Source organism: Pan paniscus, chromosome 3, assembly GCF_029289425.2.
Source record: "Pan paniscus chromosome 3, NHGRI_mPanPan1-v2.0_pri, whole genome shotgun sequence".
NCBI classification, from domain to species: domain Eukaryota; kingdom Metazoa; phylum Chordata; class Mammalia; order Primates; family Hominidae; genus Pan; species Pan paniscus.
In genome coordinates this window covers 69,862,951-69,935,039 of record NC_073252.2, presented here as the reverse complement: position 1 = coordinate 69,935,039, position 72,089 = coordinate 69,862,951, and the positions used below count along the sequence as shown (strand labels likewise).

The 72,089-nt window shown below is 36.0% G+C and overlaps 2 long non-coding RNA genes across 2 annotated transcripts in view; both read right to left on the bottom strand.

The window, feature by feature from the left end:
• The window catches only part of LOC117979993 (uncharacterized), a 7,474-nt gene extending 4,261 nt beyond the window's left edge, over positions 1 to 3,213 (bottom strand). The window contains exons 1-3 of the long non-coding RNA XR_004671105.3: positions 3,113 to 3,213; positions 2,711 to 2,830; positions 1 to 2,042 (exon numbers count right to left, since the gene is read on the bottom strand). The exon at positions 1 to 2,042 is cut by the window's left edge and continues 4,261 nt beyond it. This is a non-coding gene — a long non-coding RNA (uncharacterized LOC117979993). The remainder of the gene's footprint in view (positions 2,043 to 2,710; positions 2,831 to 3,112) is intronic.
• A 19,460-nt stretch (positions 3,214 to 22,673) lies between these two features.
• On the bottom strand, positions 22,674 to 61,608 carry LOC129397601 (uncharacterized). The gene is made up of 3 exons (XR_008625164.1): positions 61,397 to 61,608; positions 31,534 to 31,641; positions 22,674 to 23,136 (listed from the first exon to the last, which is right to left on the bottom strand). It is a non-coding gene; the product is annotated as an uncharacterized LOC129397601 (long non-coding RNA).
• Between the last annotated feature and the right edge of the window lie 10,481 nt (positions 61,609 to 72,089).

The window sequence follows — 72,089 nt, the reverse complement described above, 5'->3', positions numbered from 1 at the left end:
TATTTCTGTCTTCTGTAAACATTTTTTTTTTTCTGGCAGTACGTTTAATTTCTATCTTTTTAAATTTTTGTGTATTTCTTGTACTTTTTTGTAATTTGAAGTTACCATGATTGCAAGTAATATTTTATAAACAATTATTTTAAATTGATGACAACTCAACTCTGATTACAAAAAGCAAACAATTGAACCAACAAAGGGAAAACTAAAACTTTACACAACTCCATTCCTCCTACTTCTTTTTTGTTTATTTCCATTTATGCTTTTTTATAGTCTCTATCCCTTAAAAAGTTATTGTAATTATTGTATTTTATGTTTTTTTAATTCTTCCCACTCAAGATGTAAGTAGTTTACACATCACAATTACAGTGTTAAAATATTCTGCATTTTTCCAAGTACTTACTGCTACCAGTCTAGTTTGTATCTTTAGATGATTTCTTATTGTTCATTATCATCCTTTTCTTTCAGATTAATACATTCTCTTTAGCATTTCTTACAGGACAGGTTTGATGTTAGTGAAATTCCTCAGCTTTTATTAGTTTGGGAAAGACTATTTCTCCTTCATGTTTGAAATATATGTATATATATTTTTTCTAGATATAATATTCTAGAAGAAAAAAGTGTTTTTTGTTTGTTTGTTTCTTTTATTTAACAAGTTGAATATGTCATGTCACTCTCTCCTGGCCTGTGAGGTTTCCACTGAGAAGGCTGTTGTCAACATACTGGAGCTATTTCTTATGTTATTTGTTGTCTTATATTGCCATTTTTGAATCCTTACTTTACACCTAACATTTAGGACTTTGATAATTAAATGCCTTGAGGTAGCCTTATTTGTATTAAGGTCTCTTGAGGTTCTATGACCTTCTTGTATCTAAATATTTATATCTTTCTCTAGAACTAAAAAGTTTTCTGTTATTATTTCTTTGAATACATTTTCGTACCTGATCTCTCTCTCGATATATATATATATATATATATATATATACTCTTTAAAGAGTACAGCCAATACCTCTTTCATTTGCCCTTTCAAGGCTTTTTTGATCTTGTAGGCATACGTCATTATTTTTTTCTTTTTTTCTTTTTTCTCCTCTGTGTATTTTCATATAGCATGTCTTCAAGTTTACCTATTATTTCTTCTGCTTTATTAATTCTGCTGCTGAGTGAGTCCTGAGCATTTCATACTTTTCCAATTGAGTTTTTCAGTTGCAGAATTTCTGTTGGTTTTTAAAAAATTGTTTTAATCTCTGTTAAATCTCAATGATAAGATTCTGAATTCATTCTTCATGTTATCTTCAAGTTCTTTGGGCTTCCTTCCTCAAAACAGATATTTAAAATTCTTTGTCTAAAAGGCGACTTATCTCTAGCACTCCAGGATTAGTCACTGTTGCCTTATTTAATTCATTTGGTGGAGGCCCTTTGTATTCGGGATGTTCTTGACGCTTAGTGGATGTTCACTGATATCTGAGCATTGAAGTTTTAGATATTTACTCTAATTCTTAGTCTGGGCTTAGTTGTACTCATCCTACTTGAGAAGGCTTTCCAGATATTCAAAATAAATTGAACAATGTGAGTTAAGTCTTGGTCACTGCAGCTGTATTAGCTCTAGGGGACATCCCAGGCCACGTAATGGTGTGGCTCTTGCAGACCCCTAGATGTATTACCTTGGTGGATTTGGATAGAATCCAAAATAATTTCCTGGATTACAAAGCAAAGTTTCTTATTTTCTTCCCTCACTTTCCTCCAAACAGAAGAAGTCTGTCTCTGTATGTGCCATGGTGTCTGGAGTTAGGGAACAAGTGATGCAAGTAGTTCTGTGGCCACTGCAACTGGGTCTGTGATGGATCAACTTGAGTTCACCACGGTACTGGGTATCAGTTAAGTCCTGTGAGGACTACTACCTGTCTACTGCTATTGTTTATTCAAGGCCCAAAGGCTCTTTTGTCAGCAGGTGGTGAATCCTGAGAGAACTGGGTCCTTCCCTTCAGGGCAGTGAGTTCTCTTCTGGCTGAGAGTTTATCTAGAAAATGCCATCCAGGAGCTAGAACCTGGAATTGAGAAGTTCAGAAGTCTGCTTAGTGCTTTATTTCACTATGGCTTAGCCAGTACTCAAGTTTTAAGACAAAAAGCCCTCTGTACTCTTCCCTCTCCTTTCCCCAAGTGGAAAAATAATAATAATAATAATTCTCCCTTAGCTGTGCTGCCTGGAGTTGGAAAAGGGTCAATGAAAATACTCCTTTGGCCATTACAACTGGTGTCTCCGTGTCACAGGCACTCCACATCCATCGGCTCCAAGGCCAGAGGAGCATGAGGACTTCACCAAGGACTGCAGTCCTTTGTGGCCTGTCTTCCAAATTTATTCAAGACCCCAGGACACTTCAGTCCATTGATGGTGAAGCTAGCTGAAACTTAGCTTTCTTCCACTGAGACAGAGGATTCCCTTCCAGTAAGGGCTGGTTTAAATGCTCTCTCCATGGGCTCTGGTGAAATTCTGCCCTGTGTTGCCTTCCATTGTGACAGAGTAGCACTGAGTTCCAATGCAAAATCCCAGAATCATTTGGCTCTCCCTCCACATTAAATACACAGATTCTCTCTCCTTGAGGCACTGCCAAGGGATGGGCAAAGGATTATGTAGGCAATGTAAGATTGTCTTTCTACCCTCTTCAGTCCCTTTTTTCTTGATATGATGTTAGAACCAGGTTCTGTGATTTCTTACCTGATTTTTGGTTCTTATGAAGGTGCTTTCTTGTATGGATAGTTGTTCAATTTGGTGTTCCTTTTGGGGGATGATTGTTGGATGGTTTTATTTGGCAATCTTGCACCACTTTCTCTTCCCCTGGTACAATTTCATGTGAAGAGAACAAAATAAAGAAAAATAAAATAAAACTTTGCTTTCATAAATCTTATATTCTAAAGGGAGGTATACATAAAATAAATAAGTTAGACATATAATATGTCAGACTATAAAAAGTCACTGGGACAAAATAAAGTATGAATGATACTGATGAGAAAGAAATAGGAGAGTTTATATTTAAAATGAGATGCTTGGAGGATAACTACTGAGAAGACAGCATTAAAGCAAACTTCCAGGAAATTAGGCAGCAATTCCTGTAGTTACCTGGGAGAATGGTATTCCAAACAGAGGTACAGCAGATTCAAAAGCTCTCAAGCAGAGATCTTGGTATGTTCAATAGCAGCAAGTTGATCAGCATTGCTGGAAAAAAAATGAAGGAAGAGAAAGAGTAGTGGAAGATAAAGCTAAAAAGTCAACAGCAGCTATAACATGAGAACCTTATAGGTCATTAGCATTTTGTGCAAAAGAAGAGCAGAGTAACAATGACCTAACATATGCAGCATATTATTCTGACTTCCATGTTCTTTATAGATTTGGTGTTGGTGGTAGAATAGGAAGCAAGTATGTGAAAATGGATATTATTAAGAGGCTATTGTAATAATTCAGTTAAGATATTTTAGTAGTTTGGCTTGTGATATTAGCAATGGAAGTAGCAAGAATTGTTTTGATTCTGGATATTTTTTAAATAGTGCCAAAATTATAAGCTATTTGGATGTGAGAAGTGAAAAAAAAAAAAGAAATCAGGAATCAAAAACGACAGTCATTTGGCCAGCACAACTGAAAGTGGCTCTTCATAAGGAAAATAAGACATGATATATGTTACAATGAAATATTTGGTTTGGTCAATGAGCTATATGTAATAGAAGTGTGAGCCTCAAATATTTGACACAGGTCTCAGTCAATTTAGAAATTTATTTTGCCAAAGTTAAAGATGCACACACGTAACACAGCAACACAGCCTCAGGAGATCCTGACAATATGTGTCCAAGGTGGTTGGGGAACAGCTTGGTTTTATATATTTTAGAAAGACAGGAGACATCAATCAATAGATGTATGATGTACATTGGTTTAGTCTGGAAGGGTGGGGCAACTCAAAAAGGAGAGGAGGCTTCCAGGTCATAGGTGGACAAGAGACAAATGGTTGCATTCCTTTGAGTTTCTGATTAGCCTTTCCAAAAGAAGCAATCAGATTTCCTTTTATCTCAGTGAGCAGAGGGATGACTTTTGATAGAATGGGAGGCAGTTTTGCCCTAAGCAGTTTCCAACTGACTTTTCTCTTTAGCTTAGTAATTTTGGGGTCCCAAGATTTATTTTCCTTTCACAGAAGTCATACCATTAAGACAAATGAAATAAAGATAAGTTACTGACTGAAGAAGTGGACATTTCAATTTGAGAGTATTGAGGTGAGGTGGTTTCTGGAAATAAGATTTAGGAAAATGCTGCCCATATAAGTGAGCTTAATTTTTCTAAAACTGAGAAAATAATATGAGGAACAGGATTGGGGAAAATGATCTGTAGTCCATCTTTTATGTATCTTAAGTTTGAGTTGCCTATTACTCATGCAAGAGGAGATGTTTAGAAAGCTATAAAATATGACTTCTTATTATATATTTGATATTTAAAGCCATTGACCTATATGTTAACAAAGTATGAAATAACGAAAACAGATGCTTTAAGGACTGGAGCTGGAGCAATTCAAAGTTTTGAGGACTGAGAGATGAGCAGAAACCTTCAATAGGGAAAGAGAAGAAGTGGAGAGACAAAAAGGAGAGATTTTTGATCCAAAATTTAAATACTGAAAGTGTTTCACTTGATGAAATATTGTAAAAGTTGTTAATAGGCTAAGAAATAATACCATTATAATTTACCCTTGTATTTAGCAATGTGATGAATAAGAGTGAGAAGAGCAGTTTCTAGAAATGATGGCCACAGTAGCCAGAATTTATCACATTCAAGAAAAAATGAAAGGGGAGAAACTGGAAGACAGGAGTTAATATTTTTCAAAGATGGCAAGTTTTAAAAGAGAATGGAGAAATGAAGTTAGAACAGGTTTTATTTGTTGCTTGGTTTTTGCTTGTTTAAGAATGGCCGAATTTCTTGTGGTCTTATATGCAAATAATGTTTACTCTGGAGAGAGAGAATAGCAATAAGAAGTACTGAAGCAATGTCTTTGATTTGGTTTGAGGAAATGACATATAAGTAGAAGCGTGTGATATGGTTTGGTTCTGTGTCCCCACCCAAATCTCATCCTGAATTGTAATCCCTATAATCCCCACATGTCAAGGGCAGAACCAGGTGGAAGTAATTGAATTATGGGGGCAGTTTCTCCTATGCTGTTCTCATAAAGGTGAGTAAGTCTCATGAGACCTGATGGTTTTATAAGCATCTGGCATTTCTTCTATTTACACTCAATCCATCCTTCCATCCTGTGAAGAAGCTGCCTATTACTCCTTTGCCTTCCACCATGCTGGTAATTTTCCTGAGTCCTCCTCAGCAATGCAGAACTGTGAGTCAATTAAACATCTTTCCTTTATGAATTACCCTGTCTGGAATATTTCTTCATAGCAGTGTGAGAATTGAATACAAGGTGACATCACCTGGGTACCTGAACAGTCCCCATTCATATTAACAGGGGAAAAGGGAAGATATGAGAAGGAAAGTTAAGAAATTATCATCTCAAGAAACAATAGACTGAAAGGATATAAAAATATAATATAAATACCAGGCAACCCAAAGGACCCACTTGAGGTTGATAGTCATGTATATAATGTAAGGCTATTCAGTATAATTTTGTTTGTCAGTGAACCATGTTCAGTTGCATAAGCCCTGTAAATAGCTGGTATTTGTCTTTGAAGTTTTACCAGCTGAGTTTGACCATGCCAGAGAAGAATGAGTAATTTGATGGTGCTTGTAAGGGTGTGATTATATTGCTGAACATGGGCACACAAGTAAATGAGAATATACTGAGTATCAGAAAGAAACATTTGGTTTCATCAATGAGTTATATATCATAAAAGTCATGTGACTAGAAGAAATAAGATAGAAACAAATAAATAACTGGGGATTTGAACATTAAATTTGAGGTATGAAGGGGATGCAGTTACTGGAAATAAAGAGGTTTAGGGAAGTACTCGCCAATAAAAATGTATGTGATGATGAGAATGTTAATATAGCCACAATAGCCACTACCACATATGACTAATGTCCTTCTGATATGTGGCTACTGCAACTAAGAAATTAACTCATTTTAATAAACTTAATTTATAAAATCTGCCTATAGCTATAGGTTAATAAATTTGGCAGTGCAGGTTTAGGAGCTGCTCATAAGAATGAATGGTTGAGGAATATTGGAGTAATATCAAAAATAGTTTTAGGGAATGAGCTAGAAGGAGAATGAGCTAGAGATAAAGGAGGAATGGCCACAATGAGAATAGATGAGTATCCTCTATAGTGGGTAATGGGTGGTATAGTCTGCTGCCATGAAATCCAAACATAGGAAATTTTAGGAAGCAAAGAGAGAAAGTTCTAGATTCTAGAGGTGGAAATGAGGTTCAGTGCAGCAAGATGTGTGAAAAGAAAAATATTCATTACTTGAGAGGGCTGCATGAGAAGTCATGTTCTCACAGGAGAGACATGGTTCAATCAGAGTAATAAGGTGAAGAAAGCCTTCAGGGAAAAGAATGAATGTATATAAGATATTTTGCTATAAAAATATACCCTGAGTTACAGATGGCATGGTAGAAATTTTTTTAATATAGGAGAGTTGGGAGTTGAGTTGCAAATTAAGTAAATAAATAAACGAAGTCTTACGGGGATGATAGTTCAGGGAATGGGGAATGATAGGGGTAAACAGTATAATAAGATTAATCCTGATTGTCACAGGACAGATAGACTTTGTTGTACCCTCTTGGGTCAGTAAGCATATCAACCTTTTCATTCAACAAATGCTAATTATTCATTGGCCATGTGCTGGACTTTCCACATGACTCCAGGCAATAAATGGACAGCACCTAAAATGGACATGGTTCCCCCTCTAATTTTCTGCTAAAATACCTCTTAGGGTAATGTACTCCACAATCTTATTACCTGCTGTGTAAACAAATATTTTGTGCAATGGGTATTTTTCTGTTTTTAGGTATTGTTCTCCTGTTGATTAGCATCCTTTTTTCTTTCAAAAAGAATAGATAAATCCTTTTACTCTCCCCTTAAATGATCACTTTCGGTTTTACCCACTAAAATCTCAAATTATTTTAGTTGTTCTTTACAAGCCATTCTTTGGCTGCATTATGATCATTTAAAATCTTCATAAAACTTTCAGAAAACATAAAGAGCAAATGTCATGACTACTTGATAGGTAAAAGCAATGAGGACAATTGAAGTAAACTGAGCCTCTATTCCAGATATTACAATAAAATGCCATCATCAGCAAAACCCTACATCATTCCAAATGCTAATCTATCAGTTTTACAAAATAGTTAGAAAATGTTTTGTGTTTTGCTTCTAATATAGAACATTCTATTGTCCATTTTGGACACAGAAACAAAATGATCTTATTTGCACAGGAAAACGCAGTCATAATTAAACATCTGTGCTAGAGTGTAACCACAGCACAGAAAGCCTTTTCATGATTCCAAATTCGAACTTGCAATGCCAGTAATTAATTAATTCATAAATACAATGGGCATTTTTTCCCCTTTCTTGTCTTACTTGACTTGCCTCTCAACTTGAATTTCTTAAACTTTCCTTTCTGAAACTGTTCCTTCTGATTTTTGTGACACCACTCTCCCCAGATTTTCTCTGCATTTTTCTTTTGAATACTTTCTCCTAAAAATTTAGTATTCATAGATTCTCTTTCCCCTCTTAATCCTAGATATTCATACCCTCTCCCACTCTTCTAATTCTTATGCTGATGACTCCAGATCAATATTTATAATTGATCTTTATCTTGAATTTAAAAACTGCCTACTGGATATCTTAACACAGATGTCTAAAGGCATCTTAGACTTACTGTGTCCAAATTGAACTCATTGTATTGCCCCCTTACAATCCTCCATATTTCCTTTTGTTTGTTACTGTTAATAGTAGAACCATGACACATTCAGACCAGAAACCTGGGGTTTTAACTTCTTCCATTGTTCCCCTTTCTCATTATTCCCTCTCGAAATAGGGATTTGCTTCTCTTACAGTGTACTTCCTTCTTTGAATACCCAGTGTCTGATACCTAGTAATGCTTAAAAATGTCTGCTAAATTTAGTTGAGAGATGAAAACTCTTAATAACCAGTGCATTGTGTAACATTTCTCCGTGATACTCTAACTTTTCAATGATCTACAAAGCTTGCTCCAGTTTCAAAGAATTTTTAAATATATTTTTCCCAGCCTGCATTTTTGATATTACTTTAGCTTTTTACCTTTTTAATAAATGAAGCTTCCAGTTATAGCATAATACCAAACTAAATTCACAAATGGAAAATTGCTTACCAAAATGGATTGACCTACTTTGACCAATTCACCTAATTCCCATAAAATCATTTTGTTATAATATAAACAGATAATTTGGATATCTTTTTAAAGAAAAAAGAGATAAAATTTAATTTGAAGAAAAATATTTATTTTGTATCATTATAATGATAATAAATTGCACTATCTCAGCCCATTTTCATAGTTTCAACATAAGAGCTTTTTTCTTAAAATATCGGTGAAGGTTCAAACATATATTTTGAACTTAGTATGATGTTAAAAACTAGACAGTTTTATAGTCATTTATTTGTTTCTATGTTAGGCACTCACACTTTCCCTTTTCTTAATAACTAATAAAACAAGGAATAACTTAGTTTTCATTAATCTTAATATACTTTAAAATATTCAGCCAGTGCCTACTCATTTGTCCCTATTCCAGAAACTAATTCAACAAAATTTGCTTCCATTCATACTACCATAGCAAACTTCACCACACTGCACCAACTCCCTCCAACTCTATTTGTTGAATGAAAACCTTGCACTTTTTTAGAAAATGAATGTCCTATTTATTTATTACTTTTTGAGACGGAGTTTTGCTCTTGTTGCCCAGGCTGGAGTACAATGGCACAATCTTGGTACACTGCAACCCCAACCTCCCGGATTCAAGCACTTCTCCTGTCTCAGCCTCCTGAGTAGCTGGGATTACAGGCATGCACCACAATGCCTGGCTAATTTTGTATTTTTAGTAGAGATGGGGTTTCAACATGTTGGTCACGCTGGTCTCAAACTCCTGACCACAGGTGATCTGCCCAACTCAGCCTCCAAACGTACTGGGATTACAGGCGTGAGCCACCTTGCCCCGCCAGAATGTCCTGTTTTTGCTCTCTCACTCTCTCTTTATCATTTGACATTTGACTTTATCATTTTATGCTGCTGTAACAGAATACCACAGACTGAATAATTTATAATAAATAGAATTATTTTTGGCTTGCAATTCTGGAAGCTGGAGAGTTTAAGAGCATGGTGTCAGCATCTTGTGAGGGCCTTCATGCTGTGCCATCAAATACAGAGGGCAGAAGGGCAAAAGAGCATACATGAGACATAGATCAAGAAAGGACTGAGCTTACTTTTATAACAAATACACTCTTAAGATAATAGCATAAATCTAGTATGGAGGCAGAGCCACCATAACCTAATCTTCTATTAAATGTTTCATCTCTCAACACTGTTGCATTGAGTATTAAATTTATATAAACTTTGGGGGATACATCCAAATCATAACAGTATGTATTTTATTTATAATACAGAAGTGATTCAGGTTAAATTTTTTAGCTCTGTTGATGCAAACTTTTGTTTGGGTGGGTTACTCCAATGTCTAGATTGAAGGGAGGCATGAGAATCAGGTAGCAGTAACCAACCCTTTACCCATAAAGTAAGCTGTATTCCCCAGTGAGATTTTTTTTTTTTTTTTGAGACAGAGTTTTGCTCTTGTTGCCCAGGCTGGAGTGCACAATCTCAGCTCACTGCAACCTCAGCCTCCCGGGTTCAAGAGATTCTCCTGCCTCAGCCTCCCTAGTAGCTGGGATTACAGGCATGTGCCACCACACCCAGCTAATTTTGTATTTTTAGTAGAGATGGGGTTTCTCCATGTTGGTCAGACTGGTCTCCAGTGAGATTATTAAAATGATGTCTGACAGTTTATCACCATTTGCCCGTCTCCTATGTCTTATTTAACCCTTAGTTAAAAACACAGAATAAAGAAAGCCATGCAACACATTAAATTTCTGCAATTCCAATAACATTGAAGATAGAACGAAATGTTGGGAAGTAGAAGAAAATAACAGGAAGAACATTTTCCAATGGCTTCTGCCCAATGCTCAGAGTAGAGTGTACACTGCTTGAAAATGGATTCAAGATAGCTGTAATGATAGCAGTTCACTTTCAGACACATATTCTTCAAGTTACACAGTCATTTTAATAAACTTAAAATGTAAGCATTTCCTTTTCCAATATTTTAAGCAGCACATTTTGTTCCATTTATAAACTCTAAGTAACCTTTGCTTTCCTTCTTTTTCTGAAAGCTCAAGTCTAATGGGAGTAAATGATTATAATAACATTTAGCATTTCTAAAATATCTCTCTAAAACTTCTCCATAAATAGTGACCATTGATGTTTCTATGAATAACTATATATTAAAAGTGGAAAGACATGAGTCCAGTGGAAAAAAATCAGCATTTTACCCAACAACATGTTCTCTTATAAACCTTATTTTTATAAATGCTTTTTCATGGAGTCTTTGTAATTACACGACCCAAGTATTAATAGTTTATGCTAAGTAATAATCGTACAGTATTAAGTACTTTATACAATGCAACTAAACATCCACGTATAAAATACAAAGGCTTATTGCTAAACCTATTACATTATTACCTTGATATCTTGGGATGTAATAATGTCCCACTTGATTATTTGCTGCAAAATAATTAAGAGAGAGGCCTCTGTTAGACTGCCTGCATAGAAATCCAGATTCTGAAAATTTCTAGCTGTGTGACATTGATTAAGCTCTTTAACCTCCTCAACACTCAGATGTTTAATTTATAAATTGAAAAGGAAGACATTACTTATCTCACTGGGTTATTGTAAAAAAGACAATAAAACAATCAAAATTGAAGTCAGACACATAGCTGTGCTCAGTAAATGTTTGCTATCATTTTAAAAATCAGGTTGGGGTATAAAGGCTTATAAACTATTCATTTTTATGGGTTAAAGGTGATTCTACAGAAACTAATTCATCTAAAGTGCTGGAAATACAAACAACAACAAAAAATTAGATCACTTGCAAATTACTGTTCACACATTATTTTTACAACAAGCTACAGTCCAAGTTATCATTTAGTATTGCCACGGTAAGCCAAATAACTGCATCATCTGGATTCCAGGAAGGCAGACAAGCATGCCATTCTATCAAGGAAGTCAGCTGCTGATCATCCAACTAGACTAGAACTTTAAATATTAAACCAGTTTCAAAAGTAATGTTCCAGTTTATTTTAAAAAATCATATGTGTTTATGATAGGAGAAAATGGAAATAATGTTGGTGTCCTAAAGGAACTGAAGACTTAAGTTTCCATAAAAATTACGTATATTGGTAGCAATGATAACTTGACGGTGGCCACAGAATGTTTGTTCCTGAGAAGTAGGAGTAAAACTGTACTAGACAGAACAGGTCAGATTAACTATTGTGAGTGCTATACAGAAACCAGCCTGAACCTCCCATTATAGTGAAGAATTTATGTGCACAGATATGTGATAATGTGCATTTAAAACACTTGAATAATTGAATTGAAGTATACAATCTGTACAATTTTTCAATAAATATTTTTATTATATTTAAATTAAAGTTGTATATTTGGTAGATGGTCTACACCTAAAATAAATTAACTATAGTTTAAATAAATAAAACAGTGTTAAGATTTCTAGAGTGGGGTCTATATTACATAATTATTGCAAATGTAACAAATCTATGCATCTTTGAGATAGAGGTTCTGGTAGAGTACACTGGCAGGACTTCTCTTTATTTGAATGAAATGGGAAAATAGTCAAGAAGAATGTTTTAATATATTACTATGTCACATCTACCTATGAAATTATTTTTATCATTTTGAACAAGCTGATCTAAACCAATTATTAAAAGTGTGATCCTCTTTGCACACAATAAGTCTGATGCCTAAAAAGTGAAAAGGAACCCCAAAATGCTATATTCTGTAATTTTCATGTTAGAGCACTGAGGTCAATTTGACTCTTGCATAGGGATTTTAAGTGATATGAATTACATTAACCAAGTCAATCCAATAATTTTTAGGTCCTTATTTGCATATTTGTAAATAGATACATCATAACTAATAGATAAAGGCGTAATTCTGTGTTGATCTATGACCCCACTTATATTCACCATTGATTGTAAATATTTGTGAATTAGTAAAAAGTACCTGGACATGGACGGGTCAGACATGAGTTTCAGTCCTATCTCTATTATCATCTGGCTTCATGCTTCAGTAAGTTATTTTTCTTTCTGATATTTATAAGAAAAAATACTCGTCAACAGCTTACTTTTTTGCAAGCTCTATTATAAGCAGGTATCTTAGTATATATTTGATCATTTTGTATTCACAATTATGATAACAGGGATGTATTATATATAGGTGGGGAAATTAAAGCACATGTAACAATGAAGTATTGTGTCCCAAAACTCTCATAAGTAGTGGAAAGATTTTTTTAATTACCCTATCTGGCTCATTTAATGAGTCAGAAAACTGAACAGTAGACAAATTAAGCAGGTAGCAAGAAAATGGACCTGAAATCAGATAATTAAGTATCCAATGAAATGTGAATAATTGTCTTTAATGCTTAGGAGTCTCATGGAAAAATAGGAGAGCTTAGAATTAGTAAGATAAAAGCAATAATATGAAAAAGGAAACATCATTACAAAATAGATTTTATGTTTTTATTTTTATTTAGTTTTAATTACTTATGATAATATTTCATAATGTATCAATTAATGTTCTGTAGCATAGTGTATAAAATTAATAAAGTTCAGAATACAAAAGTTTCAAGTAACAAAAAGCTATTAATTATTTTAAGAGAAATGAGATAGTTCATTTTTTTGAGATAGAGGATTTAGCATGAAGATTAGTTGAAATTAAAATAATTAAGTTCCAACATATTTTAATTAAAATGTTATGTGCATTTATTAAGCATTTACTCATAATGTATTTTAGGAATTTATTCTTTATTTAAACAGCTTATCAGATACTATATAAACATAGGAATATGGGAGTTAAATCACAGTAGACAAAAAGGAAAATCATCAGAAGAGAGTATTTCAAGAGTCACAAAGAAACTGTATAGACAGATTGTTGTAAAAAAATTAACATTGTAAGATTTATTGTCTTTATATTATTCGTTTTATTTTCAGATGGTATGAGAGAATAAAAACTAAATTTTATATAAATTTACCTGAAACAAAGGGTATATTCCTGAACAGTGCAGTACATACAATTCCATATACAAACATGTATTTTTTTATTTCCTCCTTGGCCCTCTTTAAAGTACAATATGAACAATGTCAACTCTTCTCTGTCTGCTAAAAATGTATTTTTGTATAAAATATTTATGAGAATGAATGTAGGAAATCATGCAGGGAATAGTTGATTTAGATAGACAAGTTTTGGAAGATATAGATTAAGCTGATTGGTGAGAAATGAAAGAGAATGCATGAATAGAGGGTAGATGATAAAGGATGATGGTTAAGAACACTGAAAATTTGTGTATTGAACTACTCAGTGTGTTAAAAGAAATAAAATATGAAGATTATATCACCTAGGAGAGAACATAAGATGGTCTGAGTATCAAAAATGTAGCACATTTTGCAGAGTGCTTTGCAGTAGCAATGTGAGTGGCATAAAATCATAAAATAAATAAAATGTTGCTAAACCTCCTGCCCCATTCTTACTGAGACCTCTAAGAAAGTAATTAGCCTTTTCAGATGTGTGGGAAAAGAAGTATCCTGGAGGAGAGTCAGATTTAGTACAAGCAATTAGTGGAATGGCACTGGGAAAAGGAATGGGATGTTCACAATTTCAGGATGGATTGAAGGTTCCAGATGGCACAGTGCAGCAGAATGAGAAAGAAATGGTGCAATAAAAGTATAGGCAAGAGTAACCATATTGTTTATCAGAAGATGATGAACTGAGGGTTTCCGTTTTAAGTTGTGGACTAAGATGGCAGGAATGATGCAGCATAAATTTGGAAATATATGCCATAACTGGAAGAAAATTCAGATCATGTGACAGAGGCCCCAGGAATATGACAGACATTGGCCTCTTCAGCATTTGGCAGCCTTTCCTCAGATGCAAATGGAGAAGTAGCCCCAGATTGAAAGGAAACATAAGTGATCACCTTGTGAAAGAGTGCTAAGGCCATTAAATAAGAAAACATATTTGCAAATGCTTGGTTGATTAGAACAAAAAATATCTGTTCCCAGAAGGAAGCAGGGTGGAACGGTGGGAGTATTGCAGTCAAAGCCTGAGGAGTTGGGTATTCAACCAACAGTTACTAGCCATGCAATCTTGGGAACATTATTTAAAACTTCCTGAGTTCAGTCCTTATTTCTAAAATGTAGATAAAACCAGCATGGCACGTGTATACCTATGTCACAAACCTGCACGTTCTGCACATGTACCCCAGAAATTAAAGAAAAAAACAGAAAAACAAGAAACCTCATGGTGTTCCTGAGACAATTAAATGAGTTAACAATGACAAAACACAGTAGGTTCTCAATAAGTACCAATCCCTATTCTCCGTGCTATGGTACTCTTTTTTTTTTAATTTAATTTAATTTAATTTTTTTATTATTATACTTAAATTTTAGGGTACATGTGAACAACGTGCAGATTAGTTACATATGTACACATGTGCCATGTTGGTGTGCTGAACCCAGTAACTCGTCATTTAGCATTAGGTATATCTCCAAATGCTCTCCCTCCCCGCTCCCCCCACCCCACAACAGGCCCCGGTGCGTGATGTTCCCCTTGCTGTGTCCATGTGTTCTCATTGCTCAGTTCCCACCTATGAGTGAGAACATGCCGTGTTTGGTTTTTTGTCCTTGTGATAGTTTGCTGAGAATGATGGTTTCCAGCTTCATCCATGTCCCTACAAAGGACATGAACTCATCCTTTTTTATGGCTGCATAGTATTGCATGGTGTCTATGTGCCACATTTTTATGACATCTCTTAAGTACCTTCTTCCTGAGCAAAATACCTCTGCATCTTGTAAGCATGGTCAGTTTCCACTCTGCATCCTCTAAAATAAAATCATGCATTATCTCTTAGTGAACAGATTAAACATCACCTCTGTGTACTATCATAAAAGTTTCTCCTGGGCCGGGTGTGGTGGCTCACGCCTGTAATCCCAACACTTTAGGAGGCCGAGGTGGGCGGATCACGAGGTCAGGGGATCGAGACCATCCTGGCTAACACAGTGAAACCCCGTCTCTACTAAAAATACAAAAAAATTAGCTGGGCATGGTGGCGGGTGCCTGTAGTCTCAGCTACTCGGGAGGCTGAGGCAAGAGAATGGCGTGAACCCGGGAGGCGGAGCTTGCAGTGAGCCGAGAACGTGCCACTGCACTCCAGCCTGGAAGACACAGCGAAACTCCGACTCAAAAAAAAAAAAAGCTTCTCCTGAATGCTCTTGTAGAACATATCACACTTTATTGCAATTATTTCTGTACAAGCATGTCTCACGAAACAGTGGTTTTTTTAAAGATTCTGATGATATACCATACATATCTGAAATTTCCCGCTCATCACAAAGTACCTTAGAAATTGTATATTCTAAAACATTTAAGTAAATTGAATGAACCAGGTGTTTTCCAAGTCTCTAATTTTGAATAAAGACACTTGACTGACTTGTAGAGAACACAATAAAATCAGCACTATAACTAAGTATACAGGGAATACTGTGGAGAAATCCAGAATGATTGTCCTCATAAATTTCTTGATTGGAAATTTCGAGGAAAACCTTTTATCACAATGTTAGAAAAGCAAGCCCACATTTACATAATGGAATTGCTTTCATAAAGCAAAATATCTCTACATTGTAAATACCTAATCTGATAAAATAAGTTTATGTTATTAAAAATCCAACTGAAGAGTGTTGAAACTATTATTTGCTCTAACAGATGTTTTAAGTCATAGCATGACCAAATTAATTGATTATAAACTTTTAAGAAAATAAGAAACTGAAAGCTCATCAGTTTTGTAATTGAGAGTAAACTTTCACTATTACTTAGCCAACCTGCATGGCAATCCATTTTAAACTGTTCATTTCAAGAAAAAATATATTTTTTTTTCTAAGTTAAATTTTTTATTTTATTTTTTGAGAGGTCTTAGAAAAAAATAAACATCAATAGCTTCAGATAGGAAGGTCTCTGGATATCATTGGTGGCTTTAGGAATAGGTACTGATGTAGGATTTAAGAGCTGGGTGATGCAGGTCCTCTCCCTCGCCACTGTCTCTCCATATTGGGAATTCAGTTATTTTTTTATTTTTTTATTTTTTTGCTTTACAAAATTCTCATATTTCATTTTGGTTGATATTCACAACAAATTTTACAAAGTCAGTTTGGCAAATATTCATATCTCCCTTTTATAGGCAGGGAAACAGAGCACTGAAAAGACTGCCCTTCTTGTCTATGGTGACATGGCACAATACAGCCCACTCTGCCTCCCAGGCTGTCCATGACCCAGCTGGAGCTGTCTCTCCAGTCCCATCTCACACCATTCATTCCTCACTCACTGAGCTCCAGTCTCTGCTTGCATTTCTTCATGGCACTGGTTATCATCTGATATCACCTAATGCTTTGGCTGCTATAAAGACACATGCACACGTTTGTTTATTGTGGCACTATTCACAATAGCAAAGACTTGGAATCAACCCAAATGTCCAACAATGATAGACTGGATTAAGAAAATGTGGCACATATACACCATGGAATACTATGCAGCCATAAAAAATGATGAGTTCATGTCCTTTGTAGGGACATGGATGAAATTGGAAATCATCATTCTCAGGAAACTATCACAACAACAAAAAACCAAACACCACATATTCTCACTCATAGGTAGGAATTGAACAAGTAGAACACATGGACACAGGAAGGGGAACATCACACTCTGGGGACTGTTGTTGGGTGGGGAGAGGGGGGGAGGGATAGCTTGAGGAGATATACCTAACGCTAAATGACGAGTTAATGGGTGCGGCACACCAGTATGACACATGTATACATATGTAACCAACTTGCACATTGTGCACATGTACCCTAAAAGTTAAAGTATAATAATAATAAAATAAAAAAAGAAAAAAATTATTAATCAGGGAGGACTACCATCTATAATAAATAAACTACAAATGTTAGTGGAATATAAAAAAAAATTACAAAAACATGAAATTTGAAATTTTGGAAAGTATATATTCTAGGTCCTGGGATACAGAAGCAAGCTGAGAGAAAAGCTCTGCTTTCATGGAGCTAATACTTTAGGGGATGAGAAAGATAATAAACAAGAAAAAATAATACTTTTGAATAAACGATGTATATATTATTATAAGGAGATTGCAAAAACACGTAGTTTGCCTTGCGCAGACTAATTTAGGATAAATAAAGCAATTAATCTGAAAACACAGTGAGCATCTCTCAATTGAGTGAAATAACCTATATGCAATGTAGGTTGACTCGGCAACAGGATTTATATTTAGAAAACTTTCCAGTTTCATCAAAAGAATCACTTCTCTGAGAGTTATGTTTTATTCATTCAATGGTGCGCCAAAACCCTGATGATTTGGGATATTTAATTGCATTGGTCCACTTACAAACAGCATGTGCAATTGAGCAACTGACAGTTGGTCTTTATTTATTTTAAGTTATTTTAGCAAAATGTTTGTAGATGTTGTACGAGGATGTGTTGTATTTAAGTACAAGATTTGGATGGATATTTATATGCTCCCTGAGGCTCTGTCTTTGCCCAAACCACAATGAAAAAGGAATAATTTCAAATATCTATATTTTAAGCCCACAATGTTTGACCCAGTGGTAAATTAAAGAAAATTGGTGAATGAATAACTCCAAAATCAGTTTGAGGAACAAAGCTTTCTCAGCATGAAGTATGAAATGTAGAGATCTTTTGCTTCATGAAAGCAGTTCCTTTATGTGAATGTACCCTTGCTTTTTCAAACATTGTGATAAAAAGGCTATCTTTGAAATTTCCAGACAATCAAGAAATTTGTGACAAGGACAATCATTCTAGATTTCTCCACAATGTCCACATTCAAATTAATCATACTCAATAAAATAATCCAACATGTGATTTGTAGGTCAGGGAACAAAACCAAGCATCGATATGGTAATAACTCATACTTTCCCCTGAAAAGCATTTGTTTTTCATTATTATTGAAAACATTTGTGTTAAAAATTATTTTAAGGTAAGCCTTTTCCAGACAGCTTATTATGTGGTTCTCTTAACTAAATAAGTAAACTTTAGACTTTTAGAAAAATTCAAAAAAATCTTGTACAATTTTATGCTTTTTTGGAAGTTAATAAAAAATATTATTTTATAAAAATCACATAAAGATGCAACATCTATAGGTATGTGATGATCTCTAGAGTTGCATTTTCCTTTTAGAAAAACAAATAATGCAAGTTTACTCCTCAACAAGTATTCCATGTGTCTTCTCATATTATAACCTCTATTCCAGTTAGGATGGGATTGGGCAAATGAACTGGGTGTGCCACTTGACTGTGTCACTCTCCAGAAGAAAGAGTTTTTAAGACTTGACTTCTTTTATTATTATTATTCTCATTTACTGTTTTGACAAGATAGAGGCCACATGTTGAGACAGAGTAGATAGAGGTAGCCTAGACTACCTATATCACTAAGTGGAGATCCCTGTATTAGGATTCTTTAGAGGGACAAAACTAATAGGATAGATGTGTATATGAAGGGGAACCACTCCTGGTACCAAAATCTATATTAGTCAGGGTTCTCTAGAGGGAGAGAACTAATAGGAAAGATGTATATATGAAGGGAGTTTATTAAGGAGTATTGACTCACACGACCACAAGGTGAAGTCCCACAATAGGCTGTCTGCAAGCTGAGAAGCAAGGAAGCCAGTCTGACTCCCAAAACCTCAAAAGTAAGGAAGCCAACAGTGCAGCCTTCAGTCTGCCAGGTCTGTCCTGCAGACTCTGGCCAACCGACGGATGGAAGGAGTACTCAGACACAGGTATGCAGTGTAAAAGCAGCTAGGGGACTGCCTGGTTCTAGTGGCCAAAGTGCAGCAGCCCCAAGAAGCTGGAGCTGCTTGCTTTTATTCAGTGCAGGCATAATGCTGAAAGCCTAGAGCACAAACAACCTGTAGGTAACTAACATTTATTATTCCCCTTTCAGGGAATGTCATGCATATGGATGATGAAAGGTCAGTTCCTGGTCAGCATAAGTAAACAAGCTGGTTCAAGATAAATTCCTCTACATTCCCTTGTACCTACTGCTTGCCCTCTGCCACAGGCTTATAGAATGGCTACCTTCAGCTATTCTCCCCTGAAGCTTTGCAGAGCCTTCCGACCTTTGAGAAGCCCTGCTCCTTTCCCTATAGTTTCTCCCACCACTCTGACTGATCTCCTACATCAGTCTGTGGCCAAAGGCCAAAGAGCTCCTGGCAAATCACTGGTGTTAAGTATGAGAGTTCAAAAGCTGAAGAACTTGGAATCTAATGTTCGAGAGCAGGAAGCCTCCAACACAGGAGAAACATGAAGTCTGGAAGACTCAGCAACGCTGCTCTTTCCAACTTATTCTGCCTGCTTTATTCTACCCACACTAGCAGCTGATTAGATGGTGCCCAACCAGATTGAGGGTGGGTCTGCCTCTCCTGGTCTACTGACTCGTAAGTGAATCTTCTTTGGCAAAACTCTCACAGAAACACTCAGGAACAATACTTTGCATCCTTCAATCTGATCAAGTTGACAATATTAACCATCACAAGTCCACCCCTTGTCAACTTGAACCCATACATGTCTCCTGAAATCATACATAACCTTCAAATAAAGACAACAATAAGATCATAATTATGCCTAATGTAATTCAGCTATCCTTCCTACAACTAGAAGTGCACTTATCCTTAATCTAAATACTATTACATAAAGTTAACAACACTTAAATGCTGATATGAAGTCAATAAATCTTATGTCAAATTGGACATATGGAAGGAGTCTAGACTGCCTAAATCACTGTGTGGAGATCTCCAACAAATCGCACCTGATTTTTTTCATAAGGGATAGGTAATTTTTATGTTTTAAGGCACTGAATTGTCTGTTGTTACGTTGTTGTGACAGCTCAGTTTATTTACTCTTACTAATACACCTAGGGATATCCAAAGTTCGCTGGAATAATGAAACATAAGTTCGCATACCTACTAATTTATGGAACTGTTTGATGAAAGTTGGTCTTCTGAATTTAAATCTTAAGCTTTTTTTACTTGCTCTTAAAGCAGTAGTAGTATTGTGGAAGAAATGTGGTTATACTTCCAATCCTGAAGAGATTAATGATGCAAGAGAGCTGAGTTAATTGATGAAAAGTGGACTCAGAAGATTTGGTAAAGAATCAAGAAGAGGAATATTAAAGGGCTTAGATTTTAAATGAAGGAACACCTTTTTATCTGTGCACAAATTAAAACAAAGAATAGTTGAAAATACACACACACTACAGTATCATAAAATTCTGTGAGCTGCCTTGACATCTTTGAGCCCTCAAATAACCCTAAAAGTCTAACCATGAGTTCCGATGTTACCACCAGTAATGTCCCCTAGCCTGTGGGAAAGACTCTCCACCAGACTACTTTCCCTATCATAAGAACCAGGCTTACCTCACCTAGTTTTTAGCCAAATAGGTTTTTGGTTTTTTTTTTTTTTTTTTTTTTTGAGACATAGTCTCACTCTGTCACCAGGCTGGAGTGCAGTGGCATGATCTGGGCTCACTGCAACCTCTGCCTCCCAGGTTCAAGCAATTCTCCTGCCTCAGCCTCCCAAGTAGCTGGGACTACAGGCGCGTGCCACCAAGCCTGGCTCATTTTTTGTATTTTTAGCAGAGACGGGGTTTCACCATGTTGGCCAGGATATTCTTGAACTCCAGAACTCGTGATCCACCCACCTCAGCCTCCCAAAGTGCTGGGATTACAGGAACGAGCCACTGCGCCCAGCCAACCAAATAGGTTTTACTTGCCTGCCAGCCCATGAAATTTTCCACCCAAGGCAATCATACCCCACTCAGGATCCAGGGTGCAAACCAATGCCTTGTTATGACAAAGACTCCCTCTCACAGTTCCTGCTGGCTCACTCTAATCCTAACCGCAACACTCCATGCCCCTGCGTGGCATGCAGTGGCCTCCTCCCCAGGCTATGAGCATATATGACTGATACACTGCTCTCAATCTCATCTGTCCAATTGGGTTTTTGTATGTTTGGCCATCTTATACCATTTAGGGCAAAGAAATTCCTTCTTCATCAACATTGTGAATAGGAAGTGATCAAAATACACAGACACACATGCACACACACATATATTGGATCATGCTCATACAGAATTTAATCAACATCTTTAACAAATGAAGATATCAAGATTAAGGATCATGAAGCCGGAGGGAAGAGAAATAGATGCTGCAGAAAGCCTGAACAGGAGTTAAATAAAGGCAAACAAACTGAAAAAAAAAAAATCACCTAGAAGCTTTTGGGCTGACGGGAAAGTGACTGTTTTCAGTAAGTATAAAGTTATTCTGGTAAAATTAAATTGTTTCATGTGATCCTCCAGCAATACTCAGCAGTACTCAAATAAGAAGAAATAAAATGAATGGTAAGATCTATTAATAGCTGCAGAGTGTTGAAATAGTTATAACAGAGGGACATTAAAAAAAAACTGTCAAACTTGCCTTAAACACATGGAAACAAACATTATGAAATGTGTCATTTATTAGGGCTGCATTGTAACAAAAAGAAAAACATATTTTTTATGTAGATTGAGAATACACTGAAGGAGATATTATCATTTGCTAGGTAGTTCACATCCTGCCCTGTGTGTTTAAGAAGATAAACACATCCCCACTAAATTTTGCACTTGCAATGTTAAAAATATTTTCTTACATGAGCTCTAATATAAGTTTTCTCAAATTAATTGGTTTCACGGACTTTTGGGTAAATGCATTGTAATTCAAAATAGTAATAGAGTTGAGTGCACTGAAATGAGCAAGCCCAAACAATACTGAGATTAAAAAAGTTTCAAAGTTATAATAATGTTTAGCAACAAGAGATAATACAGTGAACAAAACCACTAAACTTATTTCCAAATGTGAGGGCAACATTATAACAAATCACAACTGTATTCATAGCTTATGTATCTCTAAAGAACATTATGTTAATAATCATTCATTTTCTCTGTCTGATTGTTTGAGCTCCTTCACACAATTCCTGCCTGGGAAACAGATGGACTTATATTTAAATAATTTTTATACTTGCTATACTTATGTAGGCATGCTGAAATCTTTCTAAGGTTATAAGTTAAACAACCATCTCTAAATCTTTGGGGTATTAAATGGTAATTATAAATAAGGAATATTTATAAGCAACATCAGGAAACAAGTTTAAGTCAAGTCCCTGTATTAAAATTGGCAAATTAATTCATTTATTTAAGCTTTTAGTTTATATGTATTTATATGGTAATAAAATAATGGCAAAACCTTAAAAGTGGAGTAAATATGAGGCATACAGAAGTGAGATGATGGGCTGAGTGTTACCACTTATGCCTCTTTAATATGCTTGTATTAAAACAACTAAAAAACTAACGATAAACCTGTCATGTCAGAACAGCAGCATTACTTTAAGTCAGACACCTTTAGGAAGCAGAATTATACCAGGATTTAGATTTCCCATGGGAATGTATGGTAGCAGTCATTTAGGTTGAACACATAGACTGTTTCATAAGTTTCAAGCATCTCCACAGTATTCTAATACCATCTATGTAAACCCCACTCTGCAGTATATCAGTGAAATATTACAGCTGTATATGGAAGAATTCTGGTGTTCCTAAGATGCCTATAAAAATGTTCAAGTGCTCTTGTATAGAGGTAGATATCATAATAAAGTGTTACCAGTTCTTGAAGCCATTTCCGGAGGTATTTATAAAGAGTCTTAGATCCTTGTGATGTCGTTTACTTGATGCCCTCTGGTTTAAGCTAGAAAATAAAAGCCCATACAGAAATTACTTCACTACATTTTCAAACCTCTTGCTCCACATCTGGGCAAGCTGATGAGAAAGCCAAAATACCCCTTCCCTTGGTGACAAGTTCAAACTGTTCAAATCCAAGCCCATGCGCGCAAAACCCTCATCAACACTATCTCCTAAGGAAAAAAAAAAAAAAAGCCAATCTTCTCTCCTTGGTCTCTCAAATGGTTTTCAAACCTGCTTGGAAGCCTACGCTGCTTTCCCTAGCAAGCCTCATTTTGTGAGTGATAAACTTTCATACTCTGTTGGTGCATGTGTGGTATTATCAGTCTTGACAGCTTACTAAATTTGGAGTGGTGGGGATCTATCCCGACTTCGCAGAATCAGTACAGCATGAATGAACCAAAAATGGAAGAATATCCTATTAAGGCAAATGTATTAGCCAAAATAGTTCATTATGACACTCTTCATTCTCTATTTTTAGCAACACTGTTTCTGTCACTTATTTTTCCAAAACAAAGCCAAACTTAGTTGCTTAAGAGGTTTGCTTCTGCTTAGGATATAGAAATCTCAAGAATTGCATGACCATCCCAATGACAAGAAAAAAAATAAACCTGGTTATTCTGTCCCCAAGGAACAGGGCATAGCTCGATTGCTTTTAGGGTAAAAGCAAAAATCAAAAGCCTTCCCCCACCCCGACCCCTACAAAGTAGGGCTAGGAAAATCTTTTGGATCAAGGATACTGAACCAAAACAAAAAGATAGACAACCACTGATTTTGTAGTTATGGACTTTTCTATGTTGTCATCAAAGAATTTCATCTGCATAATTTCTAAGTTTTGCTATTTATTGAGGGTTTTGTTAGTGTTTTATGACTGAACGAAATTATATATTTTCTTTTTTCAAGTTTCATATGTCACTATATTTTAATTAAGTGAACACCACTGTCTTTTTTTTTGAGGCGGAGTTTTGCTCTTGTCACCCAAGCTGGAGTACAATGCCGTGTGATCTCCGCTCACTGCAACCTCCACCTACTGGGTTCAAGTGATTCTCCTGCTTCAGCGTCCCAAGTAGCTGGGATTACAGGCGCCTGCCACTACGCGCAGCTAATTTTTGTATTTTTAGGAGCGACAGGGTTTCACCATGTTGGTCAGGATGGTCTCTAACTCCTGTGCTCAGGTGATCCACCTGCCTTGGTCCCCCAAAGTGGTGGGATTACAGGCGTGAGCCATCAAGCCCAGTCATGTATGTTCTTTAGATTGTATTCATTTTAACCTGTTTGGTCTATCAAGAATCAAGATGAGTATTTAAAAATTTTAGTAATGTGTTTCTATTTCCTTTTTTACTTCTTGTCTTCTTTAGTCATGATATTCAGTGATTTCAAGTATGCTGCATAGATATCATTGACTATGTCACCACATTGAAAATTGACCCTCTAATATTATTATAAAGTAATTTATAACTTACTTAGCATAATGAATAATAATGGTTTATTTTGCTTTGTTTTCTGGTTTTTTTTAAACATTTGTCTCACATGCTAATCCCAATCCTTACATTTTCAATATTTTCTAAAACACTTTAATATAGTTTGTAACCCGAGGAAGATTAATATTCTGTTTCGAGATGCAATAGGATAAAATTACCTTTAATAGATGAGATCAGACCACATATATTCTTTGACAGAGTCTTATTTTTGCCATATAGGTTTATTAGAATCTCAACTTTCAAACCTTTAAAAATCATAAAATATGTATTGCTTTGTCTTTTGTGTGTATGTTTACATGTATTTTGATTGAATATTGAGTTTGTAATGTTTGTTTTCTAGTAGTTAATTTTACAAACTCAATTTTACATGTTACCTGTTAATCTTCTATTTATTTCTTTAGACAGCATTTTTAATCTGTCTTCAAATAAGCACTGTTACAGCTAGCACATTTTCTCCTTTACTGTATTCTTATTTCTTTTTCTTTTGCAAAATTACAAATTTATTTGATTATCTTGCCTCTCATAATTTGCTCTAATTTTTTCCTATGTAATTGATATGTACTATAAGAAAAATCCTTTTTTAGCAATATAATTTAGGAAACTATCATATACTACCTCACACATTAACTTTCCCATCTGTGAATTTTAGAATTAATAGTTTATTATTATTATTACTATTATTTGAGTGTTTTAATACTAAGTTCTGTTATGTAACAATATTCTTAATATTTTGGTCCCATTTGAGTTTTCTTATTTACTACTCTAAGTTGCTTTCTTTTGACCCCAGCCTCTTTGCCTTACTTAGCTCACCTTTCAAACAAAATATTTCTTTGAAAAGAATTCAGGAGAAAACTACATCCTCAACTTATTCACGAAATATGAGAAGAGGATATGCATATATTCATCTCTTAAATGAATGATAGTTTATACGGATACAGTTTTGGGGTCACTTTCTTTCCTTAAGAACTCTACGTTTCACAGCATTGACTGTTGCAATGAGAAATATCAAGGGTTAGACTAAATTCTCTTCATTATATCTTGGCTTTATCTTCAGAATGGCCCAAGGCATTCTTTCATTATCTTTGAATCCCAAGTTTTGTTTTGTTTTTTTTTAAGTCAGGGCATTTTAATAATTATTTAGTTTTAAATTTTCACTCCCTCAACTCTTATGTTCTTTTCTGAAGCAGTTTAAAAAGATTCAAACAGGATCCCTTCCTACTGACTTAAAAAGGTACATTTTTGAACACCAATAAGGTTTGTAAGTACAATGGGTTAAAGTGCATTAAATTTGATAAACGCATAAATTTATAATGATACTAAGACACTCCTTGATTGCTTTTGAAATATATGGAGAAATTAACTGATTATTTGGGAAACTGAGAAAAGATTGAAAAGAATCAACCATTTATCTTACCCTTTCTTTATGAATTTTACCTAGGGTAACACAATAGAAGAGAGGATTTTTAAATATAAAAATGTTCTATTTCACAACTAAAGAATTTTGCGACACATAAAAAAATGAATGAATGCAGACAATAGTCATAAAAGGCTGCTAAAAACACATAAAGGAATAACAAGGCATTTTATATTTTATGATGGAAATATATAATACCTCCTATGATGTAGTCTTGCCAAAAATCAACCTCAGTGATTCTCTGGATATAAATACCGATTTTCAAGGGACACATTAAGAGAAAAATATGTTAAGCCACAACATAGGGAAGCAATTCCAACTAATAGGAAACCTTATGAGAAAAACGACCATTTTTTTTGTAATAAAAACAGCAACAAAAATTGCAAGGGAAAAAAGATGGAGGGAAACACAAAAGATTAAGACTGTCTTTGAGACAAAATACTCCTAACAAATGGAGCAAAAGTAAATTTTATCAAAAAATTTGAGTAATATGAATATTGATAATATTAAGGTATTATTGTTTTAGTACTGATTTGGGATGTGGGCCACAGTAGCATTGGAGTTATGTGTAAAAGTAGAGTCCTTGTTACTCATAAATGCGTAACACCTAATTTATAGATAAAATGATATAATTTCTGAAATTTGATTTAAAAGAACATAGAAGGTCATATGGGTGGTAGTAAAGGGAAAAGTAGATTGTTTTAAAATTGATATTGTTTTTAAGTTTTATAAGGGGTACATAGGTATTATTTTATTCTTTCTCTTGTGTGTATGTGTGTGCGTGTGTATATTTATATATGTTTTACATTTTCCATTGAAAAGGCAAAATAATATTATTTCTTGTAAGTTAATTTGTTTTTATTGGGGGGGAGTCAGAATGCAAAACAAAGAAGAATATAGGATACATTTCACGAAAATGAATTTTGGATCCATGGATCCACACCTACAACTTTGATTACAATTTTGTCATGAATTAGAACATGAAGTGAATTTACATAAAATAAATGAACAAAGATGTCATCTGGCATAGTATATTCGATGATTATTAATTGATTTTTTTGTTAAGTTCTCAAGTGTCCCTAATATTATTTGAATACCTTGCTGGAAAAGCTTCAAGAGTAAATGACAAGGGTAATCTATATAAAACTCATATAGATTTAAAAATCATTATATATGAGGAAAGACAGAAGAAAATTATAGTATTTTAGAGAAAAAAAAGATGCTAATGAGAAATTAGTCATGTTCATTATCCTTAAACCTTGCATATTTTACTTTCTGACTCAATTCCAACCAGATAAAATAATGTGCATTTTTTAGCATACCTTTCTGGAAAAGATAAGTGATTTGACAAATTATTTTGACTAATCTTTAGAGTCTTTATTATATTTTGATGCATTTAAATTAGTTTTTAATATATATGTGTCATACAATTCCATCTTTTCAAATACGCTCTGTTTGTGTTGAAATAAAAACTTAGTACCTCTGATTGTTTCAGCCCTCCATATTCAAAACATTATTTTTAAATTAATGACCATTTAGTCATGTGGAGTGTATTTCTGTGTCTGTTTTGACAGAAGGAGAGGGAAAGGGAGGAGAGAAAGAGAGAGAAAGCATATGAAAGACAAGAAATGATGATGGATTGATGTGCAATTTAGGGTCTTCCATGAATATTAATATTGATCCGCTATTGCAGTATTTTTTCTAAGACATTCCAGGAAATCTGTCTGTTTTCAAAAGATACAAAACTATCAATTGTTTTAGAGAGCTATTTTAATTATTTTGGTAAATATTTTCTTACCAGCTTTCAGAGGTTACAGCCAACAAGTGAGTATACCATTGCATCTATAGACAGAATCATAATTCTTCAGAAGTCATCATCTTTGATGTTAACATGAATAAATAGTTCTGAAAAGAAATGTGAGTGCCTTTACATGCAAAATATATATATATTTTTGAGATGAAGTTTCCTTCCTGATGCAGAGGCTGGAGTGCAGTGGCACAATCTCGGCTCACTGCAAACTCCACCTCCCTGGTTAAGTCATTCTCCTGCCTCAGCCTCCCAAGTAGCTGGGATTACAGGCACTCATCACCACACCTGGCTAATTTTTGTATTTTTTTTTTAACAGAGACAAGGTTTCACCATGTTGGCTACGCTGGTCTCGAACTCCTGACCTCAGGTGATCTGCCTGCCTCGACTTCCCAATGTGATGTGATTACAGGTGTGAGCCACTGCATGCAGCTTCTAGATGCAAAATTTACATCAAGCTTTTGCAAGACTCTTTTGGGGTGTATTCTTCAAAAAATAATTATTGCATATTATCGTTCTAATGAATTAGTTTTGAGTGTTTATTTTTAAAACTTTAGACAAACAAAATATACACACCACTTTTTTCTCAAAATGGATATATTATTTAGAATTATTCATCTCTATAGTAGTAACTCTAGAACCAACTGTCAACCATCATGATGTTTAATTTTTATTATTTCAATACTGATGACTGACCGCTAAAAAATTTTTAATAAAAAATGTCATTTAATTATTTATAAGTCTTATGAAGCATTACTTTATAATTTGATGTAATTTTTCAGTAATCAATTTTTATCAAATTTGATTCAACAGTGCACAGAATTTACATATACACCATGGAATACTATGCAGCCATAAAAAATGATGAGTTCATGTCCTTTGTAGGGACATGGATGAAGGTGGAAACCATCATTCTCAGCAAACTATCGCAAGGACAAAAAACCAAACACTGCATGTTCTCACTCATAGGTGGGAATTGAACAATGAGAACACATGGACACAGGAAGGGGAACATCACACACCGGGGACTTTTGTGGTGTGGGGGAGGGGGGAGGGATAGCATTCAGAGATAGGAGATATACCTAACGCTAAATGAAAAGTTAATGGGTTCAGCACACCAACATGGCACATGTATACATATGTAACAAACCTGCACGTTGTGCACATGTACCCTAAAACTTAAAGTATAATAATAATTTTAAAAAAGATGCAAAGTAATAAATATTTTCTACCGGGACAGGTAAAATTCATGTATAAAGATACATACATGACCCAAGGAAGCATGCTCTGAGAATCTAATACTACAAGATGATACTAATAGTTTTCTTGGTAAGGCTATTTTCTTATGTTATCTGAACCAACTGCATAATAGTTTTAGATGGCAACTGATTAGCTTTATTTCTTATATTCTCCAAAAAATACACACACACACGTATATTTTCATGTGTATATATTCATTTTGCACTTATTAATATTTATTTTTGTTTTCTCTTTACTATTAGTTTTGCCCTTTATTTTATAAAAATAAAATGGCAAACAGTAAAAACATATTTTTGGTAGACTGGAAATAGCTTGATCATAAGATACATTTCCATTTTCATTGCCAACACCAAAAATTGCAGCAAGCAGAACCTTTCCAGGATAAATCACATTAACAATCTCTGGTGTGGAGATGATAATAGTTTATCACTTAGGTTGTCAGTGTGTTTGCTTTTGGGAATGAAGTAAAAATCAAGTTGCCTGACATCCCCAATATGCTGCAGCACAACCAGTGTACTCCCCTGAGCAAGCCAAATGTTTGTTTTGATATCAACCTTTTAGGGCTTCTCATTTAAGTGGGTAAATTCCAACGAGATACAAAGTGTCATCTTTAAAATTCTGAATTCTGTAAGTTCCCTAGCAAGTTGTAAAATAAATAGCTGTTATATGAAGACATTAAAATTAGCATAGTAATGGCAATGTTTTTAAAACATGTACTTACATATTTAATGAAAATAATAAAGTTACAATAAAATAAATAGGGCAGAAAAACAAATCATGAAAAACAATGAATAAAGAGAGAAATACAAGTAATATTGCTATATATATGATTAGAAACACAGTGGGTATCCATAAACCACATGGCCATTGAGATCCTTGATTCATTTTGCCCAATTGCTTGGATGATGGAGCAGAGAAATTTGATTGCTGATTGGGTTATTCAATCTGGTTGCTAGGAAGACCTCATAACCAGACCAATCATTTGCAGTCCAGTTATTTTGATTACCCCTATGACTCAAATTGCTTATTTCATAAATTCATTCAGTGCTCAGATTTAAACTTACAAGTGATTGAGGTGATCAGGCACATCAAAATCATCACAGTATTCAATTTTAGAACATAAAATTGATGAATGAGATGAGAAAAGAAAACTCTCATTCTCAATAGCTAAGAACTGATATAACGAGTGAAATTTTGTCTTCATAACATAAGTGTTCTCAGCATTGTTCTTATTTATTTATTTATTTATTTTTTTGAGATGGAGTCTTGCTCTGTCACCCAGGCTAGAGTGCAGTGGCATGATCTCGGCTCACTGCAAGCTCCACTTCCCGGGTTCATGCCATTCTCCTGCCTCAGCTTCCCAAGTAGCTGGGACTACAGGAGCCTGCCACCATGCCTGGCTAATTTTTTTTTTTTTGTATTTTTAGTACAAAAAAGAGATGGGGTTTCACTGTGTTAGCCAGGATGGTCTCGATTTCCTGACCTCGTGATCTGCCTGCCTCGGCCTCCCAAAGTGCTGGGATTACAGGCATGAGCCATCATGCCCGGCCAGCATTGTTCTTATTTCTAAATTAAAATCTGAATAATCTTTTGAAACTTCCCATAGCTGACCAAATATTGGATTACAGAGAGAAGTCAGGGAAAATCACTTTATTTCACTGCTTATGAAAGGAGACTGAATTATTCATGATAGTTGAGTGGCATTATTTAACTGATTGTAATTATACAACCAATTAGGTACTTGTTTAATTGAAATTTGCCCCAAGAAACATTTCACAATTTTTAACAAATATGGTTACTGCTAAACTTCAATTGTCATGGAATATAAAACAGCTTACTAAACAGTGTATGTACTACCATTTCTCTTTTTTGAAAGGCAGATTAAGTCTTTTACACTTTTTTTCAGAAGAGATACTTATGCAAAGAAGGATATTATCCACAAAGGACTGATTCTTATAGATTCTGGAGATACAAATCTACCTTGGGTATATTTTTATCAACATTCCTGAAGTTAAATTTCACGCTGTATCACTGCATGTGTTTAAACCCAGCTTAAATTTGTAGATCTTTTTCCCCTCTAGTCCTGATTTTGGCAGCTTTCCCCACATAGTAGAAAACATGTAGATACAGGCATTTTGTCAGATATGCTGATATAATTCAGTTAGTTTTTTAGCTAGACATTTTCTCAGGAGAATTTGTATGAAATAACTTTACCTTCAACATTGAAAAATACATGCATCTAGTGAAGTAGTGTTAAAGTTAAGAAAAATATTCTGTGTTAAATATCTTGTAGAGTGTTTAATCATCATTTTGGGGGATTTGTGTCTAATGTCAAAAAAATAATTATTTTACTTACGTAATTTTTATTCAACAATTAACCAATAAACAGAGACACAGGAAATAAGTTAAAAAATCTTTCTTTCTGTTAAAAAGAACACTCACTCTATGCATTCACCCTGGAGTTTCTTCATCCATTTCTTAGGATCAAAGGACAAGAAGATATTTGTGTTCCCAGGCAAGCACAAAGGGTACTTTATCAACATTTTCATCCTTTTGGGAAAAGAGAAAATAAACATTTAGACCTCAGCAAGCCTGCAGGCTCCATGTGGGAGAAAAAGAACACCAAAAAAGACAGAGTAAAAGTGAACGCACAGGTCCTTAAGTTATTGGTTTCCTGTTATTGTGAATACACAAATCCCTAGGTTACTGGTTTCCCATTACGAAAACCTCAATATACTGAGGAGGGAGGAGGTTCCATGATGGCCAAAGAGGTATAGCTCCAGTCTACAGTTCCCCGCGTGAGTGACGCAGAAGACAGGCAATTTGTGCATTTCCAACTGAGGTACCAGGTTCATCTCACTGGGGCTTGTTGGACAGTGGGTGCTGCCCACGGAGGACGAGCTGAAGCAGGGCAGGGCATTGCCTCACCCAGGAAGTGTAAGAGGTCTGGGAATTCCCTTTCCTAGACAAGGGAAGCCGTGACAGACAGTACCTGGAAAATCGGGACACTCCCACCCTAATACTGCACTTTTCCAATGGTCTTAGCAAATGGCACATCAGGAGATTATATCCTGCACCTGGCTCAGAGGGTCCCACACCCATGGAGCCTCGCCCACTGCTAGCACAGCAGTCTGAGATCCAACTGCAAGGTGGCAGCGAGGCGCAGGGAGGGGCGGCCACCATTGCTGAGGCTTGAGTAGGTAAACAAAGCAGCCAGGAAGCTCGAACTGGGTGGAGCCCACTGCAGCTCAAGGAGGCCTGCCTGCCTCTGTAGACTCCACCTCTGGGGGCAGGGTGTACCTGAACAAAAGTCAACAGAAATTCTGCAGACTTAAACATCCTGTCTGACAGCTTTGAAGAGAGTAGTGGTTCTCCCAGCACAGAGTTTGAGATCTGAGAATGGACAAACTGTCTCCTCAACTCGGTCCCTGATCCTTGAGTAGCCTAACTGGGAGGCACCTCCCATTAGGGGCCGACTGACACCTCATACAGCCAGGTACCCTTCTGAGACAAAGCTTCCAGAGGAAGGATCAGGAAGCAACATTTGTGGTTCTGCAATATTTGCTGTTCTGCAGCCTCCACTGGTGATACCCAGGCAAACAGGGTCTGGAGTGGACCTCCAACAAACTCCAACAGACCTGCAGCTGAGGATCCTGACTGTTAGAAGGAAAACTAACAAACAGAAAGGACATTCACACCAAAACCCCATCTGTATGTCACCATCATCAAAGACCAAAGGTAGATAAAACCAAAAAGATGGGGAAAAACCAGAGCAGAAAAGCTAAAAATTCTAAAAATCAGAGTGCCTCTTCTCCTACAAAGGAATGCAGCTCCTCACCAGGAACAGAACAAAGCTGGACGGAGAATGACTTTGACGAGTTGAGAGAAGAAGGCTTCAGAAGACTGGTAATAACAAACTTCTCCGAGCTAAAGGAGGATGTTCAAACCCAACGCAAAGTAGCTAAAAACTTTGAAAAATGATTAGACGAATGGCTAACTAGAAAGACCAGTGTAGAGAAGTCCTTAAATGACCTGATGGAGCTGAAAACCATGGCACAAGAACTTTGTGATGCATGCAGAAGCTTCAGTAGCCAATTTGATCAAGTGGAAGAAAGGGTATCAGTGATTGAAGATCAAATGAATGAAATGAAGCGAGAAGAGAAGTTTAGAGAAAAAAGTAAAAAGAAATGAACAAAGCCTCCAAGAAATATGGGACTATGTGAAAAGACCAAATCCACGTCTGATTGGTGTACCTGAAAGTGACGGGGAGAATAGAACCAAGTTAGAAAACACTCTTCAGGATATTATCCAGGAGAACTTCCCTAACCTAGCAAGGCAGGCCAATGTTCTAATTCAGGAAATACAGAGAACGCCACAAAGATAATCCTCAAGAAGAGCAACTCCAAGACACATAATTTTCAGATTCACCAAAGTTGAAATGAAGGAAAAAATGTTAAGGGCAGCCAGAGAGAAAGGTCAAGTTACCCACATAGGAAAGCCCATCAGACTAACAGTGGAGCTCTTGGCAGAAACTCTACAAGCAAGAAGAGAGTGGGGGCCAACATTCAACATTCTTAAAGAAAATAATTTTCAAACCAGAATTTCATATCCAGCCAAACTAATCTTCATAAGTGAAGGAGAAACAAAATCCTTTACAGACAAATAAATGCTGAGAGATTTTTGTCACCACCAGGCCTGCCCTACAAGAGCTCCTGAAGGAAGCACTAAACATGGAAAGGAACAACCAGTACGAGCCACTGCAAAAACATGCCAAATTGTAAAGACCATTGATGCTAGGAAAAACCTGCATCAACTAATGAGCAAAATATCCAGCTAACATCATAATAACAGGATCAGATTCACACATAACAATATTAATCTTAAATGTAAATGGGCAAAATGCTCCAATTAAAAGACACAGACTGGCAAATTGCATTAAGAGTCAAGACCCATCAGTGTGCTGTATTCAGGAAACCCATCTCACATACAGAGACACATATTGGCTTAAACTAAAGGGATGGAGGAAGATCTAACAAGCAAATGGAAAACAAAACAAAACAAAAAAGCAGGAGTTGCAATCCTAATCTCTCATAAAACAGACTTCAAACCAACAAAGATCAAAAGAGACAAAGAAAGCCATTACATAATGGTAAAGGGATCAATTCAACAAGAAGAGCTAACTATCCTAAATATATAGGCACCCAATACAGGAGCACCAGATTCATAAAGCAAGTCCTTAGAGACCTACAAAGAGATTTAGACTCCCACACAATAATGATGGGAGATTTTAACACCCCATTGTCAACATTAGACAGATCAATGGGACTGAAAGTTAACAAGGATTTCCAGGAATTGAAATCAGCTCTGCAGCAAGTGGACCTAATAGATATCTACAGAACTCTCCACCCCAAATCAAAAGAATATACATTCTTCCCAGCACCACAATGCACTTATTCCAAAATTGACCACATAGTTGGAAGTAAAGCACTCCTCAGAAAATGTAAAAGAACAGAAATTATAACAAACTGTCTCTTAGACCACAGTGCAATCAAACTAGAACTCAGGATTAAGAAACTCACTCAGAACAACTCAACTACATGGAAAATGAACAACCTGCTCCTGAATGACTACGGGGTAAATAACGAAATGAAGGCAGAAATAAAGATGTTCTTTGAAACCAATGAGAACAAAGTCACAACATACCACAATTATCTGGGACACATTTAAAGCAATGTGTAGAGGAAAATTTTTAGCACTAAATGCCCACAAGAGAAAGCAGGAAAGATCTAAAATTGACACACTAACATCACAATTAAAAGAACTAGAGAAGCAAAAGCAAACACATTCAAAAGCTAGCAGAAGGCAAGAAACAACTAAGATCAGAGCAGAACTGAAGGAGACGGAGGCACAAAAGACCCTTCAAAAAATCAATGAATCCAGGAGCTGTTTTTTTGAAAAGATCAACAAAATTCATACGCTGCTAGCAAGACTAATAAAGAAGAAAAAAGAGAAGAATCAAAGAGATGCAATAAAAAATGATAAAGGGGATATCACCACCGATCCCACAGGAATACAAACTACCATCAGAGAATACTATAAACACTTCTACACAAATAAACTAGAAAATCTAAAAAATTGGATAAATTCCTGGACACATACACCCTCCCAAGACCAAACTAGGAAGAAATTGAATCCCTGAGTAGATCAATAACAGGGTCTGAAATGGAGGCAATAATTAATAGCCTACCAACCAAAAAAGTCCAGGGCCTGACAGATTCACAGTCGATTTCTACCAGAGGTACAAAGAGGAACTGGTACCCTTCCTTCTGAAACTATTCCAATCAATAGAAAAAGATAGACTCCTCCCTAACTCATTTTATGAGGCCAGTATCATCCTGATACCAAAGTCCGGCAGAGACACAACAAAAAACAGAATTTTAGACCAATATTCCTGATGAACATTGATGCAAATATCCTCAATAAAATACTGGCAAACCAAATCCAGCAGCACAGCACAAAACTTATCCACCACAATCAAGTTGGCTTCATCCCTGAGATGCAAGGCTGGTTCAACATATGCAAATCAATAAATGTAATCCATCATATAAACAGAACCAAAGATAAAAACCACATGATTATCTCAATAGATGCAGAAAAGGCCTTTGACAAAATTCAACAACCCTTCATGCTAAGAACTCTTAATAAACTAGGTATTGATGGGACATATCTCAAAATAATAAGAGTTATTTATGACAAACCCACAGCCAATATCATACTGAATGGGCAAAACTGGGAAGCATTCCCTTTGAAAAGTGGCATAAGACAGGGATGCCCTCTCTCACCACTCTTATTCAACATAGTGTTGGAAGTTCTGGTCAGGGCAATCAGGCAGGAGAAAGAAATAAAGGGTATTCAATTAGGAAAAGAGGAAGTCAAATTGTCCCTGTTGGCAAATGACATGATTGTATAGTTAGAAAACCCCATCATCTCAGCCCAAAATCTCCTTAAGCTGAAAAGCAACTTCATCAAACTCTCAGGATGCAAAATCAATGTGCAAAAATCGCAAGCATTCCTATACACCAAAACAGACAAACAGAGAGCCAAATCATGAGTGAACTCCCATTCACAATTGCTTTAAAGAGAATAAAATACTTAGGAAACCAACTTACAAGGGATGTCAAGGATCTCTTCAAGGAGAACTACAATCCACTGCTCAACGAAATAAAAGAGGACACAAACAAATGGAAGAACATTCCATGCTCATGGGTAGGAAGAATCAATATCGTGAAAATGGCCAAACTGCCCAAAGTAATTTATAGATTCAATGCCATCCCCATCAAGCTACCAATGACTTTCTTCACAGGATTGGAAAAATCTACTTTAAAGTTCATATGGAACCAAAAAAGAGCCCACATTGCCAAGACAATCCTAACCCAAAAGAACAAAGATGGAGGCATCACGTTACCTGACTTCAAACTATACTACAAGGCTACAGTAACCAAAACAGCATGGTACTGATACCAAAACCCAGTTATAGACCAATGGAACAGAACTGAGCCCTCAGAAATAATACCACACATCTACAACCATCTGATCTTTGACAAACCTTACAAAAACAAGCAACTGGGAAAGGATACCCTATTTAATAAAAATGGTGCTGGGAAAACTGGCTAGCCATTTGTAGAAAGCTGAAATGGGATCCCTTTCTTACACCTTATACAAAAATTAATTCAAGATGGATTAAAGACTTAAATGTTAGACCTAACACCATAAAAACCCTAGAAGAAAACATAAGAAATACCATTCAGGCCATAGGCATGGGCAAGGACTACATGACTAAAACACCAAAAGCAATGGCAACAAAAGCCAAAATTGAGAAATGGGATCTAATCAAACTAAAAAGCTTCTGCACAGCAAAAGAAACTACCATCAGAGTGAACAGGCAACCTACAGAATAGGAGAAAATTTTCACAATCTACACATCTGACAAAGGGCTAATATCTAGAATCTACAAAGAACTTAAACAAATTTGCAAGAAAAAAATCAAACAACCCCATCCAAAAGTAGGTGAAGGATATGAACAGACACTTCTCAAAAGAATATATTTATGCAGCCAACAGACACATGAAAAAATGCTCATCATCACTGGTCATCAGAGAAATGCAAATCAAAACCAAAATGAGATACCATCTCACACAACTTAAAATGGCGATCATTAAAAAGTCAGGAAACAGCAGGTACTGGAGAGGATGTGGAGAAATAGGAACACTTTTACACTGTTGGTGGGACTGTAAACTAGTTCAACCATTGTGGAAGACAGTGTGATGATTCCTCAAGGATCTAGAACTAGAAATACCATTTGATCCAGCCATCCCATTACTGGGGATATACCCAAAGGATTATAAGTCATGCTGCTATAAAGACACATGCACACGTATGATTATTGCGGCACTATTCACAATATCATAAACTTGGAACCAACCCAAATGTCCATCAATGATAGACTGGAATAAGAAAATGTGGCACATATACACCATGGAATACTATGTAGCCATAAAAAAGGATGAGTTCATGTCCTTTGTAGGGACATGGATGAAGCTGGAAACCATCATTCTCAGCAAACTATTGCAAGGACAGAAAACAAAACACCACATGTTCTCACTCATAGTTGGGAATTGAACAATGAGAACACTTGGACACAGGGTGGGGAACATCACACACTGGGGCCTGTCGTGGGGTTGGGGGTGGGGGAGGGGTAGCATTGGGAGATATACCTAATGTAAATGATGAGTTAAAGGGTGCAGCACACCAACATGGCACATGTATACATATGTAACAAACCTGCACATTGTGCACATGTACCCAAGAACTTAACGTATAATAATAATAATAATAATAATAATAATAATAAAACCTGAATATACTGAGACTTCTGTCTTGACAGATGGTTCATACTCAAAATTGCAGCAAATGTGGGGGAGGCACTATCTCAGTTTAGCATTTAGGAACTGTTTTAGTTTAAAGACGTGTCATCATTTTAGGTCTTATATAGAGATGGTGTCTTTGTCTGGTTCTGCTGCTACAACAGAATAACTAGTACTGGGTAATATGTAATAAACAGAAATGTATTGGCTTACAGTTCTGAAGGCTGGATACTAAAGGCCAAGGTGCCAGCATGTTAGGTTTCTCTGCTTTCAAGACTGCACTTTGCACACTGCATCCTCTGGATGGGAGGATCCTCACATGGCAGGAAGTCAGAAAGGCCAAGAGAGACAGCCCATTACCCAAAACCTTTTTATTAAGTCATTAAACTCACCCATAGAGGTGGCATCCTAAAGGCCTAATCATCTCTTAAAGTCCCAACCTCTTTGTTCTGTTATAATGGCAATGGAGTCTCAACATAAGTTGTGGAGGGGATAAACATCAATACCGTAGCAGATGTTTATAAATAGTAGGACAAGTAGTCAAAGCTTATCTAGTCCTACATAGATAGAATATTTTAAGCTGACTGCTCCAAGAAGACAGCATGATTCTTAGCCAAGGGCTCTGTAAGGTCAAAGGTAATTTTCAGAGAGGACTGATGCTGAAGACATAACCACAACCAACTTCAGCAGCTGGAGGAATCTTTATTCAGTCTAAAAAGGAGATCTGGGTTTAGCAACATACCATGTTTTAGAATTAAACTTAATATTCATAAACACCTGTTCACTTATGCCTAAACTGGAGAAAAATTGCTATAAGCTTGTATAAGCTATAAAGAAGTGTGCTGCAGGATGTGTGTGGGTGGGTAGGGGGTGTAGGGTAAATAAGGAAAACATCTGATTGATTTAAATAGAGTTGAACTCCACAAAACTTTAAAATTAACAGCTAATTCTACTGAGAAATGAAGTTAGTTCTCAAAATATTTGAAAATAAATGTAAAGATTTAAAGATTCAAGAAACACATATTTCTGATTGAAAGAATAAAAGGGAATATTTACCTATAAAATGTTAAAAAGATAGTTATCCATTATTTTGAGCTTAGGGTTTGAGTTCTTTTGATGCAGGCACAATGGTAGATACTCTCTCTCTCTCTCTCTCCATATATATATATATACACACACATATATGTGTATATGCACATATATGTATATATACACAAATATATGTATATATACATGTATGTATATATACGTATATACATGTATATACATGTATATACGTATACTGTATGTATGTATATATACGTATATACATGTATATACATGTATATACGTATACTGTATATATGTATATGTGTGTATACACACGTATGTGTATATATGTGTGTATGCACACGTATGTGTATATAGGCGTGTATACGCACGTATGTGTATATAGGCGTGTATACGCACGTATGTGTATATAGGCGTGTATACGCACGTATGTGTATATATACATATACACACACGTATGTGTATATATACATATACACACACGTATGTGTATATATACATATACACACACGTATGTGTATATATACATATACACACACGTATGTGTATATATACATATACACACACGTATGTGTATATATACATATACACACACGTATGTGTATATATACATATACACACACGTATGTGTATATATACATGTACACACACGTATGTGTACATATACATGTACACACACGTATGTGTACATATACATGTACACACACGTATGTGTATATATACATATACACACACGTATGTGTACATATACATATACACACACGTATGTGTACATATACATATATACACACATACATATATGTGTACATATACATATACACACACATATATGTGTATATATACATATATACACATGCATATATGTGTGTGTATATATACATATATACACACGCATATATATGCGTGTGTATATATATATACACGTGCATATATATGCACGTGTATATGTACATATACACGTGCATATATATGTGTATATATACTTATACACATACATATATATGTATGTGTATATATACATATATATGTATGTGTATATATACATATATGTATGTGTATATATACATACATATATATGTATGTATATATACATATACACATACATATATATACATATACACACACATATATGTATGTATATATACATATATACATACATATATGTATGTATATATACATATATACGTATATATATACATATATACGTATATATGTATGTATATATACATATGTACATACATATGTGTGTGTGTATATATACATATGTACATACATATATATGTGTGTATATATACATATATACATACATATATGTATGTATATATACATATATACATACATATATGTGTATACATACATATATACATACATGTGTGTATACATACATATATACATACATGTGTGTATACATACATATATACATACATGTGTATACATACATATATACATACATGTGTGTATACATACATATATACATACCTGTGTGTATATATACATACATACCTGTGTGTATATATACATACATACCTGTGTGTATATATACATACATACATACATGTGTGTATATATACATATATACATACATATGTGTATATATACATATATACACACATATGTGTGTGTATATATACATATATACATACGTATATATGTGTGTGTATATATACATATATACATACGTATATATGTGTGTGTATATATGTATATATATATAAACTTATTTGTCCTTATGCTTTTTTTAATCTGAAAGAAACCTTTTAAATAAGTAAACTTGAAAAGTAAACCCCTGATGCATGAAAGAGACAGAAAGTTGCTACCTGTGTAAGGAAGAAAAAGATACACCGATCCTAGCAAGTCAGTTGTCTCTTCATTCTTCAAACCATCTAAGAAGGTATTGCTGTGTTTCCCCAGAGTTCCAAGGAGAATCCTATCGAATCCATCTAAAATATGTGTTACATTTATTAAGTTTTCTTATCTGCACCACTCCCAGAAGACCACCATTGGCTCTCTTAACTTACCTTTTGAAAAACCTTTCAAATGACGTCTTTTGTTTTTTCATTCTTAATACCCTAAAATCCATTTGCTGTAACTCAGCCAAGGGAGTCTTTCAAAGACATAAATTAGGTCTTTTATTTTTTGCCTAATTTTGGCCAGTTTTTATCCTTGACTTCCAGAACAAGGTTTAGCATACAGTAAATAATAAATATTTGTAGAATACAAAAATATTCTGCTGAGTAACACTCTTTAAAAGTTTTTTATTATACTGAAGTTAAAACATTATGTAATTTCTATAATTTTCAGTGTGGTACATGATCTACCTATCTCTTCACCTTTGTCTTGAATCACTCCTAACCCTACTCAGTTTATTCATTCTAGCCATAAGACCTAAATTTTTGCAGTTTTCTCTTCATAAAGCATTATGCTCTTCTTTGCCCACCATACCACCCAGATCTTTGCATGGCTATTCTCTTTTCCCATTGTGTTTTAAATTAAAGGCATCTCCTCACAAAAATTTTTCAGTGTCACCCAAATAAAGCAGACTTCCAGTTACTTCATACCAGTCTATTTATTTTTCATTATGATGCTTATAATCATTTTATTGTATGTATTTTGCTCATTGTTATAATGATGACATGCCCTAAAAGATGATGCCCTAAAAGAAGTCGGATTGCTAGCTTTATGTATATTGTATATCCAGTTTCATATATATCCACTGGAGTGCACCCGAGCATGTGCACTTACACATCATGTTATATCATGGCATCCTTATTACTTGCAAGTCACGACAAAGTCTGCTGCACTAATTATGAGAGATTCTTGAATGTCTTCCTTGTTATTTCAGCTTCTCAAAATGCAAATAGATAGAATAATATATTTGCCTAACTCATATGAATACAAGAAAAATCAACTAAATTATTTTAATAAAATCAATCACATCTTGTAGAAAAAAAAAGAAAAAACCACATGAAGATACCAACAACATCCTTGTTCTTAGGGGTCCCAATTAAGTAGGTATCACAAGTGAAAAGCTGAATATTACATTTTATTCTAATAGATCACGTACTGCAAATCTAATCTCCATTTTCCTTGTATAATTGTTTGCATAAATAAAAAGGGAGGAGGAGACAAAATACATGCACAGTCAAGATCATTTTTAGTCTTATCATTTTATTTTCTAAATGAGCAAATCTCAAAGAAGAGATTGAGTGGTCACGGGTCTCACAGGTAAAAGAAGCTGTGTGTGTTTTTTTTTTTTTTTTTTGGTAAATTTGTCTAAGTTCCTTGTATTTTCTGGATATGAGACCATTGTCAGATGGATAGAGTGCAAAAATTTTCTACCATTCTGTAGGTTGTCTGTGTATTCTGATGATAGCTTATTTTGCTCCATTAAAAAGTGGGCAAAGGACATGAACAGACACTTCTCAAAAGAAGACAGTTATGTGACCAAGAAACATATGAAAAAAATCTCAACATCACTGATCATTATAGAAGAGGAAATCAAAACCACGATGAGATACCATCTCACACCAGTCAAAATGGAGATTATTAAAAAGTCAAGAAACAACAGATTCTGGCTAGCCTGTGGAGTAATAGGAACACTTTTACACTGCTGGTGAAATGTAAATTAGTCCCACCACTATGGAAGACAGTGTGGTGATTCCTCAAAGAACTAGAACCACAAATACCATTTGACCCAGCAATCCCATTACTGGGTATATACCCAAAGGCATATAAATTTTTCTATTGTAATGATACATGTACATGTATGTTCAATGCAGCTGCATTCACAATAGCAAAGATATGAAATCAACCCAAATGCCCATCAATGATAGACTGGATAAAGATAATGTGGTATATATACACCATGGAATACTATGCAATCATAAAAAGGAATGAGATCATGTCCTTTGTAGGGACATGGGTGGAGGTGGAAGCTGTAATCCTCAGCAAACTAACACAGGAACAGAAAACCAAACACTGCATGTTCTCACTTGTAAGTGGGCCTTTAACAGTGAGAACACATGGACATAGGGAGGTGCATAACACACACTGGGGCCTTTTGGTGGGGCTGGGGGAGGGAGACCATCCGGATAAATAAGTAATTCATGTGGGGTTTAATACCTAGGTGATGGGTTGATAGGTGCAGCAAACCACCATGGCACACTTTTACCTATGTAACAAACCTGCGTGTCCTGCAGATGTATCACAGAACTTAAACTAATTTTTTTAAAGTTATGTTGAGAATAGGACACAGGTGTTTCTCTTCCTATTCCTTGGTGTTCCATTCATTGCTCTCTTCTTTACACCCCACCTTAGCGGAATGAGTAAACAATGTGCTTTCTTCGTTCAAAGAAATAAAAAATCATGCATTTTATGACCCTGGGAATTTTCTTATTCTAGTGCACTAGGCATTAAGCAAAATAACAAGGTGGTGTCTGAAGATCAAATGTTAGATACAAAGATTTTCAATTAAAAAATGCAATCTTAAAACTATTTGGAAAATCACTATTCGTTTCCATAGCCACTTTCTATATCAGATAATATTCTTAAGATGTAAATTATTCACTCTCAGCTCTTACCCATGAAGCAAGTCACATCCTTGCCCGCTCAGGCTATGCTAGGTAAATTTTTTCAAAAAATATTGCATGGATTTAAAAGATTCTAAATACAAGGTGGAAATTCAACAACGGTGAGCTTTATTATTTCATGAAAATACATTTCATCTTATTTGAAGAGATTGCCTGTGTGTTTGACCTCAATACAACTCTGAATATATTTTTGTCCTGTTCTATGTAAAAAAGCTTCCTTACCTTTTCACTTCAATACCTGGTATTAAATCAATATCCTTAAGAACATTTTTGCTGTTATCGCCTAGACTAATTTTTCTATAGTATAAAATTCACCATAGAAACTCTGGTGTAGCAGAAACAGCCTTGGGACCAAACAAGAAAAATATGGTTTGATTTTTACTTCTTAACTTTCCAGTTGTAAAATTACCTGAAATAATTAAATTAATTTTTAAAATATATTTTGAAATTAATTCAATGTCACAGAAACTTGCAGTTACAGTTCAAAGAGCTATTCCTGGTTTCCCAAATTCCTCAATTTTTAACACACAAAAATGTTTATAATTATATGAATATAAGTATGTATACTCATATATCACAAATGTATATCATATATACATATGTGTGTGCATATCTACATATGTTTATATGTTCACATTTTTTTCTGGACTATTTGAGAATACAGTGCATATAGTATTTATGCCATAATATTTCACTGGCTATTTCTTAGGAACATGGTTATTGTCTGTCAGGGTTTTCCACAGAAACAAAACCAAGGAAACTATATAAGCATATAATTTGTTACAAGGAATTGGCTGATGCAATTATGGCTAACTAGTCCCAGAATGTTTCATCTGTAAACTCAAGACCCAGGAAAGCCAGTGGTGTACTTTTGAGAACAAGAGGGCTGTTGGTACAAGTCTCATGCCGGGACAGGAGAAGACTAATGTCCCAGCTCAAGCGATCAGGCAGAGAGAACAGATTTCCCCTTCCTCTGCCTTTTTGTTCTATTCAGGCTCTCAAAGAATTGGACACTGCCCACCCACATTTGGGAGAAAAATCTGCTTTACTCAGTTCACAGCTTCAAATGCTAACTCCCCCAGAAACAATCTCACAGACACACTCAGAAATAATCTTTAATCTGGTTATGCAGTGTCCTGTCAAAACGACATGTAAATTAACCATCATAAGTTCATGCTTTGTCTTGTCAACTTGGCACTCATACACATCTCCTTAAATCACAATGACTCTGTAACTAAAGAAAATATACAAGTCACAGTTCTGCCTAACAGAATACATCTATCCTGCATACAACCAAAAATGTATTAACCTAGAAGAGAAGGTAAAGTTTTTGAGTGGTGTTTAATTTTCTCCTTGGTGTACCATAATTTAAATAATATGATGTAAAATAATAAGTAAATGCAATGATACGTCAATACCTCTTATGTGATAAGATAATAAGAAAAAAATAGACACAAATGTATTCATAACAAAATAAGTAGAAAATAATAATTACAGTTGATATTTCTGAAACTGGTCACACAGTAGCTGCTATTATTAATAACTACCTTCTTCCACTCTCCATTCTGTGTTTTTTTCTTTGGTAAGCACCTCAACTGGAGCTGGTTGTGGTTCTTGACATGGCAGGGTTATGCAAGCCTCCATTCCTAAAGGGCTTGGCCACTAATGGGCTGACCTGTATTGAGTTGTTTTTTTCTGTTGACCTAAATCACAGGGCAGGGTAATACTAAGAGATGCCCTAAGGGATCTCTCACATTCCAGGCATACTTTTTCTTACCTCCATTGTGGAGTAGCCATCATAGCTGTCCAATTTTTCCTTTAGTAGTCAGGGACAATCACCCCAGTCAGCACAGCAACTCCCTTCTTTGCTCGTTGATTCAGAGTGGCCAGTCTTACCTTCCTGGTCGAATGAGTTATTATTGTGTCTCCTGGGGGAAGCATTTTTCCCTCTAGAGCAAGACAGCATAAGGTTGAGGGAAAATATCGAACTTTATGTGGGTTTTACTTTTACCCCACACCCTTAGTATCCATTTCCACCTATGTTCCCTGGATTTCTGTCTATATAAACCAATAAATTCAAATAGTTCTTTTGAGTGTAGCACATTTCCTAATGGGTCTCCTTTTGTAGCTTATCTTTACGGTCCTGCAGAAACTTAAATCTACCTAAAGGTCTAGAAGCAAAGAGGGGTGATAGGGATGATTCCTGAGTAGAATCAGTATTGTCTTGCATGGCAACTGCCTCAGCAGGGGCCATTAGTTTTCTCAGACAATGCAGAGTTAATAACCTCAGATGGAGCAGAGGCCAGTACCACTGCTGGAGGTTGCTACCACTGCAGGGTGGAAGTCACTTTCATTGGCAAATGTTACATCAGAATGTAGAGGCTCAATGTCCTCAGACACATTATGGTCTTTCCAAATGTCCTCACTGGAACTTACATATATATAAAACCATATATACATATATATATACACACACACATATACATATATATATACACATATATGTGTGTGTGTGTATGTGTATATATGTGTGTGTGTGTATATGTATATATATATATATATATATATATATATATATATATATATATCAAATCAGTTAGGACCCTGGCTTCATTATCAATATGTTGACTCATTTGTTCTACCCTACAACACACAGCTATAGTGTCAAAATAGATATGCCCTTATTACCGCAACAAACACACCTAGTTCAAAATTTGCTTGTGGCTTTTCCAAACTGAAGATCTTAGTCAAAGTGTTGTTCAAAGAGCTTTTTAATGTTATTTTATTATTATTATTAATTAAAGTTCACACTTTATTATTTTTTATTGTTATCTAATGTTCTTTTCCTCTTCCAGAATCTCATTTAGGGAAATAATCACATTCTATTTAGTTGTCATATCTCCTTAAGGTTTGCCTCCAAGCTGTGAAAGTTTTTCAGACTTTGCTTGTTTTTAAAACCTTGAGAGTTTTGAGAATACCAGTCAGGTATTTTGTAGAATGTCTATCAATTGAGATTTGTCTGATAGTTTTTTCATGATTAGACTAGGGTTATGTGTTTTGGGAGAAGAACACAGACAATAGTGACATTTGTATCACATCACATTAATGATGCATACCATTGTTACAGTAGGCAGCTGGTCAGACAGGAGCAGACAGGAGAGTCCCTCCCTCCAACCAGGAATGTCAGGTGACCATCAGGTGATGGTCAGGCAATCTTCAAGGTGTTTCTCTAAAATAGTCATTGCTCACAGCTGGTGGGCGCCAGGGAAAGGCAGTCTCCCGATAGATAGAAACATCTGAAATTGGTGATCAACAGCTTCTCAATAAGATCTCAGGAGTTGGGTGAGTGGGCTCAATGTTTACTAAGACACAAAATGGTCTTAACCCTGGAGTTTGATTGGTATATGATCTTCCTCTAGGAACACTCTCCTGGTAAGGGAAGATTGCCTCAAGTGAGCATGCGTGCAACTCTAGTAAACACACACTGTGCAGGCACACCCTACCAAGTGCCGGCAGGCCACTGTGCATAGGGACAGCCCACCCCAAGAGAAGAATTGAGGGAAAAGGAACATAATCTCCCTCGAAGCATGCCAACGCATAAAACCCCAAGTCAAGGTCAAACAGTGCATTTGAATATCTGAAGTCACCTGTGTGGCCCTCTTCCAAGTATACTCAAGTACACTTTACTTCCTTTTGGTGCTGCTCTAATACTTTTCTTTTTTTTTTTTTTTTTTGAGAAAGAGTTTCACTCTTGTTGCCAAGGCTGGAGTACAATGGCAGGATCTTGGCTCACCGCAACCTCCGCCTCCCAGGTTCAAGCAATTCTCCTGCCTTAGCCTCCCGAGTAGCTGGTATTACAGGCGTGTGCCATCATGCCTAGCTAATTTTGTATTTTTAGTAGTGACAATGTTGGTCAGGCTGGTCTCGAACTCCTGACCTCAGGTGATCCGCCTGCCTCGGCCTCCCAAAGTGATGGGATTACAGGCATGAGCCACTGCACCCGGTCTCTAACACTTTTTAATAAACTTTCACTCCTGCTCTAAAAGTTGCCTCAGTCTCTCCTTCTGCTCTATACCCCTTAGTTGAATTTTTTCTTCTGAGGAGGCAAAAGTTGAGGTTGCTGCATAACCCTACAGATTTACCACCAGTAACATTATCAACCTGATTTATCTTTTATTATGTTAAACTTGGTCACTGGCTGAGATATTTCTCATATTTCTCCACGAAGTTATCTGTCCCCTTCTATGCTATATTCATTGAAAAAAAAATCACTATGTACAACCCATTCTTAAGAAGGGAAAAGCTATTTTCCTTTTCCTTGAGAGTAGAGTATCTATACAAATAATTTGAGATTCTTCTGCACAGGTGGCTTTTTTTGCCCTAGTTATGTATTTATTCAATTATTTATTTATATCTGTGTGGACTAATAAATATTTAGTGTATCTTTTGGCTTATAATCCAATACTACTTTAATTTCTTGCTCCAATTGTTCCAGGTGCAGATATTGGAAGCTCTTTCAGTTGATTCTTGTGTCCCTTGTACATACACACATCAATGTAAAATGTAAAAATTGTTATTGTTGTTGTCTTTGTTTCACTCACTCTCTCTCTCTGTCTTACTTTCTGATACTACAGCATGCTCCAGACTCCTCTCATATATTTCCTAATCCAGTCCTACAAGAAGCCATTTTTCTAAAAATCTTTGGTTTCTTTTATTGAAAAATTATGATATTAGAAACCAAAATCTATGCCAGTTATGATCATTGATACAGGGATATGATTGCTTCTAAGATCTTTCATATGTGTATTTGCAGGTTTGAGTGTGACGTAAGTTGTCTAGAGGTGTCAAACTGACAAATGAAGAGTCTTATGTTTGGGAAGGCTTATGAAGTTTACTCACTAAGTAAAAGGTATCATAGGTCAATGAAAGTTTAGGAAAGTAGGAGGTATATCTTCTCTAATGAGATGAGGAAAAAGTGAAAGTGATCATGTAGATTATCATTGAGGATTAGTGGTCAACGTTTAGTAATTTCAACAATTTTTATTTGTACATACATATATATACTTCTATATGTAATGATCTATATATAATTTTTCTCTATATATATTTTGATCTCTATATAATTTTTCACTAAGGTGAAAAATTGACCCTCAAATATGTCCAAGTTGTGGGAGTTACCCCAGAGCATATGAATATTATATTATATGGAAAAATGGAACTTTCCAAATGTGATTAAATTAAACATATTTAAATGAGGAGATTATCCTTAATTATATAGCTGGGCTCTGTGTAATCACAACACTATAAGGGGTTTCAGGAAGAGTAAGAGTCAGAAGAGAAACTGATGTGGTGGTAATGGAAGTAAAGACTGCATTGATGCACTTTGAAGTTGAAGAAAGAGGCCATTAGACAGGGAACACAGGCAGCCATAAGAAGGTGATGAAAGCAAGGAAACCAAGTATGCCCTCAGAGTCTCCAGAAATAACCAGCCCTACCAACATCTTGAATTTAGCCTAGTGATTTTGGACTTCTGACCCCTGAGTTGTAAGAAAATAGGTATAAGTAGTATTAAGCCACAGTGAGATTGCTTTGTCACATTCTGTACTCTATCCTGGGATTCCTAGATCTCCTAAATTATTATATTTAAAAATTTCATTCCTAAAGATTTACTATTTGTGCTCTAAATTTCTATGGGTTTGGAGAAAAGCATAATGTCATGTATTCAAAATTAAAGCACCACACTCTATAGTTTTACCACTGTAAGAAATCCTCTGTATTTCATAGTCAACCATACTCTCACCCTTAACTTCAGGAAATCTCTGATTATTTTACTGTTGCTAGAGTTTTGCCTTTCCAGAATGTCATATAATTTGAATCATACAATATGTAGTATTTTCTAAAATAATTCTTTCACTTAGCAATATGCATTTAAGATTCATCCATATCTTTTTATGTATAATAGTTCTTGTTATTGCCAAACAGTATTTTGTTGTATAAATGTACCAATACATTTATCCATTCACTTGTTGAAAGATATCATGGTTGTTTCTAGTTTTTCTGACAATTATGAATAAAGTTTCTGTAAATACGCACTTGTAAGTTTTTGTGTGACATAAGTTATCTAGAGAGGCCAAACTGACAAATGAAGACTCTTCTGTTTGGAGAGGCTTATAAAGTTTATGCACAAAGAAAAATGTATCATGGGTCAATAAGAGGTTGGGAAAGTAGGGGGTATATTTTTGTGATGGTTGATACTGAGAGTTAACTTGATTGGATTGAAGGATGCAAAATATTGATCCTGGATGTGTCTGTGAGGGTGTTGCCAAAGGAAATTAACATTTGAGTCAGTGAGCTGAGAAAAGCAGACCCACCCTTAATCTGGATGGGCACCATCTAATCAGCTGCCAGCACATCTAGAATACAAAGCAGGCAGAAAAATATGAAAAGACTAGACTGGCCTAGCCTGCCAGCTTATATCTTTCTCTTGTGCTGGATACTTCCTTCCCTTGAACATGAGATTCCAAATTTTTCAGTTTTGGGGACCCAGACTGGCTCTCCTTGCTTCTCAGCTTGCAGACTGCCTATTGTGGGACCTGTAATCATATGAGTTAATACTCAAAAAACTCACCTTTTTATACATACATATATATACACACACATGCATATATAATATATATCCTATTTATATATAACTAATATATATATAACCTATATAACTAATATATATATAAAAACATATATATATATGTAAAATAATATATATATATATAAAATTCTGGAATTGGCTGCTTAATATGATAAGACCCAAAAAATGTTAAGGACTCTATTTTTAATAGTATGAAGATCACTCATAGTCCTTTGTGTGAACTGTTTAGAGAGTTATGCAAAATAAATGCATTTGACACTCCCGATTCATCGCTTGTAAAAGGCCAGGAATTTAGTGACCCTATCCATAATACCTTCAAATATATGTGGAGAACCAAGGAGCATAATGAAGCAAGTTGGTTGCTCCTAAGTTAAGTGAACAAAGTTATGAAAGAAAATGATGAACTCAGAGATTCTAACTCCTGCTTCAGAAGAAAATACTGAGCCTGAAGTCTGCTAAGATTGCCCTGAGTGGGTATCTTATCTCCTATAGAGAAAGAGCTGAAATTGTGGAAAAACAGACACAAGCTTTTATCATGTGAGTGGTGGACATGCAACAAAAGGTGCATGCCCAGCCTCGCCAGGTGTCTACTGTTAAAATGAAGGCATTGATTTGGAAAAAAGTGGGACCCTGCAACTTGGATTGGGGACGTGTGGGAGGACCCTGTTGAAGCTGGGGACACTGAGTTTGTAAACTCTGGTGAACTTTTCTTGCCAGAAAAAAATAGCTTCCCCATCCCCAGTAGTGCCAATATCTCCTTGCCATCCTATGCTGCCCTCAGTCTTTTCAGCTTTGTCTGAGAAGATGAACCCTGCTCTGCCTGAGGCAAAATTGATGGCTTCTCCTAACGCAGTTGCCAAGCAAAATAATGTTGATTCTCCTCAGGAGCCACCACTAATACTCCTGTTTTTTTCTAGACCTATAACTAGACTAAAGTCCTGGTGGGCCCCTAGAGGTGAGGTTGAGAGTGTGACCCATGAGGAGGTGCGCTACACTCAAAAAAACTGCTTGAGTTTTCTAATTTATATAAGCAGAAATCTGGAGAACAGGCATGGGAATGGATATTAAGGGTGTGGGATAATGGTGGAAGAAACACAGAGTTGAATCAGACTGAATTTATTGATTTGGGCCCCTAAACAGGGAGCCTTTATTTAATATTGAGCCCAGGGAGTTAAAAAAGGTTCTAATAGTTTATTTGCTTGGTTAGCTGAAATACAGATTAAAAGATGGCCCACTGTGAGTGGGCTAGAAATGCCTGATCTCCCTTGGTTTAATGTAGAAGAAGGGATCCAAAGGCTTAGAGAGATTAGGATGGTGGAGTGGGTTAGTTACTTTAGACCTGCTCACCCAGCTGGGAGTGTCCAGAGTATATACCCTTGACCAATGCCTTGCAAAACGGACTTGTGAGGGCAGTACCTCAACATTGAAGAGCCCTGTAATTGTTCTTCTCTGTATGTCAGATCTAACAGTGGAAACTGCAATCACTCAACTACATAATTTAAGTACAATGGGAGTGATTGGATCCTGAGGCGGCAGGAGCCAAATGGCAGCACTCAACTGTCAAAGACAAGGCGGACATAGCTATTGTAATGCATAGCAGAGGCAAAGCAGCAATCTGACTCATGTAGAGCTATGGCATTAGCTAAATTAATCACAGTGTTCCTAGAAGTGAAATGGACAGGAAACTCACTGCATTCCTACTTAATATATAAACAGAAAACTTTAAAATCAATTGGACAAAAGACTAATTTGAATTATAAAAACAGAGAATCATGGCCCCTCAATCAATTTCCCAACTTGAGCCAGTTTACAGACCCAGGACCCTTTGAATGAAGAGGCAGCCAGGTCTCCTTGAGGAAGGACCCCACTACATTACCAACAATTTATGCTGTTAATCTTTCTCTCATTCTTCCCCAAGGAGACCTCCAGCCTTTTGCCAAGGTAACTATGCAGTGGGGAAAGGAAAATGATCAGACATTTAGGGGACTACTGGACATTGGCTCTGGGCTGACACTGATTCCAGAGACCCAAAACATCATTGTGATCCTCCAATTAAAGTAGAGGCTTATGGAGGTCAGGTAATTAATGGAATTTTAGGTCTGATCTGACTTAAAGTGGGTCTCTAGACTCATCCTGTGGTTGTTTCCTCAGTGTCAGAATGCATAATTGTCATAGACATACTTAGCAGCTAGCAGAACCACAACACTGGCTTCCTGACTAGTAGGGTGAGGGCTATGATGGTGGGAAAGTCCAAATGGGAGCCATGAGAGCTGCTTGTATCTAGAAAAATAGTAAATCAAGAACAATACCACATCCCTGGAGGGATTGCAGAGATTAGTGTCACCATCAAGGACTTGAAAGAAGAGGGGTGGTGATACCCACCATATTCCCATTTTAGTCTCCCATTTGGCCTGTGCAGAAGACAGATGGATCTGGAGAATGACAGTGGATTATTATAAGCTTAACCAAGTGGTGACTCCAATTGCAGCTGCTGTACCAGATGTGGTTTCATTGCTTGAGCAAATTAGCACATCTCCTGGTACCTAATACGCAGCCATTGACTTAGCAAATGTCTTTTTTCCCATTCCTGTTCACAAGGCTCATCAGAGTCTATTTGCCTTCAGCTGGCAAGGCCAGCAATCGACCTTTCATGTCCTGCCTCAGGGGTATATCAACACTCCAGCTTTGTGTCATAATCTTATTTGGAGAGACCTTAATCGCTTTTTGCTTCCTCAAGATATCACACTTGATGACATTATGCTGACTGGATCCAGTGAGCAAGATGTAGCAAACATACTGGACTTATTGGGGACACGTTTGCATGCCAGAGGATGGGAAATAAATCTGACTAAAATTCAGGGACCTTCTACCTCAGTATAATTTCAAAGGATCCAGTGGTGTGGGGCCTGTCAAGATATTCCTTCTAAGGTGAAGGATAAGTTGCTGCATTTGGCTCCTCATACAACCAAGAAAGAGGCACAACACCTAGTAAACCTATTTGGATTTTGGAGGCAACACATTCTTCATCTAGGTGTGTTACTCCAGCCTATTTATCGAGTGACCCAAAAGGCTGCCAGTTTTGCATGGGGTTCAGAGCAGGAGAAGTCTCTGCAACAGGTCCAGGCTGCTGTGAAAGCTGCTCTGCCACTTTGGTCGTATGACCCAGCAGATCTAATGGTGCTTGAGGTGTCAGTGGCAGACAGGGATGCTGTTTGGAGCCTTTGGCAAGTACCCATAGGTGAATCACAGAGGAGGCCTCTAGAATTTTGGAGCAAGGCCCTGCCATCTTCTACAGATAACTACCCTTCTTTTGAGAAATAGCTCTTGGCTTGTCACTGGGCTTTGGTAGTAAGTAAACATTTGACTATGGGTCATCAAGTCACCATGCGACCTGAACTGCCTATCATAAACTGGGTGTTTTCTGACCTATCTAGCCATGAAGTGGGTCATGCACAGCAGCATTCCATCATTAAATGGAAGTGGTATATATGTGATTGGGCTCAAGCAGATCCTAAAGGCACAAGTAAGTTACAAGGGAAGTGGCTCAAATGCCCATGGTCTCCATTCCTACCACCCTCCCTTCTTTCTCCAAGCCTGCACTGATGACCTCATGGGGAGTTCCCTATAATCAGTTGACAAAGGAAGAGAAGACTAGAACCTGGTTTATAGATGGTTCTGCATGAGATGCAGGCACCACCCAAGAGTAAACAGCTGTAGCACTACAGACTCTTTCCAGGACATCCCTGAAGGACAGCAGGTGAAGGAAAATCTTCCCAGTTGACAGAACTTTGAGCAGTGCACCTGGTTGTGCACTTTGCATGGAAGGAGAAATGACCAGATGTTCAATTATATACTGATTCATGGGCTGTAGCCAATGGTTTGGCTGGATGGTCAAGGACTTGGAAGAAGCATGACTGGAAAATTGGTGATACAGTAATTTGGGGAAGAGGTATGTGGATGGACCTCTCTGAGTGGTCAAAAACTGTGAAGATATTTGTATCCCACGTGACTGCTCACCAACAGGTGACTTCAGCATAGGAGGATTTTAATAATCATGTGGATGACCCCTTCTTTGGCTGGACACCACACAGCCTCTTTCCCCAGCCACCCCTGATATCACCCAAGGGTTCATGAACATAGTGGCATGGTGGCAGGAATGGGGTTATGCATGGGCTCAGCAACATGGACTTCTACTCACCAAGATGGACCTGGCTGCGGCCAGTGCTGAGTGCCCAATTTACCAGCAGCAGAGAGCAACACTTAGCCATTTACATGGCACCATTCCTCAGGGTGATCAGCCAGCTACCTGGTGGCAGGTTGATTATATTGGACCTCTTCAATCATGAAAAGGGCAGAGGTTTGTCTTCACTGGAATAGACACTTACTCTAGATATGGGTTTGCCTATCCCGAATGCAATGTTTCTGCCAAGACTACCATTTATGGACTCACAGAATGCCTTATCCACAGTCATGGTATTTCACACAGCATTGTCTCTCATCAAGGCACTCACTTTAAGGCTAAAGAAGTGTGGCAGTGGGCTATGCTCATGAAATTCACTGGTCTTACCTTGTTCTCCATCATCCTGAAGCAGCTGGATTGACAGAATGGTGGAATGGCCTTTTGAAGTCACAATTGCAATGCCAACTGGTGACAATACTTTTCAGGGAAGGGGCAAAGTTCTCCAGAAGGCCATGTATGCTCTGAATTAGCATCCAATAAATGCTACTTTCTCTCCCATAGCCAGGATTCACGGGTCCAGGAATCAAGGGGTGGAAGTGGCACCACACACCATCACCCCTAGTGATCCACAAGCAAAATTTCTGCTTCCTGTTTCCATGACATTATATTCTCTTGGCCTAGAGGTCTTAGTTCCAGAGGGAGGGACGCCACCACCAGGAGACACCACAACAATTCCATTAAACTGGGAATTAAGATTGCCACCTGGACACTTTGGGCTCTTCCTACCTTTAAGCTAACAACCTAAGAAGGGAGTTACATTTTTGGCTGGGGTAATTGATCCAGACTATCAAGATGAAATCAGTCTACTACCCCACAACAGAGTTAAGGAAGAGTATGCATGGAATACAGGCGATCCATTAGGAAGTCTCCTAGTATTTCTATGCCCTGTGATTAAAGTCAATGAGAAACTACAACAGTCCAATCCAGGCAGGACTACAAATTCCAGACCCTTCAGGAATGAAAATTTGGGTCACTCCACCAGGAAAAAAAAAAAAACACGACCTGCTGAAGTGCTTGCTGAAGGCAAAGGGAATACAGAATGAGTAGTAGAAGAAGGTAATCATCAATACCAGCTAAAAACACATGACCAGCTGCAGAAATGAGGACTGTAATTGTCATGAGTATTTCCTTCTTCTTTTGTTGAAAATATGTTTGTGCATGTATATACTTGTACTAAGAAAATATCTTTATTTTATTTCCTTTTTCCTTTACAACATGAAATAAGATTATTGACTTCATATCTCCATTTAGATATTGTTAATTTTGTGGTTATAGTATCTGGGTTGGAGATTGGTGTGTTTCCAGTTGTACGAAGGATAGTTGTGTTATGTTAGGTGTAATTATGGCCTTATTACCGTCTTTATTTGAAGATTACATACGCTCTCAAGAGATGTGTATGGGTTCCCTTTGACAAGGGGTGGACTTGTGATGGTTAATACTGAGTGTCAACTTGATTGGATTGAAGGATGCAAAGTATTGACCCTAGATTGTCTGTGAGGATGTTGCTAAAGGAGATTAACATTCGAGTCAGTGGGCTGGGAAAGGCATTCCCACCTGTATTCTCGGTGGACACCATCTAATCAGCTGCCGGTGTGGCTAGAATATAAAGCAAGCAGAAAAATGGGAAAAGACTAGACTAGTCTAGCCCCACAGCCTACATGTTTCTCCCACACTGGTTGCTTCCTGCCCTCGAACATCAGACTCCAGTTTCTTCAGTTTTGGGACTTGGACTGGCTCTCCTTGCTCCTCAGCTTTCAGATGGCTTATTGTGAGACCTTGTAAATATGTGTGTATATATATACACACATATACATATATGTATGTGTGTGTATGTATGTGTGTGTGTGTGTACATATATATATACACATATATATCCTCCTATATATATGTCCTCATATATATATCCTCATAGAGATATATATATCCTATATATATCCTATATATATCCTATATATATCCTATATATATCTCCTATATATACCCTATATATATCCTATATATACCCTATATATCCTATATATATATCCTATATATACCCTATATATATCCTATATATATATCCTATATATATCCTATATATATCCTATATATCATATATATATATACACACACACACACATATTCTATGAGTTCTGTCCCTCTAGAGAACCCTAACTAATGCATTCTTTGCTACTGAGATGAGAGAAAAGTCAAAGTGATGTTGTAGATTTTCAATGAGAATTGGTGGTCAATGTTAGGCAATTTTAAAATTTTACCTTCAATATTTTTTCCTGAGTTACTAATCAGTTTTATTTGTTCATTTGAGCTTGGTGGGGGAAAGTTTAGGTTGGTATTCTTTCAAAATTAAGATTCAAGCATGTTTACCACATCTCTACACTTACAGCATAAGTTCTGTTATGAAAGTAAAGATGGCATGCTTCTCTGAATCATTCATAGTTGGTCTGATAAGCACAGAAGGCACTGAGAAAGGTAGCTGATATAGTTCCATAATCATTCCAATCATAGATATCGAAGATAATTCATCAGTGCTATCCATTCATACACAACAGAAGTTCTTTATTTCCCACCAGTAATACGGGTTTATAGAGACACGGCGAAAATACCCTACATGGTTACCTAAGCCCACCAATATCTTATCCGGCAGTCCAAGATCCACTTGAAATGCTGAGAAAGAAAAATCCATCACAGCAAGATGCATTGCTAAACATTAAGCTCCCTTTTTTTCTATTTAAAAATCAATTTCAAAAACCTGTGTTGCAGGAAATGTAATAAATACATTTGTGTAATAATATATACTATTCATATTAAAATGGCAATGGGTTATCCAAAATCTATAGCTATATTGATAAATAGCTGAGTTTGTTGTAAATGTGAAATATTATCTGCTAAAGGCAATCACTGTAATTAGCTTGCTAAGGCTACTTCAGCTTTTCTGTGATCATTTTTGTCCTCTATGTTTCCCCAGTAAAGAAAGTCTTGTCTTTTTTTGTAGCTCATATAGAAAAAAATGTTATTTTCATCTTCCCTGAAGCAAATAGAGTACAATAACAGCAGAAAGGAAGAAAAACAATCATAGTACAGGCTGGCCTCCTATTGAAAGGCAATGAAAAATAATTTTTCCCACAGATACCTTTAAACTTCTTCTCCTGGATGAACTCTTCCGAAAACTTTCAACTGCATTGGAATGTATGTTTGTTTAATTATATGAGGTAACAGAAAATATATCCTGGTACATTCCCTTGCTATAACTACTTATGCTGTGTATGTATCATTTTTATCGTCTAAAAGAAGAACCAGAATTTCCTTTTATTTCTTGTAATATTTTAGTTATATCAGTTATCCTTATTGAATGCTTTGTTTAGTGCTTCCAGCTGTACCAATAATATTTGTTCGTTTATTTGTTTTTGGTATTTCAAGCAAATATATGGTAATATAAATAATACAGATTCATCATTACTATTACCTGCCAAATGGAAAGATTGTGTATTTTAAGCCAATTGTTCTTTCTGTTCCATATTATAAATATACTGTCTTTAACTATCCAAGACTGATGAGGACTTGTTCTACTCAATATACTGAAACTTGATTGCCCTTACACACACACACACACACACACACACACACACACACACACTCATGCATACATACAGAACTATCATCCTTGGGCCAGAAATTTTACATGCAATATTTTCTTCAGCACTTAAAATTATAGCAAACATATAAAGTAAGTTCTCTTGTCATCCCAAATTACAGAAAAAAAAAACCCTAAACTTAAAGATACAAATAGTAACTCAATGAAGTTTACACCAAGTGATTGAGCTCAAGTTTTTGTCTGGATCTGTCAAACTTCAGAAATCTATGATAAATGCATTACAAAAAATGATTTTGTGTGCTGTTTTGGATAAAACACTTTATTGTATCCCTTATGAGAATTTTGTCATTAGATTTCATACGGACACCTAACTAGAAGAGAGGATAGACTGATGTTCTAGCCGATGATCTCACACACAGCAAGATGACTGAGGAGCAGATGCCAATACAGGAGATCAATAAAGGTTTTAAAGGTTTTTTAACAACTCATAATTTCCTTTTTAAAAGGCAGTTAACAACCAATAAATTACTTTTAGGTGAGAATGAACAAATGAGTTGTCAAGGTTTCTATTGAAAAAGTTAGAGGATACTAGTAGACGAATGCAATAAAAATTTAAATTATATCCACAAACAAACTTCCAAGTCCATAAGCAAAATGGAGAAAAAAATTGCCGAAAGCTGAGAAACAGAGAGGAGAGATTTGTTACGTGTCTTGCTCCATTGTTATCAAACTGTCCCTAACACATAAAGAAGTTATGCTTTGAGGTGGCATATTCATGGAAATGAACATGAGTTTACTTAGTTTTGACTTAGCCTGAAACAGACAAGGGAACTCGGTGAATCAAATATATAATGGGCTGGGGTATTTTTTGTTTGTTTGTTTGTGACATGGTTTGTCTGTGTCCCCATCCAAATCTCATCTTGAATTGCAGCTCTCATAATTTTTGTGTGTTGTAAAGGGGACCCTGTAGGAGATAATTGGATCATCCGGGCAGTTTCTCTCATAGTGTTCTCCTGGTAGTGAATAAGTCTCATGAGATCTGATGATTTATTAGGGGAAACCCCTTTCCCTTGGTTCTCATTTTGTCTGCTGCCATGTAAGAGGTGCCTTTTGCCTTCTGCCATGTTGTGAGGTCTCCCCAGTGACACTGAACTGAGGCCATTAAACCTCTTTTTCTTTATAAATTACCCAGTCTCAGGTATGTTTTTATCAGCAATCAGCAGTGTGAAAATACTAATACAGTTTGACTAATTTATAAAATTTTATTTTACTTTTAATTTCAGGAAAAATCCCATTTATGACTTGGTTGATATTATAACATTCTAAAATAACCAAAAGCATTGATACCTTACAAAATTAACATTAATGCCCGAATAGCAAATTATCAGTCTTTGAATTTTGTCAATCATGTATTTTAATTTTTTTCTTCTTTTTTACAGTTAATATTAATCAGGTTCAAAACAAGGTCAAAGTTTTATTTCTGGTGTGCTATAGACTAATATTTATGTCCTCCTAAAATCATATGTTAAAAATCTAATCACCAGTGTGATGGTTTTAGAAGATGAGGCCTTTTGACAGGTGATTGGGTCAAGAGAGTGAAGCCCTCATGAATGGAATTAGCAAGTGCCCTTATAAAAGAGAACCCAGAGAGCTCCCTCACCCCTTCCACCATGTGAGGACAAGAAGATGGCCAAGTATTAACCAGGAAGTGGACCTTCATCAGACACTGAATTTCCTGGCACTTTAATTTTGGATTTCCCAACTTTTAGAACTGTGAGAAATAAATAAGCTACCTAGTTTTTGGTATTCTTTTATACCAGCTTGAATGGCCTAAGATTTGGGGGTATTATCTTAAGTTTCTCTTACTCTTTTTTTAAAGTTTTCATTTTAAAATAATTATAGATTTACAGAAAGTTGTAAAAATGAATCTGGATGTCTCATGGATCTCTACCCTGCATTCTTCAATGTTACAGACTTATAAAGCCATTGCACAATATTAGAACCAGAAAACTGATGTTGGTACACTCATAGGGCTAATTGAGTTTTCATGTGCCCACTGTGTGTATGTGTATGTGTGTGTGTGTCTATGCAATTCTACCATATGCATAGTTTTATATGACCACAACTGTGATCATGAAACAGAACTATTCCAAGCTGTACTACAAGGTTGTTTTTAAGTTAATGTATTTCCCATGTTTACCTTAAGCAGCATTAAGGTAAAATATTGTGTAAAAACTTTGACTGTAATAACTATGTCTCTTTATTAGGTATTTGCAAATATATACAATCACTCTGATAAATAATTATGTTCTCTATTATAATAAAGTATATGGCTTTATGGTATCTATTTCAATATTTAACTTGGTGAGTATTCCCAAGCCCATAATGAACCTTACCTGGTTTCGCTTCACTTAAATTATCTCATTATCACATATTGTATTTGTGACTGAAACAATAAAATAGTGGAATAAATTGTGTAGCTGGATTCCTCTCAGACAGTTAATTTGTTTCAAAATGGTAGTCAAAGGATAGAGGAATGTTTAATTTCTATCATGTGTACTGAATTTTTCTCACTTCCATGTTGTTTTGCTTCATCAATTTCTCAGCTTAGCTACTAAAAAGAACTAGAAAAATAATTATATGAAAGGGCTATGTTTTATAATTACATCCCAAGCTAAAATGCTTTCTGCAACACAATACAAACACATAGTGAGTGTGACTTCAATAAATGCTACTTTTTCTCAGACTAGAAGCTATTTTGAGTTCAACTGAATCCTTGACTCTGCTCCAACTCTTTTTCTTCTTTATTCTACAGCCTGAGTGCTTTTAAACAGCATTTTATCAATGTGCATTTCATTTCTTTTAAATAAGCTTCAAATACATGGTGGTAGACCAAAGATGTATACTCTCTTATTGTGGAAAATTCTGTACTAGACCTTTTTTTAGTGGCTAAAAGTAAACAAAAGTGATTTCCTAAACTGTTAGAAAACCTGAAACTAGAAAGGTTAGAGCAAGATGGCTGAATAGAAGCCTTTACTGATCATCCTCCACACAGGAACACTAAATTTAAACAACTAACTACACACAACAACAACAAATCATTGTCATAAAAAAACAAAATCAGGACGTGGGGCAGAGCAAGAAAATAGAATAGAAGACTATACCAATTGTCCTCCCCACAAGGACACCAGTTTAACAATTATCTGCACACACAAAACAAAGCACCCTCATAAGAAACAAAAATCAGTGAAGCACTCACAGTACCTAGTTTTAACTTCTTATCACTGAAAAAGCCACGGAGGAGGTAGTAAATTCAGTCTTGTATCACCGATGCTGCTCTTCTCCCATCCCCCAGCAGAGGTAGCATGATGTGCAGAGCATTTCTGTGTGTTAGGGAGAGGGATGTTGCAGCAACTGTGAGGCATTTAACTCAGTGCTGCTCTGTTGTAACAGAAAACAAAACTAAATCAAGCTCAGCTGACAATTGCCCACCAAGGGAGCATTTAAACCGGCCTTAGCCAGAACAGCATTGCTGATTACAGCAGCCTGAACTTGAGTTCCCACAAGCCTGACCAGCACAGGCCAAAGTTCTTTAGGGCCCTAAATAAACTTAAAAACCAGTCTAGGCCACAAGGACTGCAACTTTCAGGTGAGTCCTAGTGCTGAACTAAGCCCAGAGCCAGTGGGTGGTGGAGGCACAAGACATACTAAGACATTAGCCAGGGTGGCTAAGGGAGTGACGAAATCACTCCTCCCCTAACCCTAAGCTGCATAGCTCGCAGCTCCAAAAAAGACCACTTTCCTCCACTTGAGGACAGGAGAGGGAAGAGTGGGGAGGACTTTGTCTTACATCTTGGATGCCAGCTCAGCCACAGCAGGATAAGGCACCATTCAGAGTCGTGAGGTCCTTTTTCTAGGCCCTAGCTCCCTGATGACATTTTTAAACACAACCTGGAATAGAAGAGAACTCACTGGCTTTAAGGAAAGAATTCAGCCTTGACAAGATTTATCACCTGCTAACTGAAGAGCCCTTGGACCCTGAATAACCAGCAGTGATACCCAGGTCTACATCAAGGGCCTTGGGTGAGACTCTGAGACTTGCTGGCTTCAGGTGGCACTTAAAACATTTACAGCTGTGGTGGCTACAAGGCTGAGATTCCCTCTTCTTGAGACAATTGGAAGGAAAAGTAAAGGGCACTTCATCTTGTGCTTTAGGTACAAGTTCAGCCACACTGTGATAAAGAACTAAGTGGAACCTCAGCATCCCCGGTTCCAGAACCTTGCTCTTGTATGGCATTTCTGGACCTGCCCTGGCCCAGGAAGGAGCTATCTGCCTTGAATGGTGAGTCCAAGGCCAGGCAGCATTCACCAAAAGCTGACTGAAGAGCTACTGGCCCGTAAGGGAACATTGATGATAGTCTGGCACTACTCCCTATGGGCCTATGGTGGTAGTGGCAATGGAATGAGGCTCCTCTGCCTTTGGAAAGGAAAGGGAGAGTTGGAAGGACTGCATCTTGTGGTTTAATTGCCAGCTTAGCCACAGTACAATGGAACATACATAGACTTCTAAAGTTACAGTTAATGAAAAAAAAGTAGTATTTTTTTTCAAAAGTTAAATAAAATTGACAAAACTTTAGTTAGACTAAGATAAAAAAAAGAGAAAACATCCAAATAAATAAAATCAAAGATGAAAAAAGGAGACAGTATAACTGATACTGCAAAAATTCAAAGGCTCATTAGTGGTTACTATGAACAACTGTGTGCCAATAAATTGGAAAATCTAGAAAAAATGAAAGAATTCCTAGACACATACAACCTACCAAGATAGAGCCAAGAAGAAATCCAAAATCTCAACAGACCAGTAACAAGTAACTAGATCAAAGCCACAGTACAAATTCTCCTAAAAAACAGAAGACTAGGACCTGATGGCTTCACTGCTGAATTCTACCAAATATTTAATAAACTAATACCAATTTCACTCAAACTATCATTAAAAAAAAACAGAAGAGGAGGAAATACTTCCAAATTCATTTTATGAGGCCAGAATGACCCTGATAATAATATCAGACAAAACCATATCAAAAAGAAAACTACTGGCCAATATAGCTGATGAATATTGATGTAAAAATCCTTAACAAAATACTAGCAAACTGAATTCAACAACATTAAAAAGATTATTCATTATAACCAAGTGAGATTTATCCCAGGGATGTAAGAATCGTTCTATATATGCAAATCAGAATATGTAATAGATCATATCAACAGAATAAAGGACAAAAAACATATGATCATTTCAATTGATGATGAAAAAGCATTTGATAGAATTCAACATCCCATCATGATAAGAACTCCTGAAAAAATGGGTATAGAAAGAACATACCTCAACATAATAAAAGCTGTATATGACAGACATACAGTTAGGTTAGTGTCATAAACAATGGGGAAAACCTGAAGCTTTTCACTAAGATCTGAAACATGAAAAGAATGCCCGCTCTCACCACTGTTATTCAACATTGTGCTGGAAGTACTAGCTAGAGCAATCAAGCAAACAAAAGAAATCAAGGGCATCCAAATTGGAAATGAAAGAATCAAATTATCTTCGTTTGCAGATGAAATAATCTTATATTTGGACAAACCTAAAGACTCCACCAATTAACTGTTAGAACTGATAATTGAGTTCAGTACTCTTGGAAGATACAAAACAAACATACAAAAATTAGTGGTATTTCCATAGGCTAACAGTGAACAATTTGAAAAAGAATTTTAAAAGCAATCCCATTTATAATAGCTAAAAATAAAATTAAATACCTAGGAATTAACTTAACAAAATAATTAAAACATCTCTATAATGAAAACTATAAACCTATAATGAAAGAAATTGAAGAGGATAAAAAAACATAAAAAGTTATTTCACGATCATGGATTGGGAAAAATATCAATATTGTTAAATGGTCAATAAACCAAAACGATCTACAGATTCAATGCAATTCCTATCAAAATGCCAATGATTTTCTTCACAGAAATAGAAGAAATAATCCTAAAATTTATATGGAGCCACAGAAGACCCATAATACCCAAAGGTATCCTAAGCAAAAAGAACAAAACTGCTGGAATCGCACTGTCTGACTTCAAATTACACTACAGATCTGTAGTAATCAAAACAGATTAGAGATCCCAGAAACAAATTCTAACACACACAGGGAACTCATTTTCAACAAAGGTGCCAAGAACACAGACTGGGGAAAGAACAGCCTCTTCAGTAAATAGTGCTGAGAAAACTGGATATCCATATGCAGAAGAATAAAACTAGACCCCAATCTCTTACCATATTCAAAAGTCAAATCAAAATGCATTAAAGACTTAAATCTAAGACCTCAAACTATGAAACTACTACAAACATAAGGGAAACACTTCAGGACATTGGTCTGGGCAAAACTTTTTTTTGGGTAATACCCCACAAGCACAGGCAAACAAAGCAAAAATGGTCAAATGGAATTGCATCCAGTTCAAAAGCTTCTGAATGGCACAGAAAACAATCAACAATGTGAAAAGCCAATACATAAAATGGGAGAAAACATTTTCAAAGTGCCCATCTGACAAAGGATTAATAACCAGAATATAGAAGGAGCTCAAACAACTCTCTAGAAAAAATTTTAATAATCCAACTAAAAATGGGCAAAAGATCTGTATAGACATTTTTCAGCATACAAATGAGAAACAAGCATATGAAAAGGTGCTCCACATAATTCATCATCAGAGAAATCCAAATCAAAACTACACAGTGATATTATCCTACCCCAGCTAAAATACCTTTTATTCAAAACACAGGTAATGACAAATCCTGGCAAGAATGTGGAGAAAAGGAAAACCTCATACACTGTTGGGAGGAATGTAAATTCATACAATCATGCTGAAGAATAGTTTTGTAGTTCCTCAAAAACCTAAAAATAGAGGTACTATATGATCCATCAATCTCATTGCTAGGTATATACCCCAAATAAAGAAAATCAATATATAAAAGGAGTATCTGCACATCCGTGTTTGCTGCAGCACTGTTAACTATACCCAAGATTTGGAAGCAACCTTAGTATCCACCAGCAGGTGAACGGATAAATACACTCAAAGGCCTACTCTTCAGCCATGAAAAAGAATGAGGCCCTGTCATTTGCAACAACACAGATGAAACTGGAGGTCACTATGCTAAGTGAAATAAGCCAGGTACAGAAAGACAAACATCACATGTTTTCATTTATTTGTGGTAGCTAAAAATAAAAACAATTCAACTCATGGAGCTAGAGAGTAGAAGGATGGTTACCAGCGGCTGAGAAGGGTAGTGAGATGGTTAATGGGTACAAAAATAGTTAGAAAAAATAAATAAGACCTAGTATTTGATAGCACAATATGATGACTATAGTCAATAATCATTTATTTGTACAATTTAACCCTTTTCTCATTTAGAAAAAAAAGTGCAGATTGCTGCCAGCACTCTTTTAATTTTACATAAACACAATCTTTGAGGCTGAAGCAAATCTGACTGATGTTCGATGTGAAAATAAAATGTAAAAACAGTTTTTGAAGTTATTTCTAAACAGAACTAACATCAGAATCGTCTGAATCATCAGAATCATCTATTTCGGAAAAATTGGATTCATCAAATGAATCTTCAGCCAACTGAGAATGAAGTTAACATCACACGTAGAAATGCTACGTTTTCTAGGATTTGACATTTTCAGCACTTGAGAATGACTATATTTTGTACATGGAAATACCACTACTAAAAACAGAATGCTATTAATAGAATGACATTTTTTTTCTTTCCAAAGTTGATATAGTAGAGTGATGCAAAAATAATAATGAAAGTGAGATATTTTGTGGCAAAGTTATCTCAGGGTAAACAATGCAGTCACAAGTGTTGCTGGTGAGTATTCTTGGAACAGACAGAAAAAGGGTTAGAATAACTAAAAGACTATAATTTGATTATTTGTAACACAAAGGATAAACGCTTGAGAGGATAGATGCCCATTTTATACAATGTAATTATTACACTTTGTATGCCTGCATCAGAACATCTCATGTATCCCCACAGATCTACTATGCATTCACAAAAATTAAAATAAAAAATCTTTTTAAAAAGGACCAAAAATCATCTAAGCCATCACAGAAGTGAGTAGAATTCTCAAATTTCTGTTGACATAATCCTCATTTCTCCCAGCAGTGGCTGTGTGGCAGGCAGAGAGAATCTATGCCTTTGGGGAGGGTGAGCACAATGCTGCCCTGTCACAGCAGAGACCAAGCCATGCTGGGCTTAGCCAGCACCCATGCACAGAGGATACATTTGGAACAGTCTTAGCCAGAGGGCAATTACCCATCCCAGCTGTCAGAACTTGAGTTTTTGGCAAACCTCACCACCACAGGCTACAGTGCTCTGGGGTTCTAGATAAACTTGAAAGAAATTTCAGTCCGTGTGTCCCTGTGGGCAAGTGGTGGTGGGAGCCACTGGGAGAAGCTCCTCTTCCTGTGGAAGGGAAAGGGAGGAACAAGAAAGGCACTGTCTTATGGTTTGGTGCCAGCTCAGACAAATGCAGTAGAATGGTACACTAGGTAGATATCTAAGCTTTTTGACTCCAACCCTTGGCTTGCAGACGGCATCTCTGGACCCACCCAGCACATGAGGGAACTCAGCCCAGCACATGAGGGAACTCATTGCCCTGAAGTGAAGGGTGAAGGATACAAGCCAGTCTGGCTTCCACACTTGCTGATTGTGGACACCAAGTGTCTTGTGTGAACATAGGTGGTAGCTATATAGTGGTTACAATGAATCTTGGGTAAAACACACTGTTCTGTTGCTTTCAGGTCTCTCCCTGCATACTCCATTCGTGGTGGCCACAGGGGTGCTTGAATCCCACCATCCCCAGCTCTAGGCATCTCAGTATAGAGGGAGAGACTTCATTTGTTTTGGATAAAGTAAGGGAAAAGAATAGGAGTCTCAGCCTAGTAATCCAGAGAATGCTTCTGGATCTTAACCAAGACCACAAAGGCAGTACCCTGATGAGTATGCAAGAACTATAGCATTATTTGGCTTGGAGCTTAAGTTGCTTCAAATACGTGAAAAACCTTCTGAAGAAAAACAGGCACAAACAAGCTCAGACTGTGAAGACTGCAATAAAAACTTCACATTTAAATGCCTAGACTCTGAAGAACATCCAAAAATTTCAAGATCATCCAGGTAAAATGGCCTTACCAAATGAACGAAATAAGGAACCAGAGACCAATCCTGGAGAAACAGAGATATGTGACCTTTCAGACAGAGAATTCAAAATAGCTATTTTGAGGAAACTAAAAAAAATGAGATAACAGAGAAAATTAATTCAGAATTCTATCCAATAAATTCAGCAAAGAGATTGAAATCATTAAAAAGAAGCAGAAATTCTGGAGTAGAAAAATGTAACTGACCTACTGAAGAATGCATCAAAGTATCTTAATAGCAGGATTGAACAAGTTGAAGAAAGAATTAGTGAACTTAAAGAAAGGCTACATGTCACTATATAGTCAGAGGAGACAAAAGAAATAACAATAAACAAAAGTACAACGACAAGATCTAGAAAATAGTCTCAAAAGGGCAAATCTAGGAGTTATTGGCCTTAAAGAAGAGAAGTATAAAGAGATAAGGGTAGAAATTTTATTCAAAGGGATACTATCATAAAACTTCCTACACCTAGAGAACTATATCGACATTCAAGTGTAAGAAAGATATAGAACACCAAGCAGAGTACACACAGAGGAGACTACCTCAAGGCATTTAATCATCAAATTCCCAAAGATCAAAGATAAAGAAATTCTAAAAGGAGTAGAAGACAAAAAACAAATTACATAAAACAGAACTCTAATACATCTGGCAGCCAATATTTAGTGGAAAACTTGCAGATTTTTTTACAGGAGAGGGTGGCATGACATACTTAAAGTGCTGAAGGAAAAAGCAAAAACAAAAACAACTTTACACTGGATTAGTTTATCCAGCAAAAATATACTTCAAGCATGAAGGAGAAATAAAGGATTTACCAAACAAACAAAAGCTGAGGGATTACATCAATAGCAGATCTATCCTACCAGAAATGCTCTGGTGATTTCTTCAATATGAAAGAAAAGGACATTAATTAGCAATAAGGAATTATCTGGAAGTTCGATGGGAAAAAGAGGACATTAATGAGCAAATGAGCAATACCTAATTACCTGAATGTGAAAAACTGGTAGTAATAAGCACACAGAAAAACACAGACCATTATAGCACTGTAATTGTGATTTGTAAACTACTCTTAAGTAGAAACACAAAATGACGATCCCACAAAAAATAATAATTACAATAACTTTTCAAGATATATACACTACAATAAGACATAGAGTAACAATAAAAAGTGAGAAAGTGGAAGAATGAAGATAAAGTTTTTATTACTGTTCTCTTTGCTTGTTTGTTTATGCTGTGCTAAGTTGTCACCAGTTTAAAATAATGGGTTATAAGATATTATTTGCAAGCCTCATGGTAACTTGAAATTGAAAAACATGAAATAAATATACAAAAAATAAAAAGCAAGAAATTAAATTATAACACCAGAGAAAATCACCTTCACTAAAAGGAAGACAAGAAGGAAGGAAAGAAGGAAAAGAAGACTACAAAACAATCAGAAAACAAAAAAGAAAATGGCAGGAGTAAGACTTATTCATCAATAATAATGTTGATTATAAAAGGACTAAACTCTCCAATCGAAAGACATAGAGTAACTGAATTGAGTTAAAAACAAAAAAAGACCCAATTATCTGTGGACTGCAAAAAACACGCTTAACCTATAAAGATACACATAGACTTAAAATAAATAGATGGAAAAAAGACTCCATGCAATGAAAACAAAAAAGCGAGCAGGAACAGCTATACTTATATCAGAAAAAAATACATTTCAAGACACAAACTGTAGGGCCAGGAACGGTGGCTCATGCCTGGAATCCCAGCATTTTGGGAGGCTGAACTGGGCAAATCACTTGAGGTCAGGAGATCGAGACCAGCCAGGCCAACATGGTGAAACCCTGTCTCTACTGAAAAAAAAAAAAAAATGCAAAAATTAGCCAGGTGTGGTGGTGTGTGCCTATAGTCCCAACTACTTGGGAGGCTGAGGCAGGAGAATCACTTGAACCTGGGAGGTGAATGTTGCAGTGAGCCAAGGTCGTACCACTGCACTAGAGCCTGGGCAACAGAGCAAGACTCCATCAAAAAAAAAAAACCCTATAAATAGAGATGAAGAATGTCATTATGCAATAATAAAGAGGTGCATTCAGTAAGAGAATTGTATTAGTTCATTTCACCCTGCTATAAAGAAATAGCTGAGAGGGTAATTTAGAAATAAAGTAAGTTTAATTGGCTCACAGTTTGACAGGCTGTACAGAAAATATGATGCTGCTATCTGCTCAGCTTCTGGAGAAGCCTCAGGAGACATACAATCATGGTGGGTGGCAAAGGAGGAGTCAGCACTTCACATGGTCTGAGCAGGAAGAAGACAGAAAGATAGGGGAGGTGCTACACACTTTCAAACAACCAGATCTTATGAGAACTCGCTTAGCAGTGTGGCAGCAGTACCAAAGGGAATGGAGTCAAACTATTCAGGAGAAACTGCCTCCATGATCCACTCACCTCCAACCAGGCCCCACCTCCATCATTAGGAATTATAATTTGATATGAGATTTGTTGGGGACACAGTTCCAAACCATCTCAGAGATATAACAGTAGTAAATACGTATGCACCCAACATCACCAAAATACATAAAGCATATATTAGAGCTAAGGAGAGACATAGACCTCAATCCAATAATAGCTAGAGTCTTTAACACTTCACTTTCAGCAATAGACAGTCTCCCAGTCTGAAAATCAACAAAGAAATATCTAACTTATCTGCACTAAAGAACAAATGGATCTAATAGATATTTACAGAACTTTTCATCCAATGGCTTAGGAATATACATTCTTCTTCCCAGCACATGAATAATTTTCAAAGGTAGACCATATGTTAGGTCACAAAACAAGTCTTAAAATGTTCAAAAAATTAAAATAATGTTACATATCTTCCCTGACACAATGGAATAAAACTAGAAATAAATAAGGAGACATTTTAGAAACTACACAAACACATACAAATTAAACAATATGCTCCTAAATGACCAGTGGATCAATGAAGAAATTGAGAAAATCAGAATATTTCTTAAAACAAATGATAATGAAAACAAAACATACCAAAACATATGGATACAGTGAAAGCAGTACTAAGAGGGCAATTTATAGCTATTAAGTGTTCATATCAAAATAGAAAAAAAACAAATAAATAACTTAATAATGCATGTTGAAGAACAAAAACAGCAAAAGCAAACCAAACCTAAAATTAGTAGAAGAAAAGAAATAACAAAGATCAGAGCAGAAATAAATGAAACTGAAATAAAGAAAATGATCAAAAAGATCACCAAGAGGAAATGTGTGTTTTTTGGAAAGACAAAGAAAATTGACAACCTTTAGCCAGACTAGCTGAGAAGAGAGAAGGCTCAAATCAATAAAATCAGAGAAGAAAAAGGAGACATTACAACTGATACTACAGAAAGTCAAAGGAACATTAGTGGCTACCATGATCAACTACATGTCAATAAATAGGAAAATCTAGAGAAAATGAATTCCTAGGCATATACAACCTTACCGAGATTAAATTATGAAGAAATTCAAAATCTGAACAGAGCAACAACAAGAAATAAGATTGAAGTCATAATAAAAGATCTCCTAGTAGAGAAAAGCCAGATCCCATTGTATTCACTGCTTAATTCTACCAAACATTTAAATAATTAATACCAATCCTACTCAAACTATTCCGAAAACTAGAGGAGCAAGGGATACTTCCAAACTTATTCTATGAGGCTAGTATTACCCTGACATCAAAACCAGACAGACACATTAAAACAAAGAAAACTTCAGGCCAATATATCTGATAAATATTGATGTAACAATTCTCAAAAAGTACCAGCAAATGGAATTCAACAATAAATTAAGAAGATCGATCATTCATCATTACCAAATAGAATTTATCCCAGGGATGCAAGGAAGATTCAACATATACAAATTAATCAATGTAATAAATCATATCCAGAGAATTAAGGACAAAATCCACATGATTATTTCAATTGAGGCTGAAAAAGCATTTGATAAGATTCAATATTCTTTCTCATTAAAAACCCTTGAAAAACTGGGTAAAGAAAGAATATACCTCCAAATAATAAAAGCTGTATACAACAGATATACAACTAGTATCATACTGAAGCGGGAGAAAACTGAAAGCTTTTCCTCTAAGATATGGAACAGGACAAGGACATCTACTTTCACTACTGTTATTCAACATAGTACTGGAAGTGCTAGTTAGAGATATCAGACAAAAGAAAAAAAGGACATCCAAATTGGAAAGAAATAAATCAAATTATTCTTGTTTGACAGATATGATCTTATATTTGGAAAAACCTAAACACTCCACCAAAAAACTACTAGAACTAATAAACAAATTCATTAAAGTTGCAGAATACAAAATAACAAACAAAAATCTTTGTATTTCTGTGTGCCAAAAGTGAACAGTCTGACAAAGAAATCAAAGGGGTAATCTTTTTTAAAATAGTCACAAATAAAATTAAATACCTAGGAACTAACCAAAGAAGTAAAAGATCTCTATAATGAAAATTATGAAATGCCGATGAAAGAAATTGAAGAGAATACAAAAATATAAAAAGAATCAATATTTTGTAAATGTCCATACTACCCAAAGCAATCTACAGATTCAATGCAATCGCTATCAAAATACCAATGACACTCTTCTTCACAGAAATAGAATAAACAACCTTAAAATTTATGTAAAACCAGAAAAGGCCCAGAATACCCAAAGCTATCCTA